This window comes from Schistocerca nitens, chromosome 2 (assembly GCF_023898315.1).
Source record: "Schistocerca nitens isolate TAMUIC-IGC-003100 chromosome 2, iqSchNite1.1, whole genome shotgun sequence".
Lineage (NCBI taxonomy): Eukaryota > Metazoa > Arthropoda > Insecta > Orthoptera > Acrididae > Schistocerca > Schistocerca nitens.
In genome coordinates this window covers 1,030,322,317-1,030,394,405 of record NC_064615.1, presented here as the reverse complement: position 1 = coordinate 1,030,394,405, position 72,089 = coordinate 1,030,322,317, and positions in this window count along the sequence as shown.

Sequence of the window (72,089 nt, the reverse complement as noted above, 5' to 3'; positions counted from 1 at the left end):
CCTTTGCATTTCCCTTTTCATATTTTCTAGTTTCCCTACCATCTTCAAGCTTCTGACACTCCACGCCCCGACTCATAGAACGTTATCCTTTCGTTGATTATTCAATCTTTTTCTCACGGTAACCTCCCCCTTGGCAGTTCCCTCCCGGAGATCCGAATCGGGGACTATTCCGGAATCTTTTGCCAATGGAGAGATCATCATGACACTTCTTCAATTTCATGCCACATGTCCTGTGGATACAAATTACCTTATAGACATTTAAGGGATATGTCCTTGCAGTCGCGCTATTCACCTGTGTCCTCGGTGGCTCAGATGGATAGAGCGTCTGCCATGTAAGCAGGAGATCCCGGGTTCGAGGCCCGGTCGGGGCACACATTTTCAGCTTTCCACATCTAGGTATAACAACAACACCTGTCGGCAGCTGAGGTTGTCAGTTGGTCATCATTTATTCCAGGGAAAAGCTGCACGATCATCAACAGTAACTGTTCTTTCGAAAACAAGTTACTGTCTTCATATATATAGTTAAAGGCTACCCATCCATTGACCTTCGTCTGTGCGAATGAGCAGAGGTTGCCCAAACTCTTACGGGAATCGCCAAAGCATGTGCGAGTAATGAGTAGGTGGGCAAATGTCTATAAGGTACAATACATATGTAGAATTGTGGACAGTTGGAAATGTGAGTCTCACGGGAAGCGTGCAAGGGATAAGTCCTTGCAGTCACGCTATTCACCTGTGTCCTCGGTGGCTTAGATGGATAGAGTGTCTGCCATGTAAGCAGGAGATCCCGGGTTGGAGTCCGGGCCGGGGCACACATTTTCAGCTGTTCACATCGAGGTATAAAAACAACACCTGTCGGCAGCTGAGGTTGTCAGTTAGTCATCATTTAAAAATATCGTAGTTTACAAAAAGAAGAAATTTTGGAATGTATTAAATGCCAACATACCATATATTGCAGTTACCGAGTAACTTGTCAGTACAGAACTATCGATTCACTGTCATAATTAAAAGGTCATTACATGGTGACTAATGTAACATTTTTCAGCGACAACAGACATTTTAACCCATCCCTTTTGGCAACAATGATTACTTTTTCACAACCTTTAAACTACACATGATAGGCTGACTTCCAGGCTTTTTTGAGAGTTTCACGAATTGCCTATAAATACAATAGCCTATTTGTAGATAAAATTTAAAAAAGTGTGACAAATGCAACATTCGCGTGACACTTTAAAAACCAACTGATGTTGTAACAGTTTTTGTCATTTGCCAATGCTCATTAGTTTCACCCTTATGACTTTGTACTCTACCTTACTTCGTACCAGCTGCTTATTGCTGTGTGGCTAATTATTAGGTGGAGGCAGGAAGATTTTATCAGTAAGGTGCTGTGACAAACGTAACGTGACAAACGTAACACAATGGTCATAACTATTAACTTTGTTTCAAAATAAACTACAGCCATACGATTGAAGCTCATGGGTAAATACAAGTCAATGGGTTGTGAAAACCTACATTAATTTACTGGAGAGTTCACCATATAGCATGCCACATGTAAAATATGTTTAATATAGGAGTAAAGACTTACGTTTTAGTTCACTGAAAACTGCCAATAATGGCTTCTGTGCAAGGCACTGTTACTGTTTATATTCGGGCTTCTATTGCATAGCTCGCGCTAAGTTTATTGTTGCAGTGTTGCCAAATTCAGAAACTACACATTCTGACCTTTAATATGACATGCTACACGATACAGTGGAAGAAAATTTTAATTGTGACAAAAATGTCGCATTTCCGCGGAATTACCCTAAGGTAAATTTTAATCTGTTAAAAGCTTATATCACAGTTTTGGCGAAACCTGATTGGAAACAGTAAAAAGTGCCCTATACCTATAAGAATTGTGGATATGTTACTTTTTCTCCGTACATATTAATGGCGAAGTTACTTTTTAATAAAACAATTTTTTTTACATTATTGTAAATTATTTCGGTTCATGGCCCACTCAAAAAAAATGTTTTATTAAAAAGTATATTCGCCATTAATATGTACGGTGAAAAAATAGCATATGCACAATTCTTATAGGAAGAGGCCACTTTTTACTGTTTCAAATCAGGTTTCGCCAAAACCGCGATATAAGCTTTTAATGGATTAAATTTACTTTAGTTATGACAGTGAACCGATAGTTCTGTACTGACAAGTTACTCTGGAACTGCAATATATGGTATGTTGGCATTAATAAATTCCAAAATTTCTTGTTTTTGTAAACTACGATATTTTTATCAGTAAATGTATCTCTCTGGTTAATTATATTTTTAACTTCGTCTAACAGATCTGAAGATGGGCAGCTAGCCTGAAACCGGTCATTGAAAATAAAAAATAGCGATCAAAGACTGAAACGCCATATTTTTATTTAAGAGAGATATGGCAACTAACTTTTCTGTGGAACATTTCATTAGTCCATTTCCCCATAAGGATATCCTAATTTCTATGAGTAAACATACTTTCTGTAGTATAAAGCGAAATCGATATTAGTCAGAAGAAAACTTACAGTCGTAATAGATGTGGAACACTGTGACTACAATTATAAAACTTTTCAGAAATGACTTTTGTAACAGCAGAAAAATTTTATTTGGCAAGTTCCATGACGCCTTGCGGGTCATAATATACAGTTCTTAGCGATGTTAGCATGTGCGGGTGTGTGTGTGTGGGGGGGGGGGGCGTTATTTTGGGTTTTGCGCCAAGACTAATCGTGTGCGCTCAAATAACTGGAAGTAGTACCGTTAAGACGACTTTCTGATGTAAATAATTCCAAATACAGTGCCAGATTCAGTACTTACTTGTTTCGATTATTTCTTTATGCCTTGTCATAGCTGCACAACTAGCTCACAGTGTTACAAACAGCCACTATGAGCTGTTAACCGTCTAATTAGTCACTAAGGGACTAGAAACCAGCAGTGGTAAAATGAAAAGAAAAGCATCATAAAAGGATGGCTGAAGTCATTTCTGAAAAACAGTGTTCAGAATTTTTGCGATCACAAACGTGTTGCGACATATGGATAAACAGTGTGCATAAGTTCTCCGTATTTTTCCCTTGGCCAAACGCGTTTAAAATTTTAGAGCAAAGTTGCAGATTACACAACAAAGGATCTGTCAGCCATCGATCTACCTTTTCCACGGTTTTCATTTCTCTGGCTGTGCAAGGTAACTTGCATTCGTAAAGCTTGCTGGTACAGTTTTCGCCGATGGTCTTCCATATTATCATTTAAAATATGCTAGGGAGATAGGTGACGCGATTAATGCATAAAATACAGTAGTCTTGTATTGCTAATTAATGATGCATGTAATGCATAAAAAAATTCATGTGTTCACAATATGGGTGAAATAAGGTAGGGACTTACATGTATTGAGCAACAATGAATAATAAACAGCAATGAAATCAAAAAAAGAAGACCGAAAGACAGAACTTCCAGACGCACTAGTGTAAATTATGGTAATATCTAATCTGGAACCAGACGGTCTTTACTGTAATAAACAACCGTCGCTCATAGAAACTGATACACAAATCGTCACAGGTTAGGTACAGAAGATGTAGTAAAATTAAAATTGAAAGCAGACTAAGCCACAGTGAAAAAAAATGACAAGAGCGTAAAACATGGAAAGATTTACGTTTATTGTTATTTCATCAACTCAAATACAGATCTCAGGGCCTCATTGAGTGGGTGTAGATGAGACTCAGTAACGGAACAAGTGGGGAAAGCGGGGTGGGGAAGCACTATCTCATTCCACCACTTGACGAAGCCAGTTTTGCACGAATGCGTGTACCAGATGTAAGGACAATGCGACACTTCGATCCAGGTTGATAGCTTCCACCTTTCATTTTCCATTTTCTGCAGCGATCTGCCGGTGGGCTTGACTCATCTCTTCTTTTACGCTGGTATAGCGCACTTCGCGGCCAATATAACGTTCCTGTGATTACGTACTGGTAGCTATTGTTGTAGTGATTATGTCGCAGTAATGGAATACTCTCTTTCAAATACTCTCTTTCAAATTCTAAAGGTGGCAGGGGTAAAATACAGGGAGTGAAAGGCTATTTACAATTTATACAGAAAGCAGATGGCAGTTATAAGAGTCGAGGGACATGAAAGGGAAGCAGTGGTTGGGAAAGGAGTGAGACAGGGTTGTAGCCTCTCCCCGATGTTATTCAATCTGTATATTGAGCAAGCAGTAAAGGAAACAAAAGAAAAATTTGGAGTAGGTATTAAAATCCATGGAGAAGAAATAAAAACTTTGAGGCTCGCCGATGACATTGTAAATCTGTCAGAGACAGCAAAGGACTTGGAAGAGCAGTTGAACGGAAAGGACAGTGTCTTGAAAGGAGGATATAAGATGAACATCAACAAAAGCAAAACGAGGATAATGGAATGTAGTCGAATTAAGTCGGGTTATACTGAGGGAATTAGATTAGGAAGTGAGACACTTAAAGTAGTAAAGGAGTTTTGCTATTTGAGGAGCAAAATAACCGATGATGGTCGAAGTAGAGAGTGTATAAAATGTAGACTGGCAATGGCAAGGAAAGCGTTTCTGAAGAAGAGAAATTTGTTAACATCGAGTATAGATTTAAGTGTCAGGAAGTCGTTTCTGAAAGTATTTGTATGGAGTGTAGCCATGTATGGAAGTGAAACATGGACAATAAATAGTTTGGACAAGAAGAGAATAGAAGCTTTTGAAATGTGGTGCTACAGAAGAATGTTGAAGATTAGGTGGGTAGATCACGTAACTAATGGGGAGGTATTGAATAGGATTGGGGAGAAGAGACGTTTGTGACACAACTTGACTAGAAGAAGGGATCGGTTGGTAGGACATGTCCTGAGGCATCAAGGGATCACAAATTTAGCATTGGAGGGCAGTGTGGAGGGTAAAAATCGTAGAGGGAGACCAAGAGATGAATACACTAAGCAGATTCAGAAGGATGTAGGTTGTAGTAGGTATTGGGAGATGAAGGAGCATGCACAGGATAGATTAGCATGGAGAGCTGCATCAAACCAGTCTCAGGACTGAAGACCACAACAAACAATGATTTTAGCCTGCGTTCAGACAATGAAATGCAATTTGATGTTTAAGAATTCGTCCAGTGGACCAAGGGAAGTTAATTCAACAAGGAACAAGAAATGAGCATGAAGTGGTGACGGACATTGATATGAATGCAGGGATCAGAATCAAAGTTTGAAAAGTGACTCAACAATAGATTGACTTCTCCAGAAGGCAAACTCACTGATCCTTCTGATTCTTCTAACTGCTTGCTATTTTCTCCCTAGGTTGTCCGTGCTTGGCTGTTTTGCTATTGGTCTCCCTCACTCCAGAAGGCAAATTCACTTATCCTTCTTATTATTCTGACTGCTTGCTGTTTTTTTCGTGGGTTGTCCGTGCTTGGCTGATTTGCTATTGGTCTACCTGACTCTGTCCTCCACAGCACTCATTTTTCCATGGTATCATCTTTGTGATTGGTGGGCTCAGATTGTAGCCCACTTAAACAACAATCAACACTCCAAACTATGACTTTCATCGCCCCCTCCCCTTCACACCCCCACCCCCAAGTATTCGTACACTGTGTTTCTTAAATGTTCAGTCTTCCAGTGACTGTACAGTAACACTGGAACTCCAGCCTAGTTCGCACTCTGTTCCTCGTTGTGGTACTTGACACAATGGACTAAGGCTTGCTAGCATATTGCTTCAAGCGTTCTTCTGCTTTCCTGAATCGTCTAAAAAGCAGTCACTGAACAGCAAAGCCACGTGTTTGAAACAGGAATGCCTGTGCTTTGCTCAAGTGCCCCAAGTCCTTGTCACTGCAGCACCCCTCTTGCTGTCCATTATTCTTTAAATGGGCAGCCATTTCTAAGTAAAGCAGACAAATTAAGCTGTCCCTGTCTGGCTTTTGGGAAAGTGTCAAATACCAGTTGCAACCTCTCCTGTCCTCCGTGCCTAGTAGCAAAGTAGTCCATTACCACTAGCCATATGACTCAGCAGTACCGCAAAACGAAGTAATCGCATCCAGTGTTCCAGTGTAACTAGTGCAGTGTTCGCTGTTTAATCAACAACTTTAAAAATAACTCACTCTCTCTCTCTCTCTCTCTCTCTCTCTCTCTCTCTCTCACACACACACACACACACACACACACTCACACGTTTGTCAACTTGGGTATCTAGATCAGATTATACATTCTTTCACTTGTGACAATATTTCAACTACTGCCTTAATCAGGAGTAAGTTTTACTGAAAATGGCAGTGAACATTGTTTTAGAAATTTTACAATTTGAATTGCTGATCGCAGTAGATGCAACGTCAACATAAATGGAGAATTGTAGTAGCCACATTATATGGATTTATTCACAAAAATCCATAATGACTGCACATTTGCTTATGTTTTGTTTCCTTTGGTACTATGTCTCGCACGTAACTCTGTCCGCCTCCGTAGCTGAGTGGATAGTGTGGCTGACTGCATTCGGGGACACATATTCCATTCCTGGAACTGCCAGGGGCTTTTTTCTTGTTCAGATGAATAGTGCAGGGTGCATTCAGCCTCTTTAGGTCAACTGAGGACACACTCGACTGATTAGTAGAGGATCGAAAGTCAAAACAGACGACATCGCCCAGGAGAGCGGTATGCCGCCCATACGCCTCTCCACACTGGACCCGGTGAAGCCACTGGAGTCGCACCTTGTCCGGGGCCCCTCCACACACGTCTTCCTTCACTGATCGTCGATGTTCAGCCTCATCACGGAAGACGATCCTACTGTAGTCAGTGAGATTCCAGGCCGAAGACATCTATCTGGAGACATCTCGGTTGCCACATCTCTCCCCAACTGAGAATGTTTGCAGCGTTGTAAGCAAGGCCCTCCATCCATCACGGGATTTTAAAGATTTAACACATCAATAGGACAGAATATAGCACAATATCCCTCAGGAGGACTCCAAAAACTCTGTCAATGTTGTTATTGTGGTCTTCAGTCAAGAGACTGGTTTGATGCAGCTCTCCATGCTATTCTATACTGTGCAAGCATCTTCATCTCCGAGTAACTACTCCAACTTACATCCTTCTGAATCTGCTTAGTGTATTCATCTCTTAGTCTCCCTCTACGGTTTCTACCCTTCACGATTCGCTCCAATGCTAAATTGGTGATCCCTCGGAGCCGCAGAACGTGTCCTACCAACCTGCTCTTCTTTTAGTCAGATTGTGCCACAATTTCTTCATTAGTTATGTGATATACCCATCTAATTTTCAGCATTCTTCTGTAGCACCACATTTCGAAAGCTGGTGTTCTTTTCTTGTCTAAACTATTTATCGTCCATGTTTCAGTTCCATACTACGGTACACTACATAAAAATACTGTCAGAAAAGAGTTCTTGACACTTAAATCTATACTCGATGTTAACAAATATCCCTTCTTCGGAAACGCTTTGATTACCGTAGTCAGTGTACATTTTGTACCCTCTCTACTTCGACCCCCATCAGTTATTTTGCTCAACAAACAGCAAAACTCAGTTACCACTTTAAGTGTCTCATTTCCTAATCCAGTTACTCCAGCGTTACCTGACTTAATTCGACTACATTCCATTATCCTCGTTTTCCTTTTGTTGATGTTCATCTTATATCCTCCTTTCAAGACACTGTCCATTCCGTTCAATTGTTCGTCCAGGTCCTTTGCTGTCTCTGCTAGAATTACAATATCATCGGCAAACCTCAAAGCCTTATTTATTCTCCATGGATTTTAATTCCTACTCAAAATTTTTCTATTGTTTCCTTTATTGCTTGCTCAATATACAGATTGAATAACACCGGGGAGAGGCTACAACCCTGTCTCACTCCCTTCTCAACCACTGCTTCCCTTTGATGCCCCTCTTTTTTCTCTACAAATTGTAAATAGCCTTTCGCTCCATGTGTTTTACCCCTGCCACCTTCGGAATTTTAAACGGAGCACTCCAGTCAACGTTGTCAAAAGATTCCTCCAAGCCTACAAATGCTAGAAATATAGGTTTGCCTTTCCTTAATCTATCTTGTATCATAAGTCGTAGGGTCAGTATTGCCTCGCGTGTTCCAGTATTTCTGCGGAATCCAAACTCATTTTCCCCAAGTTCGGTTTCTACCAGTTTATCCATTCGTCTGTAAAGAATTCGTGTTAGTATTTTGCAGCCATGACTTATTAAACTGATAGCAATATTCACACCTTTTGACAACTGCTTTCTTTGAGATTTGAATTATTCTTCTTGAAGTCTGAGGGTGTTTCGTCTGTCTCATACATCTTGCTAACCACATGGTAGTGTTTTTCATGTCTGGCTCTCCCAAGGCTATCAGTACCCCTAATAGAATTTTGTCTATTCCTGGCGCCTTTTTTTTTGACTTATGTCTTTCAGTGCTCTGTCAAATTCTTCATGCAGTATCACATCTCCCATCTCATCTTCATCTACGTCCTCTTCCATTTTCATAATATTGCCCTCAAGTACTCCGCCCTTGTATACTCCTCCCATCTTTCTGCTTTCCTGTCTTTGCTTAGGACTGGTTCTCCATCTCAGCTTTTGATATTCATACAGATGTTTCTCTTTTCTCCAATGGTCTCTTTAATTTTCCTGTTGGCAGTATCTATCTTACCAGTAGTGATATATGCCTCTACCTCCTTACATGTGTCCTCTAGCCATCCTTGCTTAGCCATTTTGCACTTCCTGTCGATCTCATTTTTGAGACGTTTGTATTCCTTTTCGTCAGCTTCATATACTGCATTTTTATATTTTCTCCTTTCATCAATTAAATTCAATATTTCTTCTGTTACCCAAGTATTTCTACTAGACCTCGTCTTTTTACCTACTTGATTTCATCTCTCATAGCTACCCATTCTACTACTGTATTTCTATCCCCTGTCTCTGTAAATCGTTCCTTAATTCTCTCCCCGAAATTCTCTACAACCTCTTGTTATTTAAGTTTATCCAGGTCCCATATCCTTAAATTTCTGCGTTTTTGCACCTTCTTCGCTTTTAATCTACAGTTCATAACCAATAAATTGTGGTCAGAATCCACATCTGTCCTGGAAATGTCTTATAATTTAAAACCTGGTTCCTAAATATCTGTCTTACCGTTATATAATTAGTCTGAAATTTTCCAGTGACTCCAGAACTATTCCACGTATATAACCTTCTTTCATGATTCTTAAACCAAGTGTTAGCTGTGATTAAGTTATGTTCTACGCAAAATTCTACCACACGTCTTCCTCTTTCATTGCTTACACACAGTCCATATTCACCTAATACTTTTCCTTCCCTTCCTTTCCCTAATATCGATTTCCAGTCCCCAATGACTATTAAATTTTCGTCTCCCTTAACTATCTGAATAATTCCTTTTATCGCACCATACATTTCTTCAATCTCTTCAACATCTGCGGAGCTAGTTGACATACAAACTTGTACTACTGTGGTAGGCGTGGATTTCGTGTCTGTCTTGGCTACAATAATGCGTTCACAGTGCTGTTCGTAGTAGCTTATCCGCGTTCCTATTTTTTTTTATTCATTATTAAACCCACTCCTGCATTACCCCTATTTGATTTTGTATTTATAGCTCTGTTTTCACCTGACCAGAAGTCTTGTTCCTCTTGTCACGGAATTTCACTAATTCCCACTATATCTAACTTTAACCTATCCATTTCCTTTTTTCAATTTTCTAACCCACCTGTCCGATTAAGGGATCTCTCATTCCACGCTCCGATCCGTAGAACGCCAGTTTTCTTTCTTCTGATAAAGATGTCCTCCTGAATAGCCCTCACTCAGAGATCCGAATGGGAGAATATTTTATCCAAGAGACGCCTTCATCATTTAACCATACAGTAAAGCTGCAAGCCCAGGGAAAAATTACTGGTGTAGTTTCCCCTTGCTTTCAGCCGTTCGCAGTACCAGCACAGCAAGGCCGTTTTGATTAATGTTACAAGGCCATATCAGTCAATCATCCAGACTGTTGCTGCTGCAACTACTGAAAAGGCTGCTGCCCCTCTTCAGGAACCATACGTTTGTTTGGCCTCTTAACAGATACCCCTCCGTTGTGGTTGCACCTACGGTACGGCCATCTGTGTCTCTGAGGCAAGCTCCATGGTTCATGAGGAGGGGAGGGGTCAGTTAATGAAAAGTCGAACAAATGCTTGCGCAAAGGCCAGGGATGAACTAAGGTGTTATTAACTTGCTCAGTTTGTGAACCTCTTTCAATTTTCCTTTTTTTTGTCTTGGTTTATAATGCATCATATCAAGTAAAGTAACGTGGTACATGACATATCCCAAAGAACATAGCATTTGTCATGTTGTGCAATATGATATAACGAGACATTAATGTTTATGATGCATGCATCGCCACTGTGCGATACTTCATATTATGAATGCCACTGAACTTGCTATTCGTCAATCAATTCAACAATTCTGTTTGCTACTAAAGATTTCTGCCCAGTTACTTCCCTTGTACCTACGTTTACCCGTTCATCTTCTGTAACTTCAGCTGAACTGCCTACTGTCATTTTACTTATAACAGTATTGTTTGTCATACCTCGAGTACATTCCACCACAAATGTGTCTCAAATATAATCAGTTTTACTACTATCATTATTGGTCCTTTCCGAAGAAATATTATTCGTTGTCGCGATACCAGTTGAGACGGAACTGATTGTTCCTCCCCATTACCTTATGTCAAGGTACACTGTGTTCCTTATTAAGGAGGACATACTCACATTCATATTTTCTTGTGATACCGAGAGCCTCTTGCGAAGGAGTGAACACAGCTGTGTTTAATTATTTGCTTCGTTATGCACATCCTTTTCGCATTGGTATTACTTTGTTGTCAGTTATGGAGTGAATGATCATTTTTATTGTGATTTCGTGAATGAATCAGCTGTAGTTTAGAGATGCATGTTTCACATAGGCTTCGGTGGCAACCTAATTCGTAGTGTGTTCTGTGAAAATTTTTTTTGGGTTGGTGGGAAATCCTCCCCTCACCTTCAGGTGTCATTAGTTTCCCTCATGGCTGAGAGCGTGGACACACTCTCATAAATTTCAAAAGGGTCAAAATTTCTAACCCGTTTCTTTTCAGCACCATCGTAGTCAGGGGTATGTTGCGATCTCGTTTTTTTAATCATGTTACAAGTAAAATCACAAGTTGGGAGAGCATGGTGCTCATTTCAATCCGATCATACGAAGTTAATCCCGCGGTATCTTTAGCACATTTGAAATTTATTGAGCTCTTTTTTCAATTATCTTGCATTTTTTTCATTTTACTTAACTTGTTTGCCGAGTACTTGATGATTTTTCTTTGTTAAATGGGCGTCACCATTCCGCTTCACTCAGCCTTGCAGTCGCACTCGTCACAACAAAGTGTTGAAGTGTTGAAATTTTGTGGATACAGCGTTTTCAGATTAGGATTTCTCGAGCTATGTGTGATATACTAAAGCGATCTTGCGTGTGAATTATTAGATTTTTTATGTTTTTTGGCCAAATAATCATTGTGTCCTTACTGCCGCGTGTGTAGAACTGCATGGAGATGGTACCTTCTGCATCCTAAGTTAGTTAAAAATAGGACTTGCCTGTTCATCGAGTAAAAATTTGCTATTAATCCACGAAATATCCACCTGGTGAGCACACTTTTAAGCCACTGATTTCCAGCTTCTCACGAGGAGACGGCTGCACGATCACAGAGCAACGGACGTTATGGTGGAAATGCCAAGTAGGTCATGCGTGTGAAACTTCGTGATCTATTCAAGAACAATCAAATATGGGGAGTAACTATTTATGCGATTGACTTCCAATATCCTGAATACTGTTGGCGGCATGGTCTTTGCACAATGATCATTCTTGTGGAATTCCATGGTAGGCAAAGCGTTTGGCTTATTTGTTAGGATGCATCAATGATTTTCATGTAAGTTACCACGTCTACTTTTATCTGCTTGACCCTTTTGGCACAATTTGGGTCATATCATAGACCTCACGTACGGTTTTCAGAACATTATTGTACCAGAGCAGCATTCGCTACAACTAAGTAGTAACTTGCGAAGCTTACAAAATCGGTGTGACTGCACGATACGCTTGTGTGTCGTTCTGTAGTTTCTCTTATGTCGTAAATTCTTTGTTCTATGTGTGTGTGTGTGTGTGCGCGCGCACGCGCGACGACCAGTCAGCTGGAGACACCAGCGCTGTATGTAGCGCGTGCAACGCACTACTGTGAAGGTGAAGTGTCGGCGTCGGCGTCCCGGTCGCCCTTCCTACCTCCAGGGGCCACCGGACGCCAAGCGCCGGCGCCGCACAGCGTGCGCCTAACAAAGGAAGTCATTGCAGCCAGGAAAAGTCCTCGGTAAATCTCCGTAATGGCCGGCGACTCCCCACGTCGTGGGGCGGCGCGTGTTGCGGGCGGATACACATACACACACACACACACACACACACACACACACAAGTTTAAGGAAGAGAGAAGAGAACAGAATCTTATTCATGCATATGACTCCTCTGGTTGCACCACTACAGGTTTCTCAGTAATGCACGTTCCGAAGAACCGGGAAATTACACCGAAAATTATAAGTAAAATTAATTACAAGGGTAAGTTAACAAATAAAACCTCTTATCACACAATTCCAGCACTGTGTTGGTATTAGGGTCATCAACATAGCAGATTTTTATCTTATTAACTAAGGTTCCCGTTGGAGTGGCAAATAATATTTTTATTAGTGAGTAGTTTCGAACATTTCGTTCATCCTCAAATCATTACTTATATTACAAGTCAGGTATATGCATGGACCCGTGGTCTATGGATAGAGTCTTTGATTTATAGTCAAAACGTCATAGGTCTCGGGTACGAACTATGCACTGCTTAAATTTCGAATAAAAATCATCGGCCGCAAAGGAAATCATGCTCATTCTGCCAATGGCTTAGTCGAAGCGGGCGGAGGAGCGGACAGGTTTCAGGGAACTCTGTTGCCCTTGGTGTCGAAAGCTTCCTCTAAAGGCGGAAGCTGGTGAAGGCAACGGAAACCACTGCACTAAAGACACATATGTGCATCCATACGACATGTGGGCTGTAACTGAAAATCTGTCATGATGATCGCTCCATTGGCAAAAGATTCCGAAATAGTCTCCCATTCGGATCTCCGGGAGGGGACTGCCAAGCGGGAGGTGCCTATGAGACAAAGAATGAATAACCAACGAACGGGTAACGTTCTACGAGTCGGGGCGTGGAATGCCAGAAGTCTGAAAGTAGTTGAATAGCTATAAAATCTGAAAACAGGAATGCAAAGGCTTACTCTAAATACAGTCGGGGCCACTGAAGTGAAGTCGAAAGAAGACAAGTATTTCTAATCATACGACTGTACGGTAATATCAACAAGAGCGGAAAATGGTATAATAGGTTTAGGACTCTTTATGAATAGGAAGGTAGGGCAGAGAGTGTGTACTGTGAACAGTTCAGTGTTACAGTTGTTCTCATTAGAATCGACAGGAAACCATTGCCGACAATAATAGTTTACGTATACATGCCAACGTCGCAAGCTGAAGACGAAGAGAGAGCGAAAGTATATGATGATATTAAACTGCTGATTCAATATGTAAACAGAGATGAAAATCTAATAGTCATGAGCGATGCGGTTAAGGGGGAGGAATAGAAAAAATGGTTATGGGAGAGTATGCACTTGGTGTTAGGAATGACAGAGGAGAAATACTAATAGTGTGGTGCACGAAATATCAGCTACTAAAGCTAATACTCTGATCAGGAATCACAAGAGGATGAGGTATATTTGGAAAAGGGTGGCAGATACGGGTAGATTTGAATTACATTACAACATGGTCATGCAAAGATTCCGAAATCTGATACTGGATTGTAAGGCGTACCCAAGACCAGATATAACACGGATCACAATTTAGTAGTGATGCAGAGTAAGAGACTAGTCAGGAACGATCAGCACGCAAAGAAGTGGGCTACGAAAGTATTAAGCATTGAAGAATTCCCTTGAAGTTCTCTACAGCAATAGGTACTGCGATAAGGAATATCTCAGTAGGCATTTTATTTGAAAAAAGGATGGACTTCTCTAAAAAAAGGTCAATCAAAGAAATTCGACAGAAAACGAATTTACAAAGAAGCTAACTACAAAGAAACCATGGTTAGAAGAAGAAATACTCCAGTTGATCGATGAAAGAAGTAAGTACAAAAATTTTCAGGGAAACTCAGGAATAGATAAATACACGTTGTTCAGGAATGAAATAAGTAGCAAGTGTAGGTAAGCGAAGACGCAATGGCTGCAAGAAAAATGTGGAGAAATTTGAACATAAATGTTTGTCGAAAGGACTGACTCAGTATCTAGAAAAGTCAGAACTGTTTTCGGCGAAGTTAAAAGTGTGGTAACATTAAGAATACAATAGGAATTACAGTGTTAAACAGAGCGGATAGGTGGAAAGAGTACACTGGAGCCCTCTATGAGGGGGGAAGATCTGTCTGATGCAAGAGGACAAGAAACAGGAGTCGGTATAGAAGAGACAGGGGATACAGTACTGGAATCGGAATATAAAATAGATTTGGAACACCTAAGATCAAATATAGCAGAAGGGATAGACAGGATTCCATCAGAATTTCTAAAATCATTGGAGAAAGTAGCAACAAAAATAACATTCACTTTGATGTGTAGAATGTATGAGTCTAGCGATGTACCATCAGACTTTCGGAAAAATATCAGCCTCACAATTCCGAAGATTGCAAGAGCAGATAATTGCGAGAATTATCGCACAATCAGCTTAATAACGCATGCATTCATGTTTATTTCAAGAATAATATACAGGAGACAGGAAAAGAAAATTGAGGTTGCGTTAGATGATGACCTGCTTGGCTTTAGGAAAAGTAACGGTACTAGAAAGGCAGTTCTGACGTTGCGGTTGGTAAAGGAAGCAAGACTAAAAGAAAAATCAAGACATGTTCATAGGGCTTGTCGACCTGGAAAAAGCGTTGGGCAATGTCAAATGGTGCAAGATGACCTAAATTATGAGGAAAACAGGGGTAATCTATAGCGAGAGACGGGCAGTATACAAAACGTAAAAGAGCCAAGAGAGAATAATAAGTGTGGAAGATGGAGAACGAAGTGCTCGGATTAAAAATGGTGCAAGACACGAATGTAATCTTTCGCCCCTACTATTCAGTCTGTCCATGGAAGAGACAATGAAGGAAATGAAAGAAAGGTTGAAAGTTTACCGTCATACCTGCTTGCCTAGGGACGCCAGATGAAAGTTGATGTCGTCAAGCCCTTAATCAAAATTGCGCAACGGATAACTGGGGAGGGGAGCTTGAGAGCGCTACCTAGAGAGCGTGCCCTTTCTGTACGGTACTAGGCAAGGGGCTGGAGGGCTCACACGCTGATGTGAGGGTCCCTGCATTCTATATCTTTTATTTTAAATGAATTCCTTTAACTTGACTTCTTTGTGATTTTAAAGGTATGTTAAAGATTGATGACAATTGATTACGTATTTATTTTAAATATTATCACTCGATTTTACAGCGATTGCAATTGTTCCAGTTTACAGATATTACAATTTTACAACTTATACCTCGGGTATATTATATATGAATCTGCACGCACTTTTCTACAGACAAGAGGGAATTGCGTTGGCCAAATGTATACTACCAAAGCTTCCCAATATTTTACATAGGACATCCACTATGTGAGGAGGATAACAGGCAAACTGGGGACCAGATACATTAACACAGGGGGACATATTTCCTAAATTAACGAGATCATTCATTTCCTTACACAATCCGAAGCTGGAAATAAAAGAATTAGTACAAATATTCGAATACCTCTCTTCCATGCGTGAACAGTGAGACAGACGCACTGAGGGCACGTCTGCTCACTTACCCGTCTTCTGTAACCCTCCGAGAATTTGTCGGGCACCCGGAGGTCTTCCTGAGCCCCGGTGGAGAGGGTGGTCGAACCACTTGGCCGTGACCAACCTCTTTACCCCAAATCTTGTGACACTGGAAAGTCTTTGACTTTTACCTGCCTGTGCTCTCTGATCCCCTAGCCATGAGTAAGGTTGGCACTACTATACTACAGAACTTTTTTTTTTTTTTGTCATCAGTCTACTGACTGGTTTGATACGGCCCGCCACGAATTCCTTTCCTGTGCTAACCTCTTCATCTCAGATCAGCACTTGCAACCTACGTCCTCAATTATTTGCTTGACATATTCCAATCTCTGTCTTCCTCTAAAGTTTTTGTCCTCTACAGCTCCCTCTAGTACCATGGAAGTCATTCCCTCATGTCTTAGCAGATGTCCTATCATCCTGTCCCTTCTCCTTATCAGTGTTTTCCACATATTCCTTTCCGATTCTGCGTAGAACCTCCTCATTCCTTACCTTATCAGTCCACCTAATTTTCAACATTCGTCTATAGCACCACATCTCAAATGCTTCGATTCTCTTCTGTTCCGGTTTTCCCGCAGTCCATGTTTCACTACCATACAATGCTGTACTCCAGACGTACATCCTCAGAAATTTCTTCCTCAAATTAAGGCCGGTATTTGATATTAGTAGACTTCTCTTGGCCAGAAATGCCTTTTTTGCCATTGCGAGTCTGCTTCTGATGTCCTCCTTGCTCCGTCCGTCATTGGTTATTTTACTGCCTAGGTAGCAGAATTCCTTAACTTCATTGACTTCGTGACCATCAATCCTGATGTTAAGTTTCTCGCCGTTCTCATTTCTACTACTTCTCATTACATTCGTCTTTCTCCGATTTACTCTCAAACCATACTGTGTACTCATTGGACTGTTCATTCCGTTCAGCAGATCATTTAATTCTTCTTCACTTTCACTCACGATAGCAATGTCATCAGCGAATCGTATCATTGATATCCTTTCACCTTGTATTTTAATTCCACTCCTGAACCTTACTTTTATTTCCATCATTGCTTCCTCGATATACACATTGAAGAGTAGGGGCGAAAAGCTACAGCTTTGTCATACACCCTTCTTAATACGAGCACTTCGTTCTTGATCGTCCACTCTTATTATTCCCTCTTGGTTGTTGTACATATTGTATATGACCTGTCTCTCCCTATAGCTTACCCCTACTTTTTTCAGATCTCGAACAGCTTGCACCATTTTATATTGTCGAACGCTAATTTCCAGGTCGACAAATCCTATGAACGTGTCTTGATTTTTCTTTAGCCTTGCTTCCATTATTAGCCGTAACGTCAGAATTGCCTCTCTCGTCCCTTTACTTTTCGTAAAGCCAAACTGATCGTCACCTAGCGCATTCTCAATTTTCTTTTCCATTCTTCTGTATATTATTCTTGTAAGCAACTTGGACGCATGAGCTGTTAAGCTGATTGTGCGATAATTCTCGCACTTGTCAGCTCTTGCCGACTTCGGAATTGTGTGGATGATGCTTTTCCGAAAGTCAGATGGTATGTCCCCGGACTCATATATTCTGCACACCAACGTGAATAGTCGTTTTGTTGCCACTTCCCCCAATGATTTTAGAAATTCTGATGGAATGTTATCCATCCCTTCTGCCTTATTTGACCGTAAGTCCTCCAAAGCTCTTTTAAATTCCGATTCTAATACTGGATCCCCTATCTCTTCTAAATCGACTCCTGTTTCTTCTTCTATCACATCAGACAAATCTTCACCCTCATAGAGGCTTTCAATGTATTCTTTCCACCTATCTGCTCTCTCCTCTGCATTTAGCAGTGGAATTCCCGTTGCACTCTTAATGTTACCACCGTTGCTTTTAATGTCACCAAAGGTTGTTTTGACTTTCCTGTATGCTGAGTGTGTCCTTCCGACAATCATATCTTTTTCGATGTCTTCACATTTTTCCTGCAGCCATTTCGTCTTAGCTTCCCTGCACTTCCTATTTATTTCATTCCTCAGCGACTTGTATTTCTGTATTCCTGATTTTCCCGGAACATGTTTGTACTTCCTCCTTTCATCAATCAACTGAAGTATTTCTTCCGTTACCCATGGTTTCTTCGCAGCTACCTTCTTTGTACCTATGTTTTCCTTCCCAACTTCTGTGATGCCCATTTTTAGAGATGTCCATTCCTCTTCAACTGTACTGCCTACTGAGCTATTCCTTATTGCTGTATCTATAGCGTTAGAGAACTTCAAAAGTATCTCGTCATTCCTTAGTACTTCCGTATCCCACTTCTTTGCGTATTGATTCTTCCTGACTAATGTCTTGAAATTCAGCCTACTCTTCATCACTACTATATTGTGATCTGAGTCTAGATCTGCTCCTGGGTACGCCTTACAATCCAGTATCTGTTTTCGGAATCTCTGTCTGACCATGATGTAATCTAATTGAAATCTTCCCGTATCTCCCGGCCTTTTCCAAGTATACCTCCTCCTCTTGTGATTCTTGAACAGGGTATTCGCTATTTCTAGCTGAAACTTGTTACAGAACTCAATTAGTCTTTCTCCTCTTTCATTCCTTGTCCCAAGCCCATATTCTCCTGTAACCTTTTCTTCTACTCCTTCCCTTACAACTGCATTCCAGTCGCCCATGACTATTAGATTTTCGACCCCCTTTACATACTGCATTACCCTTTCAATATCCTCATACACTTTCTCTATCTGTTCATCTTCAGCTTGCGACGTAGGCATGTATACCTGAACTATCATTGTCGGTGTTGGTCTGCTGTCGATTCTGATTAGAACAACCCGGTCACTGAACTGTTCATAGAAACACACCCTCTGCCATACCTTCCTATTCATAACGAATCCTACACCTGTTATATCATTTTCTGCTGCTGTCGATATTACCCGATACTCATCTGACCAGAAATCCTTGTCTCCCTTCCATTTCACTTCACTGACCCCTACTATATCTAGATTGAGCCTTTGCAATTCCCTTTTCAGATTTTCTAGTTTCCCTACCATCTTCAAGCTTCTGACATTCCACGCCCCGATTCGTAGAACTTTATACTTTCGTTGATTATTCAATCTTTTTCTCATGGTAACCTCCCCATTGGCAGTTCCCTCCCAGAGATCCGAATGGGGGACTATTCCGGAATCTTTTGCCAATGGAGAGATCATCATGGCGTTTCTTCAATTACAGGCCACATGTCCTGTGGATGCACGTTACGTGTCTTTAATGCAGTGGTTTCCATTGCCTTCTGCATTCTCATGTCGTTGATCATTGCTGATTCTTCCGTCTTTAGGGGCAATTTCCCACCCCTAGGACAAGAGAGTGCCCTGAACCTGTATGCGCTCCTCCGCCCTCTTTGACAAGACCGTTGGCAGAATGAGGCTGACTTCTTACGCCGGAAGTCTTCGACCGCCAATGCTGATTATTTATCAAAATTTGTGCAGTGGCGGGGATCGAACCCAGTACCGAAAACGTTTTGATTATGAATCAAAGACGCTATCCCCTTTTTTCTTTTTCATTTTGCATTTTGTTCGTTATTGATCGTTGTGTTTGGTCGTTACGGACGTCGCAAGACATCCTGTTCAAGTTCGGTGGTTGATCCTTCCACTCAGTTTTTCATAACAGATGCCAACCGGCTCTCTGACCGAACACGCTGAGCTACCGTGCCGGCAATAGACTACGGGTCACTACAGAACTACTTCCCAACAAAGATTTCGCCACGCTTTACGGAAAGGTGTGAAGAGGATTAGGAACGTTCATGTGCAGATTCACATCCACGTACAAGAAATGCATAGTACACGACACATATAAATACGTATTACGAAGCCTGACACATTTCTTTCCACCCGTCCACATGGGTTCTGTTGCACCCGCGGCCGGCCGCGTCGTGTAATAAAATTTGCTACGGAGCAGCCTCTGTTTCTATTTCCCGTTGCGAGCGAGCAGCGAAACCTGCTGCTTATAGAGCGGAAACTACTGTACCGTTTCAAGGTTCAAGACTGGTATTGAAATTGAAGATGAAGAATGTCAGTGATAAGATTAGCTGATGACATTACTACCCTTAGTAAAAGTGAAATATTACATGATCTGCTGAATGATTCAGAATATGGATTGAGAGTAAATCGAAAAAAGGCGAAAGTAATGAGAAGTAGCAGAAATGAGAACAGCGAGAAACTTAACATGCGGATTGGCGTCACGAAATAGATGAAGGAATCCTGCTATTTAGGCAGTACAATAACCTATGACGGACGGACCAAGGAGAATATCAAAAGAAGGTCAGCACTGGCAAAAAGGGCATTCCTGACCAGTTGAAGTCTACTGGTATCAAACGTAAGCCTTAATTTGAGGAAGAAATTTCTGAGAATGTTCTTTAGGAGCATAGCATTGTATGGTAGTGAAACATGGTCTGTGGGGAAACAGGAACAGAGGGGAATTGAAATATTTGAGATCTATTACTACAGACAATGACAGGTGTCTGAATTTTTGGTATCTGAATCGACTGTGAGCGAGCAGCGATGTTGTTAGCTGTATCGTACAAATTAAGCTAACATCTTTGCGCTGCTCCAGAGAGCAGTGGGAGCTGGCAATGTTTAATGTTGGTAAAGAGAGAGTCGAACTTCAGCTGTGTTAGAGTTAGGCTGATAATTTAAAGCAGTGTTGGTGAGGACGCTATGGCAATATTATGATTAAAATTTAATGTCTCAGTTTATCATTTTGTTCAATCAACATGATTATGAAATTGATTTGTGATGGAAGAAATCTAATGGAATGTTACATAGATACAATAATGATATCATTTTTTTACTATTGCTGCGCCATCGAACTAACTTGGTTATTGTACTGTAAGGTGTTATATTTGAGAGACAGGAAAGATGGATGTTGAGAAATTGATTAAATTTAAAATCTGTTTGAGCACGTTTTCTCAATGTAAAAAAGTACATAGTGTTGTCATTTTTTCGCATGTTTCATTCCTTACCCACCTTTCCCTTACAATTCATTTTAATGGATCATCCAACCAAGTATGTTCGCTAAACAGATTTGCAATTAACAGAGAACTCATTGCATCTCTCGAGGGTCTCTGTGTAGATACAGTAATTTTCAGCTTCAGCATAGCAGCGCGCAAGATAGAGCAGTATTTCAACGCGTTATCCAGATTTGCGCAGAATGGGGGTAAGGAGAAAATATTATGATTTCTTTTTATTTATTCAGTCAGGGCCTACTTACATTATTCAGAGACAGTTTTCGTAATCAAATTCTGCAAAGCCTATTAATCTAGGTTTCACGTCCAAGTTATTTAGGCAGTTTGAACTGTTCAAAATTCTTGCAGTCAGATAGCTAACTTCTACTGTATGAAGTACTTCCCTTTTCATTACAACTAATTACTTTTATAGTGCAGCTCGTCTTTCACATTACGATGGTACAAGTTTCATTGCAACAGTTCAACTATTATCACAGCACTAGCTTACAATCAGGAACATTATACTACAGACATATTTTTATTTATTGAGATAATTTTCACTATGCGACATAGGTATATGTTGAGAAACAGTTAGAAATTATATATTGCTGTAGACAGAGACTTTCATTATTAAACTTTAGCGTAATGCATATTTTGCTAATACTGTATTTTGACTTTCAGCTATGACATTATTGTTCTCAACGTTGTCTTTTACATCTGTGATTTTTTGTTATATTTCTTTATTACCATGACACGTAGTCCGTTTGTCAGCAAATCACTCACTACGATGAATTCGCAAATATCCAGTTTGCAAAATGCGACTGACAGCAACAATACCTTTGCTGATCATGCTGTTGCTATCAGTACTAACAGTATTTCTGATTTAATAGTGCAAGATGCTGTGTCTTTGTACCGGATAGTCAGTGTACAAACATTGTAGACACTCTTGATTCTGACGTAATTCAACATTCCGATGTTAATATTTGCCGTAATACTGGTATTTTATTTTATGTGAATAGTAATATCACACACATAACTATTGAAGATTCACTACTTTTGTCAAAATCCGACACCCAACATTTCCGAAATTCTTCCGACAGAACTGTCAGGCAACAGCTTCATTTGATTACAGACATTATGAATTTCTCGCAGCAAGCTCAGTTCGATCGTTTGTTTCAGTTCTTAGGTGAAATGCAAAAACAGAATAATGAACGTTTTGAAGAACAATCCACTCGTTTTTCTGAGCAACTTAAAGAAAGCAACAAAACACTTACGATACGTTTTGATGAACAATCCACTCGTTTTGACGACCTTAAAAATGTAACGAGTCCCTTGTAAAGCAATTTCAAGAACTTAATGACAAACGTACTAAAAATCATGAATCTCTTACAGAACGTTTTGATGCACAGGCTACTCACCTGTAAGAGCTTAATCACAAATTAGAGGAGCAAAAAAATCTTTAGATGCGTTTCGTGACAGTCAGATAGCACTCTCTCACGAATTAAAAGACAGCCACAAAACTTTAACAGATGGTATAAATGATATTACAACAGGGAATATCAATGTCACATCTCGTGTAAGCGAAATAACTATAGCTCGTGACAACCTTAATCAACGTGTGTCAAACAGAGAAGTAGCTGTTGATGAAAAACTTAATTCCATTCCTGAAACTCAGTGGCAAGACAAAGCCCTACTTATTGCTAAAATTAGAAAGTCGATATCCAATGAAGTTGTTGTTACTCTGCAGAAGAAAACACCTAGTGATTCTGTACAGTTACAGTCACTTAAAGATGATACTACCGAAATTCAGGGCCAATACGACAATCTGAAAGCCGAATATGATGAACTCGCCAACACCGTAGCACAATGAAAATTAAATCATGACAATCACTCTGAAGGTATATTACCGGTACACGTAATTGATACTGAAGAATTTCAGTCACCTGAAAACATTCGGCAGGAACAGATGCAATTTAATCGTCAAATCAAACAGGAACTTAATAAACGTAATGCTCCCTTGTCTGACATTAAGAACGATACCATTTCTCAGGACTGCTCACACAACTTTTCCACGCATTGTAACGATCAAAATATAGAACATTCTTCGCAGTCTCAGCCTACTAAATCGGTGAGAGAAAGGGACGCCTTACAATCACATGACAAGTCTCGCACCTTTTTCTACCGACAGTATTATTTTGATAATTTTATAACCAATGGTTTCTACTACAAGCATTTTTATCTGTCAGAAAAATCAAAGTATTTCGTAATGGTCCTAATTGTCTACATCCCTTGGACTCGATTTAGCAATTTACCTTTGCTTTGCCGCCAAACTGGCCTGTCTCTCATATATTAGAATTTATTTGTAGCTTTTCGGAAGGGGAACCGTCAACGAGAATGCGACCTATTGCACGCCAATGTTTTTCAGTTGCAGAATTTCAAAGCACTTTCCTCGCAGCGTACTGGTCTGGGGCGACACAGAGTGCGGTAATAGACAAATTGATAAATTTACCGAACTTCAACAACTCGAATTTTGAAACGTTAACACAATACTTTGAATACATGGCACAACAAAATCAGCATTTACTTGAGTCATTCAGCCCGTCAGGTTTAATCCACCTCTACATTTCAAAACTTATAGGAAACCTGAAACGTGCATTAAGAACAGCTTAACAAACATCTAACACACTTGGTTTTCGTGACTTTTTACATTTACTAGAGACTGATCAATCATTTTCTCAGTAGAAGAATAATAATAACGACTTTTCTAACAACAAAGGCAACTTTCACTACAAACACCACGGTGGTCATTCTGGTACGTTTTTCTATCGCAATAAGAGTAACTGTTTTGGGAATGAAAGACGTAACACAAATTTTGCTAACAACAGCCATAATTTTAACTGTAATCAGCAACAACATTTTCAACAGAACCAAAGTCTTCCTAATAACTATCTACAGCAGAATAACAATTTTCGACAGTCTAGTCAGCAATATGTGAATTCCGGACAACACACAAATCAGCTTTTGCCGCAGTAGCTATCACAGCAGCAATCATTCTCGCAAAATGATTCTAGTAATAATTTTACAGACGGGAACACTTACAGGCAACAGCCGTACCAGCAAAACACTTACGGCAATGCCCAGTATTTTTATGGTCACAATGGGAATAAGCAGGGATATAGAAATTTTAATCAGACTTTCAGGAATAAAGGGCACTTTAGTAACAACCCGTCTTTATGCTTAAACGAATCAGGTTCACATTTTCATCGGCGCCAAGGTAATCAAAATATCCTGGCAGATTAAAACTGTGAGCCGGACCGAGACTCGAACTCGCGAACTTTGCCTTTCGCTGGCAAGTGTATTTGTTCGGGGCAGATGTCCTATAGCACTTGTTCAAGTTCAGAGTTGATCCTCTATCTCAGTTTTTTTTTCTTTACAGAGTGCAGCTAACCCTCTGACCAAACACGCTGAGCTACCGAGCTGGGTACCCAAGCAGGACTCACGCCCCGTCCTCATAGTGTTATATCTGCAGTACCTCGTCTCCTCCGTTCCAAACTTCACAGAAGCTCTCCTGCAAACCTTGCAGAACTAGCACTTCTGGAAGAAAGGATATTGCGGAGGCTTGGCTTACCCATAACCCGGGGGATGTTTTCAGAATGAGATTTTCACTCTGCAGCGGAGTGTGCACTGATACGAAACTTCCTGTCAGAAGTTCCTGTGAAGTTTTGAAGGTAGGAGACGAGGTATTTGCAGATGTAAGGCTGTGAGGACGTGGCGTGAGTCGTGAGTGGTTAGCGCAGTTGGTAGAGCACTTGCCCGCGAAAGGCAAAGGTCCCGAGTTCGAGTCTGTCCAGCACACAGTTTTAATCTGCCAGGAAGTATCGTATCAGCCCACACTTCAGAGTGAAAATCTCATTCTGGAAGGTTCAGAAAATCATTCGTAACCCCAGCGCACTGTTCAGATCATTGAAGTCGCATCTGCCAACGCACCGTACAGTGCAGACGCTATGGAACAATTACTAGAGGACCAGGCGTCAGGTGGTGCCATAAACGCGCCAGCACAGGGTACTTGTAATTCTGCATATAATATTATTTGTTTATGGTTCATTTAAATATTTATAATTTTCCCTTAAAATTTTCGTATATTGGTGCTGCATTTTCTGTAGATGTAAAGTATTGTGTACTATACTGGCGTTTGAAGTTCGTTGCATTGCATGTGAATAATGTATGTGAAATACTATGTAAATTTTTTTACTACGTTAAATAATTTTCTGATGACATTTTGTATTTAAAAATGTTTGTGTATAAATTGTTCATGTTGATGTAAATTTGACAATTGGGAAAAGGAATAATGTAAGAAATAGGTGCTATGTAAAAGCCAGCATTTGTTTGAAACGAAAGTGGCTCTGGGGAGTGGAAAAGGTGGCAATGGTGAATTGGTGCGCTACTTAGAGTAGACGTGGGAAGTAAGTCACAGAGTCTCTAGGCAGCAGTGATTGAGGCATCACCTTTGTGGAGCAGGAGAAACTTGGCTGCAAGTTTGCCCAAAATTGCCTCGTATGAGGACTGCAAACGGCTTATGGCATACCTGCGAGTCGTTGGGCTACTGTATGTAAAATTGAACTACGCCTAGAAGAGAAATTGAGCCCATACAGCAAGATACTTGCAGGCCTTGCTGTGAGTAGTGCAGCCGGCACAGTTGTTCGCCACATCCAAGCCTACAGCCACCAGATAAGAATTTTTTTTGTTTTTTCTTTTGTACAGCTTGTACCATTAATTTAAACTGTGTTTCAATGATCAATCTTGTACTTAAAAGAATCTGGTTCATCCTTTTATTTCATCTTAATCATATACCTATATAAAGTTCCTTCCTGGTGTTTGATTAATCCGAGTATCCTGTTTTACATGCCTGTACTTACAAACTGGCAAGTTAATATGAAGAGGCACCATTTGACTTGTTTTTGTGTAAGTAATGAGAAAGCTTTGTTAACTATTGCAAAGTGTTATAGTAAAAGTCGGCTGAGGTAAAATTCCGTCAGAGTGAAGCAAAGTTATTAATTTCTATTAAATTAATATAGAGAGTTCGTTCAAAGAGTAATAGTTTTTGAAAGTAAATTCCAGTAAGAAAGAGGTTTTCTTGAAGTGAAATGTTCAGTATAGAAAGTGTGTGCTTTCGTATCTAAGTATTTTAGAATTTAAGTTTATTGATTATGGAAAGTGCTTTTCTCAAGGTCACACCTGCAAAAAATGTTTGTAGTTTCCTTGAAGTTAACTACTGGGCTTTTTCTCTTTTAAAAACTTAATGCCTCCCGGGATTAGCCGTGCGGTCTGAGGCGCTGCACTCATGGACTGTTCGGCTGGTCCCGGCGGAGGTTCGAGTCCTCCCTCGGGCATGGGTGTGTGTGTTTGTCCTTAGGATAATTTAGGTTAAGTAGTATGTAAGCTTAGGGACTGATGACCTTAGCAGTTAAGTCCCATAAGACTTCACACACATTTGATTTTTTTTGAAAAACTTAATGTATAAGGGTGTAATAGTCAAAAAAGAAATTCCAAAGTGTTACGTGGAGTGATATTTATTTAAAGAAGCAACTTAAACAGTAGCAAGAAAGTAAGCAAAATTCGTACTTCTTATTTTCCAATATTTCACTCTTCCATTGCTTGGATAGGCTGCCGACCCTTGATACATGTTTTAAACCACTAAATGAACTTGGAACTGAGTTGTCCTAGCTTCAGTATAATACTATTCGTACTGTGTTTCTATCTAACCTCGGGTAAGATCTTAGGAAAAGAGTTGAATAATCTGATTTCCTTATCCATTAGAAACAACACATGGTCAATTCCAGTAAAACGGTAACTGTATTGATTATCTTTTCCTGTTAACAGAGCTATCCTCCTATAGTGTACTTTATTTGAAAACTAAACTAAGTTTAGTAAGAGGGTTTTACGTGACAGGATTTTTTGTTATTTAGCTAAAAGAATACTAATTTACAATAGCAGTGGCAGGGTTATACGTGACGTCTGGTAACAGGACCTATTACAGTTGTTAAGAGTCCATAGGTAGTCAAGCACAGTTATACATTTTACAGATACATAGAATTCTTTTGGAAGAAGTATAAATGTCTCAGGGACACGAATTTGTCAAAACAATTAGGAGAAAGGTACAGCAGTATTAACTATTATATATGTATTTTTAGCAGTTATTAAAAATGGATAAGATAAGTATATGCAGTATAGAGAAGTAAAGCAGCAGGATAAGAGTGACGACACTTCCGTAAACAGTGATCAGGAGCAGGACACAGAGGAATCGATTTTACTTATGGAAACCCAGGTAGAAAATATAGATTTGGGGGATGAGACTTCTATGCTTTTAAGCCCATCTCAGATTAAGAAAGAAGTAGATTCAGAGGAGGAAGGCAAGCGGGTAGACAATAATCAATGAAATGAACAACACACGACTGATTTGTATGCATTACTACACAGTATGCATACACAGCTGATAGCACAAAACAAGAACACTCCAATGTTAAGTGAACAAGTGAGGCTCAGAATGGAAAACTTGAAAGTCAGAATAAAATTAGGAACAGGCTAAGGCTATTAAAAGTCTATCTGAAAAAATGGAAACACAGCCTAGAATCTGCCAGCATAAATAAAAAAAACCTGAAGAAACAGAGTGAAAAAATGGAAAAGAATAACAAAATGTTAGAAAAAGTTAATAATAAAATATGTTTAATGACTGAGGAACTTATTAACATGTAGAGAGATGTGAAAGATTTAGATGAAACTGTTAGTAATATACAGGCAGAAATTGTGGACATTAATGCCCGGTTTGAAACAGACGTGGAGAAAATAAAGAAACAGTTCGAGCCTATGGTAGGGTTAAAGGTTGAGGAAAAGTTTTCTCATGCTAAGGAAGCAATAACGAAAGCGAATGAAGAACAAATTTCTCAGCTGAGAATGATTGTTGAAGAGACTGACAAAAATAAGAAATAAAGTAAAGAATTGCGAAGAGAAGTGTTGCAGTAACACTTTCAGTATACCGTACAAGAAAATGTTAGTGACTAGAAAGAAAGATTACGTGTAATGGCCCTTAAGTGGTAGACAGAACATCAGTTTACAAGGTACTAGAGGGCGAAGAAAAATTCGACCCCTACTGAAAAAACAGTGGATTATCCCCTGCGGATTTTATTAAGAACTGCGAAGGCCTTTTTCCTGAAAATATCACAGATCATGAAAAAATAAATATTGTACTTAGTGGTTTAGCAGCAGATGCTAAACGATGGGGAATAAAGTACTGAAACAATGATTCAGTGAATTTAGACAGAAGTTCTTGGACGAGTATTGGCCCGAGCAGAAACAAAATAGCCTGTGGCGTGATTTTATAATGGCGAGAATGTTCGAAGGTAAAGGTCAAAAGAACATGAAAGAATTTTGTGAGTCATGATATAGGAGACTGGTTCACTTAAAAAATCGAAGGAGTAGTTCCAAACTCGTTTGGGAAATCTGGAAGAAATTACCACAAGACTCCAAAAGATATGTGGGCAGTAACCATCGTACATTACTGCATTTTTAGAAAAAGCCATTGACGAAGACCACTGGCGAGAAAATAGCTTCCGTCAGAATAATAACCGCCGGAATGAAAGAAACGATAGGAATAACAGCAATGATGAGCAGAATCATATCCAGTATCATGTTCATACTGTTCAAAGAGGAAGAGGCAGAGAAAGATTTTCTCCAAACATCGCGGAAGAGGACACAGGGAGTGAAACAACTCCCATAGAGAGGAGATAAACTAAATACGTGAATGTTGAGGGTCGGACGTACATGGGAATAACATAGAAGAGGCCTTAACGCTAGAAATAATCTCGACATAGACAGAGAATTAATTCTATAGCAGTGCAGACGGAGAGTGATGTCACAGGGCAGTCATCTGAGTCTGTGAGTAAGCAATTCAAGGCTACGGACAGACAACGTGCGTTCACTGAGGTGGAGGAGAGTTTGTACGGAATTGATAATTGATGTATACAGATGAGTAATCTGTATGACAGTATAAGGCAGGGTAACGAAAAGAAAGATAGCTTTACTACGACCAGAAAGGGGGTAAAGGAGAAAAGTTTATTGTCTGGAGCGACGCAGAGTACGCGAGCTGTAATACAATTGAATCAAAAAGCACTGCGCAGAGGAAGGGTGTAACTAATGTTAGGGAAAATGAAAAGGTTGTAAGTAGACGTGAAGCAGGAGAAGCTGATTTACACTCTGCTGAAGAATAATTCCATGACAACGAATCTGCAGCTAACGTTTTTGTCATTTATAAGCCTGATTTGAAGGTAAACGAATTTGTGCGATTGATAGAAATCCACAAAGATTATGTTTATGAATTGCAAACTGAAGAAGTCAGGGAAGGTAGACATTTCTGATGAAGACAAACTACCAACAGAGGAAAACCATCTGCCTGCTACAAAGATAAACAAGAAGAACTCGTTACTATAGAAAGAATCTAGAAATGCATGAATTATGAGACTAGTGACAATCTAGAGTTTACAAAGAAATTAACAAGGGCTTTCAGATTAGAAGTCGACCGTGATAGTAAAGATGCCGACTTAAATGAAAATGAAGAAATTACTGAAAAACTCTGTCTGATAGAAATGAGAATACCAGAGAATGAGAATATTTCGTGCGAAAAGTTGAAAAACCGGACAATAAACAGGAAAAATAAGTTAGTCAAGAGGGAATAAAATATATGAATAACGATACCTTTGAAGAAGCAGTAACGTCAATACAGGATCCGGGAGACATAATAGAGCGTAAGAAAGAGGAACCACAGGACGAAATGATTAGCAAATAGCAACAACTAAAGATCGGGAAGGATTTTGCGATTGCAAAGCAGAAAGAATGTAAAGGGATGTATAGCTTTTCGTGGGGAGGTGTAATGGTAGACCAAGACTTATTGTGGGAGGAACAAGAGGACAAGAAAGTGAAAGTAGTGAAACAAACCATAATGCCAATTGAGGTTCATAGTTACAAAATTAGAGCATTATTGGACACTGTTTGCCAGATTAGTGCCATATCTCAATCTTTCTGCGAATACATTAAAGACAAGCCAGGAAAAGTCGTAATGTCAGTACAGGGAATCAGAATAGTGGGTGCGACTGGAAGAACTAGCAAACCAACTAAGGCGCAAATTTTGATAGAAATTGTGATAAAGGGTCGTCCTTTTACACACGATTTTCTGGTGAATTCGGAACTTAGCACCGAAATAGTTATAGACATGGATTGGCTACAGAAACAACAAGTAGTCATAAACTGCGCAAATGAATTTGTTAGTATTATGAGTGAGGAAGAGTCTGTGAACATAGTTTGAAGAAACTAACGAAGAGCTTGAACCAGAATTTCAATCTATGATGATGGAGATAGATACTAATAATAAAGGATTGTCAGAATTGTTTTAAAGTTATCATGTAAGAAGCATCAAAGGCTTAGATCAGATGTTAGAAGAATTTCGTAAAATTCTCACTGATACTCCATATTTGAATCCAGTGCAGAAAAAGGAGTTACTGAAAATATTGGATCAAAATTACAGCGTGTTTTCAGATACTCCTGGTAGAGTGAAATATTTTGAGCATCATAATGAAATTCTGCCACATAAACTGTTTTTCGCTTACCGATGTAAGGTACCAAAAGCGAAAGAACAGGCTGTTCATGCTGTAATTGACAAGATTCTTGAATGGGGAGTTATAGAGCGTAGTAACAGTGAATACAAAAGTGCACTAATTATTGAAAGTAAAGTAGGACGATGGAGTAAGAGTGGTAATTGACGCCAGGACTTGAAACAAGAGTGAAGAGGGAAATACACTCCTGGAAATGGAAAAAAGAACACATTGACACCGGTGTGTCAGACCCACCATACTTGCTCCGGACACTGCGAGAGGGCTGTACAAGCAATGATCACACGCACGGCACAGCGGACACACCAGGAACCGCGGTGTTGGCCGTCGAATGGCGCTAGCTGCGCAGCATTTGTGCACCGCCGCCGTCAGTGTCAGCCAGTTTGCCGTGGCATACGGAGCTCCATCGCAGTCTTTAACACTGGTAGCATGCCGCGACAGCGTGGACGTGAACCGTATGTGCAGTTGACGGACTTTGAGCGAGGGCGTATAGTGGGCATGCGGGAGGCCGGGTGGACGTACCGCCGAATTGCTCAACACGTGGGGCGTGAGGTCTCCACAGTACATCGATGTTGTCGCCAGTGGTCGGCGGAAGGTGCACGTGCCCGTCGACCTGGGACCGGACCGCAGCGACGCACGGATGCACGCCAAGACCGTAGGATCCTACGCAGTGCCGTAGGGGACCGCACCGCCACTTCCCAGCAAAGTAGGGACACTGTTGCTCCTGGGGTATCGGCGAGGACCATTCGCAACCGTCTCCATGAAGCTGGGCTACGGTCCCGCACACCGTTAGGCCGTCTTCCGCTCACGCCCCAACATCGTGCAGCCCGCCTCCAGTGGTGTCGCGACAGGCGTGAATGGAGGGACGAATGGAGACGTGTCGTCTTCAGCGATGAGAGACGCTTCTGCCTTGGTGCCAATGATGGTCGTATGCGTGTTTGGCGCCGTGCAGGTGAGCGCCACAATCAGGACTGTATACGACCGAGGCACACAGGGCCAGCACCCGGCATCATGGTGTGGGGAGCGATCTCCTACACTGGCCGTACACCACTGGTGATCGTCGAGGGGACACTGAATAGTGCACGGTACATCCAAACCGTCATCGAACCCATCGTTCTACCATTCCTAGACCGGCAAGGGAACTTGCTGTTTCAACAGGACAATGCACGTCCGCATGTATCCCGTGCCACCCAACGTGCTCTAGAAGGTGTAAGTCAACTACCCTGGCCAGCAAGATCTCCGGATCTGTCCCCCATTGAGCATGTTTGGGACTGGATGAAGCGTCGTCTCACGCGGTCTGCACGTCCAGCACGAACGCTGGTCCAACTGAGGCGCCAGGTGGAAATGGCATGGCAAGCCGTTCCACAGGACTACATCCAGCATCTCTACGATCGTCTCCATGGGAGAATAGCAGCCTGCATTGCTGCGAAAGGTGGATATACACTGTACTAGTGCCGACATTGTGCATGCTCTGTTGCCTGTGTCTATGAGCCTGTGGTTCTGTCAGTGTGATCATGTGATGTATCTGACCCCAGGAATGTGTCAATAAAGTTTCCCCTTCCTGGGACAATGAATTCACGGTGTTCTTATTTCAATTTCCAGGAGTGTAGATTATCCTGAGTCATTAGATGAAATGTTGCAAAACTTTTATGATACCAAATATTTATCCAGCTTAGATCTGAGGGGTGCGTGCTGGAAAATAGCGGTGCATGCCGGTTCAAGAAAATATACAGCTTTCCTATTTTCTGACGTGTGTTATCATTACAAGGTGGTACCATTTGGTTTAAACACACCAGTTTCTTGTTCATACGTGCTTTGGATTGCCTGTTAGGAAGGGAACTAAACTGTGGGCTCAATTTATGTGGATGATTTGTTGATAGCTACTCAAGAATGGAGGGAACATTGCGATTTATTGAAACAGGTATTTATTGCATTATGAATGACATTGAAGTTTAAGAAATATGAACTAGTGAGAAAAGAAATCAAATTTATGGGACATATTATTACCACAGAAGGGATAGAGAAGGACTCTGAGAAGCTAAAAGCTATTGAAAGGTGGCCTCCTCCAAAGGAAAGGAGACAGTTTAAAGCTTATTTAGGATTATGTGTGTTTTACAGAAAATCTGCAAAAGGGCCAACTTTTAATAGTAACGGTTTAAATAATTCGTTATGAAAAAATAGTGCATTCGTTTGGACTGCTGAATGCCAAAGAGAGTTGGAAGAAATAAAAAGGGAATTAGTTACAGATAACATATTACATCATCTCGACTTTTCAGTGCCATTCTACATGAGCACAGATAGCAGCGATTATGGAACTGGAGTGGAAATTTTTCAGGCAGTGGAATCCGAAGGGGAATTTGTTCACAAAACCATTGCTTTCGCAAGCAGGATATTAACAAAATATGAACGAAATTATACTATTTCAGAAAAGGTGGCCTTATCTATAATTTGGGGATTGAAGAAATTTCTTAATTATTAATGGAGGTACAATATTATTATACATACTGACCATGAAGCTCTCACATTTTTGAAGGGTTGCAGACGGTTTAACCACACACTATATCATTGGGCTTTATATTTCCAACAATACTATTACGAAATATTGTATGTGAAAGGAACAGAAAACGAAATTGCTGATACACTGTCACGGCTACCAGAAGGCAATAAGGAAACCAATTTAGAAACCAATGAGGGTAGAACTTTTAAAATGTTATACTTAAAAGGGGTAGCTTTTAGTAAAAGGGTAGCAAATATACTTAAAAATATTAGGGGATTCCAAAACGAAGATGAAGTGTGGAAATCAGTGAAGGCCATATTTGACAGTAATGATTGTCCACAGATACTAAAGGTTTACAAAAATTATATCAGAAAAAGGAAAAATGTGAAGGATGGTAAGCCTATTGGCCATCACAGTTTAAAATAGAGTTAATTGATTACTTTCATTTGGCATATGGACATTGTGGGGTGGAAAAGAGAAATGACAAAATTGTGAGTAATGCTTTGAAATAGGTTACAGAATGTTTAATCATGCAACGTTTATCAAAGGGCTAAAGTGGCCAGCAATGCCAACAGAGGTACTACGCAGAGTCTCAAACCACTAGATAACTTAGAGCTACTGTCTGTGGACCTATATGGGCCCCTACCTAACGCCAGTGGAACTTTCACCCACATTCTAATTATTTTAGGCGTATTTTCAAAATTTATGGAACTGTATCCAATCAGAAAAACGACAGCAAAAGAGTTCTCCATAAAACGTTGGAATACTGTAATTAAATAGGACTACCAAGGGGAGTGCTATTTTATTGCAAAATATGGTTCAAATGGCTCTGAGCACCATGGGACTCAACTGCTGTGGTCATAAGTCCCCTAGAACTTAGAACTACTTAAACCTAACTAACCTAAGGACATCACACACATCCATGCCCGAGGCAGGATTCGAACCTGCGACCGTAGCGGTCATGCGGTTCCAGACTGTAGCGCCTTTAACCGCTCGGCCACTTCGGCCGGCATTTTATTGCAAAATTGTGGTTAGAAGGAATGGAACATAAAGGAATACAAGTAACACACATTTCAACCCACCATCCATATAGTAATCCAGTAGCAATTTACATGTGAGAATTGGCGAAAGTATGCAAGACATACTGTAACCAAACCCATAGAACTTGGGGCAAATTTATTCCATAATTTGAAGTAATCATGAAGTCTTTCCAACATGAAACTACTGGTTTCACACCTGAAGAAATTATGTTAGGCCATAGAACTAAAAGTTTGATATAAGAAGTGTTAGACTACCCACGCAGTAAAGAACTAGATTTGGTAAAGAAAAAGGGAATGAGACAACTAAGTTAACGAAAGGCAGAAGCAAGAGCAAAAAGGCACAATGAAAAGGTAAATTTTCAAAATGCAACATTGGTGAAATGGACCTTGTTAAAGCTCACAAAAAATATAGTGAGGTAGATTATCAGATTTCAAATTTTAAATGCATTTACTATGATCCTTCTGAAATTCATAGAATACCTCACCCCAGTGCATACTTTCTGGTTTATCCTAAGTCCAGAAATCCACTAGGATCCAGAAACATTGTTGACCTAAAGAAGTATATAGCCAGAAATGTTTTCTGTTATTTAGCTAAAAGCATTCTAAATTACGATAGCAGAGGTAGGGTTATATGCACGTATTATAGAGAATATGATCCGCTAGAAGACATCAGGGATTTGCTGTCAAGTGAAACTGAACAGCCTCTGAATCATTTTTATCATCCTCTTATTATCATTCAAGTTGACAATTACGTATTAAAAGCAGTTCTAGATCCTGGTTGTCCTGTTACTGTCATGCGTGATGCGGATTCAGCCGCTGCAATTCTGACGATTATTGTCTGATGTTACCTCTTAACAAAATCAAAATCAATGGTGCTGTACCCGGTAAAGCGTTGAAGTTAAATCTCAAACTCATTTACAATTTTCTGCTCAAGAGTACACATTTTTCTCCAGCCTTCTTACCGTTCCATTGTTAACAATTGAAGTCATTATGGGCGGCGATTTCTTAAACACACATAAAGTAGGCTACATTTTAACAACTCCTGTATTAGATTACAAATTGACGACAATATGATATAGTTTTGATCAGAGCCTCTCTAACGGTGAACGAGGTATCAGTCGCCTGCATTTCCTTTCTTCAAACAGAAATATAGACTGGTACACCACACAATTTAATTCTGCTGGCCCGTATTGTGAGCACAACGTTGATGACACTGTGATTGACGTTTTCGACACAATTCAGTACAAAGTTGACAATTCTAAAGCCACCTCTGATTTTCATAAGCAACAATTACGGAAAATCCTACAAACTCATGCTCACGTTTTTGATAATGTACCTGGCACTATTCGTGGTTTTCTTCATGAATTTCAAGTTAAGCCACACAATACTTTTGTTAGACGACACTACACCACTCCTTTTGTCGATCGTCAGAAAGTTAAAGAAGAAATTAATTCCATGATTCAACAAGATATTATTGAGCCGGCAGCCAGCCGTCACAACAGCCCGCTTCATTTTGTGCGAAATAAAGGTAGTTCACTGAGGCTTGTTATCGATTCGAGACAAATTAACAATATTATTATACCAGAAACCGATAAACCGCAAACCTTGGAAGAGATTCTTCATAAATTTCATGCCGTCACAGTTTTCTCCTCTCATGATTTAAAATATAGTTTCTTGCAGAAAGAATTGCACCCTAATTGCCTCAAATATGCAGCCTTTTTCTGTTTTGGCATTTGCTATCAGTTGCGTAAACTTCCTTTTCGATTAAAAATATCGTCTGCAGCATTCATCAGAGGTTTAAATTGTATTTTACCAGAGCATTTGTAAAATAAGATTACCACATATGTCGATGATATTCTCATATCCGAAAAGACGTGGGTGAAGACAGTGATACCTTGAATTCTTTATTACAAGTCTTTTCTGACCATGTTGTTACAGGCAACCTCAGATAATTTGAATTTGTCAAATCTAACAACAAATTTTTAGTTGACGTCATATCTGTTGCTGGCATTGAACCTGACCTGGATAAGTTGTAACCTATCCCTGTCATCACCACACCAACTTCCAAACTTCAAGTCAGAATTTTTCTTTGTTTGATCAATTTTTTTCGTCGTTTTGTACACAACAAGGCTCTCGATACTCCACGTTTGTGCCATCTTAGCGTCAAAAAATCCAAGTGGTTCTGGGACGACCAAGCTCAACAGGAATCTGTCAGTTTAAAACAAGCTTAATTGAACACTCCTCTACTTTCTCATTCTGATTTTTCACATGACTTCTGTTCGGCCACTGGCTGTTGGAAAACGGCTATTGGTATCTATCTTTTTAAAGGATTTGAAGAAGACGGCATTGTTGTTAAAAAAAAGTATTGCTTCCGCTAGCCGCTTTTGTCTCCAGATGAACGTAACTATTCTATAACAGAACTTGAATGTTTAGCAGTCGTGTGGCCTTTTCCAATTTCCGTCACTTCTTGTTTGGCAGAAGTGCCAAGATATACACTGATCACAGAGCGTTGCAATTTCTTATGTCAGCAAGACTTTTTCATGAGCGTTGGGCTATGTATTTACAAGAATTTCGCTTTACGGTCATCTACATTCTCGGTGTTGAAAATATTGTCGCTGACACTTTATCTCGCTCACTTGGTGGTACTCCGTCTGGTTCTTCAATGAGAATTTTGTCACGCGAATTTTAGTGTGTTATACATTCATCAGGTAGCTTTCGAAAACTTTATTACTTCGGCGACTACCGACATTGCTAAAGAGCAAGACAAGGATCCGATCTGGAAAGACATCAAACGGCAGTGGCGCGACAAAAGCAAAACTTCCGTGAGACTCTATTATCTCGTTCGGAACAACATCTTGTTTAAATGGTTAACACCTGACATTTCTTTTTGGCTTGTCTGCATTCCCGAGTATCTAGTTAACAGCATTATATGGTACATACATCTGAATTACGCTCGTTATGGAGACCGCAAGAGCTTTTTCATACGTCAAACATCTTATTCCTTTAGTATGGAGAAACGTATTCGTCGTGTTCTTACGAAGTGCTAATTATGCCAGAAAGCCAAGACACCATCTGTCTTTTATGCTCAGTTGTATCCAATAATTCCTGTGAAATTACGTAATCAACAGACGTTGACTTATTCGGTCTTATTGTTACCAGCGGACAGGGCTTCTCTGATATTTTCGTTTTTGTAGAGCTCACGTCCAAATTTGTTTCATTCACACCTCTTGGTAAAGCTACTGGCAAACCTGTGTCCACCGCCTTTGTTAAGAATTTCTTTAACAGAAGTTGGTCACGTTGACGAGGTCATTTCAGACAACGGTCCGCAGTCTAGGTCAAGTTACTGGACTCGCACTCTCTCGAGCAGGAAAATTAAACCCATTTACAGTTCCTGCCATCATACATCTTCAAATCCAGCTGCACGCATTATGAAAGACATAGGTAAAGTATGCAGATTATACTGCCACAAGACATACAGAGATTGGGACGAAGAAATTTACATATTTCAGGATGTTATAAACCACATTCTCAACGCTTCTGCCTTACTTTCTCCGTACCTTGTACTGAAAAACAAAATGCCACCTGACAGAATCAGAAAACTTGTACCGATAACTAAGTCCCGTTGCATACGACACCATGAAATTGTGGGAACAGCTTCACAATACCTCGACTGAGCTTCAGAAAAGAGAATTCATCGCCAGCAGCCTTCCGGAATCAAACGAACGTTTCAAGTAGATCAAAAAGTACTTGTCAGGTCACACAGATTGTCTCATTAAATTCTTTCTTTGCTATAACGGACAATACAGAATTCGTCATATTTTTCATCCAAATGCTTTGGACGTGGAAAGTTTAAGAACCAGGCGTAGTATAGCTGTACATCAAGTTATGAATGTAAAACAATTTCACGAATAGGACACAATCACACAGCTTTACAGACAATGTACCTACACTGACAATTTTGTTTACTCTCGGTTCGATATAACCGCAACCTACTTAGTTATTTATTGTTTTATAATGATCGGTTTTCCCTGTTTTTGTGACTTATCAAAGAGTTCTATGATTAGTTCACACATATGGCTCTGAGCACTATGGGACTTAACATCTGTGGTCATCAGTCCCCTACAACTTAGAACTACTTAAACCTAACTAACCTAAGGACATCACACACATCCATGCCCGAGGCAGGATTCGAACCTGCGACCGTAGCAGTCACGCGGTTCCGGACTGAGCGCCTAGAACCGCGAGGCCACCACGGCCGGCTAGTTCACACATACACAGCTTCACAGACAACACACTTACACTGGATTGTTACCGGATTGATATCACTGTAGCCTATTTGTCTATCTTGTAACTTTGGACTTGCACTTATATTTGGATTTTCTTTACTGTTATTCAGGACAATTTTCTACCATTTATTTGATGCTATCTGTAGCCTGTTGCTTTCATACTTTTTTTTGTCTGCTGTCAGAAGCAATATTTTCTCAGAACTACAATTTCCCTTCCTCAGGATCCAGTGTCATTGCAAGTGTTTTGTGTACAGTAATGGATGTTTTATACTTATGACTATGAGGTGTTTTTCGTGTGAGAGACAGTTGATGTAGACAGAATACGGAATTTTATTTTGGTTTATGTGGCTTACTTATAAAATGTGTTATTTGAAGTTGCTGATGAGATGATGATAATGATGATGGTGACTATTATTTAGGTAATGGTTAGGGCCTAGTGGCCCAGTTTCCATTGAAGTCGATTTTATTTCATGCAATGATATTTCTGGTTTGTAAGTTATAAAAGATGAGTTCGGATCAGTTATGACAGGTTGACGATAGTAACTGTTCTGCAGGTATCTGCTACTACACTAAAGTTTCTTTTGTGTGATATGCAGTTGTATCTTTCTTGAGATTTTTATGCAACCCTGGATATACTTGGTAATTGTTTTTTCTCTATGAGAGAAACATAATAGACTACAGCCATGCTGCATCTTACAGCAATGTACATTTTTGGTCTAATTACTACTATATACTATGACTTTTCTTCTTGCCCGATAATAACCTACTGCATTATCTTGACTATTTGTCCTTGTCGAAGCTACGACTTTCTCATATATACTGGATGAATTAGGAAACACATGCACAGCTTGAAAGACAACATACTCATACAACTGATAATATACACCTAACATGTATCTTATCGTTTTCCATACTCATGCTTTGTCTTTTCAGGAAGGTTGTATGCAGGTCATACCATAATTTTCTTGTTTTATATTTTGGATAGATTGTAGAGCGCTTTGTAACTGGTTTATTACCTATAGGCATTTTACATCATAGACTTGGGTGCTTTTTTTTTCATGTTTATGGTGAACCTTAGTCTTGCAATTTTTTTACCACCAACACTCTTTAATCCTATGCACATAACTGTTACAGACCCACCTTGTCGTTGTAAATATTTCCTTTTTGCCATTGTCTTACTGTGATTTTGTTAAGGAGTGACGGATCTATATACTTCAGCAGCTTGGTACAGCCAGCTTGGTACATACAGAAGTAAATGGTAAGTTTTCCGATAGTGGTCATGTGGCAGACCTTGTATCATGGTTTTTCACCTGATGAATTTTCAATGATTGTACTAATCCATTTTTAACAGGTCTTACGGGGTTGAGAATAGGTCAGGATCTGCCTTTATCTGCTAATGGTATGAAGTTTATGATATTCTATACGTATTTCTAGTATTACAATGAGTCTTTATTATGTATTTCCTTTGAGATATTATATCAAGAACAGACTGTGTAGACAATGATGATATTTTCTTGGGATTTCATGATGATATTTTTTTCTGGTGTCGAATATGTGAGATAGGGTTACTTTTTAAGTTATTTGCTGATTTTCTACACTTGATTTTTTTCCTCTATGGTGATGTGTGTTTCGGTACCTAAATTTTTGTGGCTTGATGATTACTGTTTTTCTGCTATGTGATGATATTTATCTTGTCAAGTCTGACATATATTCATTATTTTAGCCAAATTCTTATTGTTGCTGTGTTGTCTAACCCATGACAAAGGACTATAAAGTCTAATTATTATATATTATAATTTGTTTTCATAGGTGCAGTAGTCTTAGTGCACTATACAAACCTTCCTTTTCCTCCTCGTCTCCTATTTGTTCCCGTAGTTAGTTGAGCTCCTACTTTTCCCTTGTATGTGATTACTCTGCAGAGATAGTTAGCACAAATATTAGTTTAAATATATTTTTTGTTTTATGTTAACACAGATCTTGCAATCATATGGAAAGTATCTTGTCATAGAGCAACTATGTTTGCACACTTCTCTGAATGTATACACAACTGTTTTATAGAACTGTGTTACTCATGTTGCCAAATATGACATACTTTGCTCCTGATAACTATTTTTCACATGTCACCGCTGCAACCTAGTATCCAATGATTTTAGTCATGCTCAACTACATTTGCACATTACACTGAATATAACGGGATGTTCCCATGTCATTTGTCTGTACTATGACATATTGGACTTTATGTATAATCTTTTGTTGTTGATATTGCTACATTGGTTATTTGCTTAGTTTTAATCCATTTCTTTAGAGTTAAGATGCACTGCATTCTGATATCTTTGCTCTTTAAGGTCAAAAATTCCTGTCACACAGCAACTAAATTTGCAGATTATTCAGACACCTGGACTTTGTAAATACTTTTAAAAACTGATTATTTCCTTAGTTTTAAGACATTTTGTCAGTTTTAAGATGTACTCTATTCAGTTCTTTTATTTGCTCTTTGAGATAATATCCTTCTCAGTTTGTTTCTCTATGTAATATGTATACTAGTTCACCATTGTACTTCCTTGCTTGGGCATACCCTCTTGTTTTATATGAAGCATTTGTACTTTGTTTGAACTCTGCACCGATATTGAAATATTTTCATTGGGAACTGCTGTTAGCTCTCATATTTTATTCGATTAAGCACTGGCTTGCAATTAGCCTGTACTGCACATAAGATTATATATACTGTGGCGGTCTCGTGGAGACATGTTTGTAAAGAGTGGTTAGGTTCTTGTTACAGTGTGGATGGAATATTACTAGCACATTCTAAGCTTACTACCTCCTCATTACAGCCAATATCAAATACTTCTCATGTTTGTGCCAGTGGGACTGCAAGATTGTCCTTCACTGGTCAGTAATACCAAACACTCCTGATGTTGGTGTGAGTGGGACTGCCAGATTGTCCTGCACTGGTCGGTTCTTCCGAGTACTTTTAATGAGAGTGCCAGTGGGCGGCAAGATTGTCTCTCTTCAAATAACATTTATACTGTCTTTTTCTGTGGGACTGTAATATTTCCCCTCAATGTGTCATATAGTCTGCCTACGCACTTATGGTTGGCAGTTAAGTTTTACTGCTGTGAGGACACTTTTGGTACCACTACCTAGGGTGGTGATAAACTTGTTCTTTCCACTTAGAACACTACTATGTGCAGTGCATACATGTATTCTATCATTTGTCTATACTAACAGTCTTCACATGTAATGCGATTAGCACTACAGTGAGGGTACCCTAGTTTATCGCAAATGCCTGTAACAATACGTCTGTATCCAGTAGTGATTTGTCCTTATTTTTAGTTATGCAGCTGTTTGTGTCTAGCAATAATTTGTACTTATCTGTCATTTATAGTTTTATTACTACCTGTGTACTCATATTGTGTCTTTAAACTTTTGTATTCACCTTTTTTACATCTGTCTATCGGAACATAGTTTTTCGAAAGTAAAATTTGTAGTCTCAGCAATGTCACTGACATCACCACGCCTGCGAAAATTTGGTCCGCCGGATCGAGGGGTAATGATATTTGTCATGTATAATTATGCTATATGAATTTCTTTGTACCTGAACCGATTGTGAGCGAGCAGCGATATTGTAAGCTGTATAGCAGAAGTTAAGCTAACATCTTTGACGTATGCGAGGGCGCAATGGAAGCTGACAATGTTTACCGTTGGCAGAGAGGGATTTGAAGTTCAACTGTGTTAGAGTTAGGCTGACAATTTTACGCAGTGTTAGTGTGGAAGCTATGACCATATTATGATTCAAATTTAATGTCTCAGTTAATATTTTGTTCAATCAACATGATTTTGAAACTGATTTGTGAAGGAAGAAATCTAATGGAATGTCAGGTTAATACAATAAAAAGGTTCAAATGTGTGTGAAATCTTATGGGACTTAACTGCTAAAGTCATCAGTCCCTAAGCATTCACACTACTTAACCTAAATTATCCTAAGGACCAACACACACACCCATGCCCAAAGGAGGACTCGAACCTCTGCCAGGACCAGCCGCACAGTCCATGACTGCAGCGCCCTAGACCGCTGGGCTAATCCCGCGCGGCTCAGGTAAATACAATGATGTTATTTTTTTCACTATTGCTACGAAATCGAACTAAGTTAATTGTTGTACTGAAAGTTGTTAGATTTGAGAGATAGGAAAGTGTATTGTTTGGTGCGAAGTTCATTAAATTTAAAATGTGATTGAGCACTTTTTCTCAATATACAAAAGAAAAAGCCATAATGTTGTCATTTTTGCGCAGATTTCTTTTCCTTACCAAATTTCTCTTACAATTCTTTTTAATGGATCGTCCAACTAAGTATGTTCAATAAACAATTCGATTTGCAATTAACAGAGAACTCATTGCACCTCTCGAGTGTCTCTGTGTAGATACAGTAACTTGCAGCTTCAGCATAGCAGCGCACAAGATATAGCAGTACTGCAACGCGTTATCCAGATTTTCGCAGAATAGAGGTAAGGAGAAAATATTATGATTTCTTTTTATTTATTCATTCAGGGCCAACTTACATTATTCAGAGACAGTTTTTCTGACCAAATATTGAAAAGCCGATTACGCTAGCTTTCATTTCCAAGTTATTCAGGCAGTTTATACTGTTCAAAATTCTTGCAGTCAGATTGATAACTTCCACATTATGAAATACTTCCCTTTTCACTACGACAGTTAATTAGTTTTACAGTGCAGCTCGCTTTCACATTGCGACATTACAAATTTCATTGCGAGAGTTCAGTTATTATAACAGCGCTGGTTTACAGTCAGAAAAAGTATATTACAGACATATTTTTATTTATTCAGATAACTTTCACTGTTTTTTATTTTTTTAGCTAACTTTCAACGAATGTTGAAAATGAGGTTGACTGATAAGGTAAGGGACGATGAGGTTCTGCACAGAATCTGAGAGGTAGGAATACATGGGAAATACCAACAAGAAGAAGGAACAGGATGGTAAGACATCTGGTAAGAGGTCAGGATATAACTTCCATGGTACTAGAGAGAACGGTAGAGGCTAAAAGCTGTAGTGGAACATAGAGACTGCAATAGATGCAGGAAATAATTGAAGACGTAGGTTCCAAATGCTACTCTGTTGTAAAGAGGCTGGCACAGGAGAGGAATTCGTGACAGGCTGCATCAGAAAAACTTACATACGGTACATAGACGATATATTTACAGTAATAAAGGGAGGGGAGGAGGATACCCATGCCTTCCACAAGCAGTAGCATGGTGTTACAATGAACTTCCTGGACTCAATAGTAACCAGGGCAGAAGATAATTTGAAATTTTTCATGTATCATAAACCAACACGCTCAGATGAAATAATAAGGGGTGACTAGAACCAGCCAACATAAAATAAAAGGCTGTACTTTTTCCTATGGTAGCTCGTTTATGTAAGCTACCACTACATGAAACGAAAATACAATGGGACATGCATCCTCAAGCAGGTAGCAGTAGTCAATGGTTTTAAGAGATGCTTCTTTACACAGATTCTCAAGAAATTCAAAAGGGTAGAACACCCACATAAGTAAGGAAAAGTGTTTGTTACATTGAAATGTTGTGAGCATATTACTGAAACGCTAGCCCACGTTTTCCAAAAACAGCACAGATTAGCGTTTTCACCTGCAGGTCATTTAAGTTTTATACTGACAAGGGGAGACCACGACGTTGGGATCAGCGATTTATTCCAAATTTGGTACGCCTTTAGTGGGCAATTAAAACAACACAATGTGCATGTCGTAAGGCGCACAAATTCGATAAAGTCCCAAAAGAAGATTTATGCCTCTGTTATATAACTGACATAGCCTTGCGACGGCCTTGGCTGTAAGGAGTTGCTGTGGTCCAGTGGTGCCGGCACGGTAGCTCAGCGTGTTTGGTCAGAGGATTAACAGCTCTCTGTAATAAAAACAAAAGTAAGTGCATGGATCAACGAACATAAACGGGTGTCATATGACGTCCGCCTCGAACAAATGTAACGACCAAATGAGATTAAAAAAAAGTAGTTAGGTTTCGCTCTGTGTGAAAGGGTTGTGGATGACGTATTGGTTCGAACCCCGTAAAAATCAATACTTCATCTACAGTTTTTCCATCACTGGTTTCATTATTTAATTTAATTGATATTTGAGAACTAATATAATAATAAAATGACGTGCATTTTCATGATCATATAGTGATTTACATATGTTATTTTTCTGTCACAATTTGTAATTAAATTTTCAAGGCCGAGGGACAGGCTTGGAAGACCCAAGTCGAAGGTCAATAAATAATAATGCGAAGTTATTCACTATTAGTAATATAGTAAGTCACAGAGTGACATACCACAAGAGTAATGTACAATTACTCGTGGGATGTGCTCTCGACATCACACGCTGCAGGAAGCCATTTGACACGTTGTTGTTGTTGTAGTCTTTAGTCAGAGACTGGTTTGATGCAGCTCTCCATGCTACCCTAACCTGTACTAGGTTCTTCATTTCCGAGTACCGTAACTAAAAATGGCTCAAATGGCACTGGGCACTATGGGACTTAACATCTGAGGTCATCAGTCCCCTAGAACTTAGAACTACTTAAAACTAACTAACTTAAGGACATCACACTCATCCACGCCCGAGGCAGGATTCAAACCCGCAAACGTAGCGGTCGCGCGGTTCCAGACTGAAGCGCCTAGAACCTCTCGTCCACTGAGTAACTACTGCTACCTACATTCTTCTGAATCTGCTTACTGTATTCATCCCTTAGTATCCCTCCACGATTTTTATCCTCCACACTTCCCTCCAGTACTAAATTGGTGGTCCCTTGATGCCTCAGAACGTGTCCTGCCAAGCGATCCCTTCTTCTAGTGAAGTTGTGCCACAAATTCCTCTTCTCCCAAATTATATTCAGTATCTCCTCATTAGTTACATGATCTACCCACCTTATCTTCAGCATTCTTCTGCAGCACCACATTTCGAAGGCTTCTATTCTTTTCTTCTCTAAACTATTTACCGTCCATGTTTAACATCCATACATGGCTGCACTCCATACAAATACTTTCAGAAAAGACCGGACACTGCAATCTATACTCGATGTTAACGAATTTCTCTTCTTCAGAAACGCTTTCCCTGCCATTGCCAGTCTGTATTTTATATCCTCTCTACTTCGACCATCATCAGTTATTTTGTTACCAAAATAGCAAAACTAATCTTCAGCTTTAAGTGTCTCATTTCCTAATCTAATTCCCTCAGTATCACCTGATTTATTTCGACTACATTTCATTATCCTCGTTTTGCTTTTGTTGATGTTCATCTTATACCCTCCTTTCAAGACACTGTCCATTTCGTTCAACTACTGTTTCAGGTCCTTTGCTATCTGTGACAGAATTACAATGTCGTCGGCGAACCTCGAAGTTTTTATTTCTTCTCCATTGATTTTAATTCCTACCCCGAATTTTTCCTTTGTTTTCTTTACTGCTTGCCCAGTCGGAGGTAGGCTACAGCTCTGTCTCACTCCCTTCTCAACCACTGCTTCCGTTTCGTGCCCCTCGACTACTGTTAACAGCCATCTGGTTTCTGAACAAATTGTAAATATCCTTTCGCTCCCTGCATTTGACACCTGCAGCCTTCAGAATTTGAAAGAGATTATTCTAATCAACATTGTCAAAAGCTTTTTCTAAGCCTACAAATGCTAGAAAGGTTGGTTTGCCTTTCCTATATCTATCTTCGAAGATACGTTAGTGCATTTCAAGCCAAAGACGGATAAACAACATATTTAGCAGGTGCTCACAATGTTTTGGTTCATCAGTATGTGTTCGGCTAGAGTCCAGGCAGCCCAGCACATGTTCTATCAATGTATGCAAAGCTCTAATTTAGATGCGACGAATTGATGTTGTGGTGGGTGAACGGAATACGCCGACTGCGAAAATCGAACGCTCCTAGCTACGAACGCATTTATGTGTGTTAAGAAACCAGAGATTTTGTTTTAGGGAACTCCTTGTGAAGAAAATGGAGAGAGTGATGTGTGAGAAGAGGAGAGAGATTGTATTGTTGTGAGACGCCATTACGGTAAATAGTAAATGTTCAGATAGTTTTCTTACACAAAATGAAATCCAATAACTAACATTAGGTGTGTTTATCTAGATAACTAAATTATGCGACGTAGATCGTTCGGAGGTGAAGTTTGGAACGATAGTGCGAACCTGCAATTTCCACGGTCATAATTCGTCGAAAGATTTTCTCCGAATTAATAAACTTTAACTTGTTAAATTGTTGCTCCTATCATCCAACTCGTCAAAGAATATAGCACACAGTTGTGCTGAATGATATGCGTAGCGAGTAAAGGTTTTAGAGATTTCAGGGGGAGCAGATGACGACGAGGAATTTACGCGAGATCGCCTCCACGGCATAGATCTCTTGCTCTCCTGTGGTATTTAAAACGAATTATTTATACTTTCCAAGTTTTCAGGAGAGTAAATATAGAAGGAAATAAGGAACTAAGCTAAACCAACTTAGACCAATAACCAAATCAATAATTAAAATAAAAGCACACATAAAGGATATTTATTTATAACAATAAATACATACAGAATATCTTTAATTAACTGACTAATAACAATAACATACTAAAAGCAATTTGCGGAGCGGGAAGGACCCAGAACGCTAGTTCGAAGGTGTTTCCGATAGAGTTCCTGTTGCTGAAACTTCTTTTACTTTAAATATTTACGTTACTTACACAGCAAACAAACGGAAATCCAGTATCGTCTGTTTACTAACATTTTTAAAAAGAAAATATGGGATTTAAATTAAGTTTCCAGGAAGGGACTGTAAGGCGAACACAGGAGCTTCGTATATAAAATTGAATATTTTTATTATTTTTCAGTTGACGATTTAACCACGCTTGGGTAATACTCATCCTAAAAGCAGTGAAAACTATATTTTTCTCCGCACTTCCACAGTTACATGGTTGTTTTAATGTTTATTTACAAAAAAGGTTATTTACGTTCATAAAAGGTTCCCCCTCACTGTAGATTTTGTCAGCAAACCACGCATAAGGTGTAACTTCTCCAAGTATGGGCAGGGACAGTAATATACGAGTACAACGGAATGTATTCTGTTGCAGTCTGACCACTATGTGATTTCTTTTTCTCTCTCGACGAGATAACGGCAGGTTTGAAGATTTCAGTCAACCTCTTTAACTTACTATAAAATTGGGCATCGCAGACTGGCATTAGTGGAGTGCGTTTGGGGTGGAGGAAATCACTTTCGCCGGCCGATGTGGCCGAGCGGTTCTAGGCGCTTCAGTCTGGACCCGCGTGACTGCTATGGTTGCAGGTTCGAATCCTACCTCGGGCATGGACCTGTGTGATGTCCTTAGGTTAGTTAGGTTTAAGTAGTTCTAAGTTCTAGGGGACTGATGACCTCAGGAGTTAAATCCCATAGTGCTCTGAGCCATTTGAACCATTTTTGAAATCACTTGCTTAGTTCGTTTCAGCACTTCAAATACAATACCTTGAGCATTATTTCTGTTTAATTGCAGTGTAAGTAACGCAAAAATTGAAAATAAAATGAGGACTCGGTGTAAGAACTTGAACACACGACCCTTTGATTACCTGATTGTCTGTTACCTGATTATCATTTTGTGCTTCTTCTGCTGCGCCAACCGCTGCCTAGAATCTACGCAATCGTAAACGACTCATGTCTCGTCCGACCCGCACCAAAAATGCTATTTTTTTTTCAAATCGTGTGGCCACGTGGTCTAGAAGTTAAGCTATAACAAAGAGCGGATAAGGGTAACTGCGTCCATGGAAAGAGTTTACTAGAGACGAACTGTTGGAGGCTCGAGATTAGACATCAAAACTAAAGAACTCAGAAAAATCATTGAAGTTGAAGGGAAGATAATGGAACCTATAAAGTGAAATCGTTTTAGAATGAATAGACGATAATAGATGACTAAAGAAGGTGTCTAGTCGGATCAGCGATGAAAAAAGCAAAAGGAGTCGACCATCCAGAAAATTGGTTATAACCACCCCCTACACTTCCGGTTGATTAGGACTTAAATGAATCGTATGCTTCAAGTTCCCTGTTGTGCGTAAAAGGCATTTACTCCGAAGAATAAATGAAATCCGTGAAATGTAGGTGCAGTTATAAAAGAATCGTCAATGCTCAGTACTTGCAGCAGTGACGATATGAAAGGCAAACTCGGTTAAATTAAATGAGTATAAAACTGAGCTGGATGGAATTACACTGGTAAATTATAATTTGGAAAATGTTTCGAAGTTAATTAATGAATCAATAAAAATTAACGGTCGCCAGCTCAATTCGAGAGTGAAATTACAGTCTCTATAATTACTGTCTGTTACTACTGAGAAACGCGCGTAAAAATGCTTGGTTATATTTCCAGACCAAAACGGCGCAAAGTTAATGAATATAATCATGGCGTGATTTCGGATGGATGTGTGACAATGGGCAAATATCTTTCAGTTAAGTAACAACTCATGGAAGGTATTTAGTAATAATCAAATACCAACAATGTCGTCAGTAGTAAACAGTTACGTAAACGCAAAAATTTCGTAATATCATTCACTCTAATGCTTACTGTCTTTCATTTTACTCAGAAAGTTATTTATATTATGGAAGGTATTTAGTAATAATCAAATACCAACAACGTGATCAGTTACGTAAACGCAAAAATCTCGTGACGTCACTCACTGTACCGCTTACAGTCTTTAGTTATACGCAGAAAGTTATTTATGTTTATTCATTAATGAATGCCGTCATTTAGCTCGAAAATTGCATTAACGATATGGCGTCATTCAGTAATCACTTTCTTGTGAGTTACAATTACGTAATTCACAAAGTCAAAATTTCGATTGTAAAAGAATGCCGAAGTTCGTGATACAGTTTTACTTACTCATTGGTTTCTTGTCACTTCAAATTTTATTACTATTCATTAACAATTACTGCTAATCGCTTTGTGAAATAAGTACTATTATTGGCTCAAGACGTTAACACACATTTCTGACTGATTTTAGAGGCGTGAAAATGAAAACTTCCTTATCCATGAAACAGTACCACAAAAACATAGCTTTTCCTGAATTTTACTTCCTTTGGAACTGTCTTTCAAATTACTATACAATAGGTTGAAGCACTTGAGTTAATTATTGTCTTGAAAATTTCTGAAATATTAATGACTATTAGTTCTTTAATAAAAACACTGTAATAATTTCTCAGTCATTGGCATTAGGATCATCAATAATGGGTAGGATGAACCTTAATTAAGCATTTTATCTTAGGCAAAAGTGAAGGTCATCACTTGCGCATAATTGGTCATTAATCGAACACAACGTTCAAGTCTGACCAAGTAGTTAGTTGGATCTTATTTCAAGTTGAGTAGTCGACAGTGCAATGTGAGGAATTGTTCGTTGACAATGTGTGGCAGAGCCTCTTGTTCTTGTAGCTCCGTAAAAAATTAAATTTGGCGTATATTACTCTCCATGTTGATTTGTGTCCTCTTCCTTAACTATACTGTGCCCGTTTTATGCCTTACATTTCGCCCGGCTACACCAGATTATTCACCGAGCCGTTACGTACTTCAGCACCACAGCCTTAAGACCATTTCTCAACAAAAGAGCTGCTGCGCCCTTCAAACCGCCTCTCTCTCTCTCTCTCTCTCTCTCTCTCTCTCTCTCTCTCTCTCTAACCCACAGAATTGTTGTGTTACAGCTTGACAATACTGAAGGAAGCTGTGGACACTAGGAATATCTCAAACAGAAACTGAGAAAACAGTAAACTGTTAAGGAAGAAAAGCGAGACACGGCAGAAGCAGTCATCAGCTCGCGAATATAGAAATTAGGGACCTGCCCATCTTAGCACAGATACCTTTAATTATCTACGGGCGGACGACTTGTCCGGCGCGGCAGTGGTAAATGATATGCGCAAGGCTCCCGCGTGAATCAGACTGTTACTGAAAATCGTATCAAAATCAGTAGACTAGTTCCTGATATTAGGCTTCACGTACAGAGAGAAAAACGCTGCGCCGTACTTTAATTTACAATATGTATCGATTTTCTTTCGGTTACGCACGTTTACAGTACGGACCCAAGTACGAAATGCGTTAACCGACGCGTGGGCAGGCGGAGGCCCGCGGCCCTATCCAGCTCGCGATTGGTTTCAATTCGCCGCCCGGAAGAAATTTGTGGTACAGAAAGCGAGGCGCTCATGTTGCACTCCTCCAAGGACACATTTTGCGATATTTTCGCCTACGTTCGGCTCGCCTCGGGTTTGCAGCTCATGGCGCAGACCACTAAAAGTTCTGCTTAATCTATACATGCGCAATCCCATTTCGCTGCCGCTGGATTTTAAGGACAACGACAAATACCCTTCCAGTCTCGGGGCGAATTTTTGACCTATGTGGTCGACAGTGTGCCGAGAGTAGTGGAAACAGCTCGCTATCTTGAAGGGGTGCTGGGAGATGTGTTTTAGCCTCTGGATCAGTGCTGACAATGCGTCTGTGCTATACTGTGAAACACCGCAAACGTTGGTAGTAGGCAATAGTGGCAAGAAAATTACTGACGAGTCACCAAATGTGCCAATCTGAACAGCGACATCATGGGCCGTAAGCTGTTGAACAAATTACTTATCTGTTGGTTCACGAGTAAAGTTCCGCAGTATTTGTCTGTTAATTAAGTGCAAGTGTTTCTGTACGTCTTTAATAACTCTGTCATTAAGAAGACGAAAATACCTCCCGAATATTGCCATATCTAGGAGATATGGTCGGAGGATTATTTATTTGGCATAAACAAAGGTAATCTTCTTGGCTTGCTGTGTAGCGGATCACTGTCCGTTGTGTGAAAGAATATGATATGAAAAGACAATTTTATACAAAAGACATCGTTTAACAACCGGCTACAGGGCAACTGCGGAAAGAAAAAGTTGAAATATTAATTTTCCATTTGGACGAGCGACAGTTTATTTTTGCCAAACCGATGACGCAGTGTGACAATTCGTATAACGCTACGGTGATGGAATTGCATCACTGTTATAATGCGTATTTCGTCTCTTTACACATGCGTTGAGATGTTTACGAAATACAGCCTGATGGCTGTTCCCTTCTTTTATGACAAATATCTCATTTGAAAAGTATCTGAAATCCAATAACATCCCTCTTTAAGTATCTGCCATTTGTTTACAATCAAGTAGTTCAACTAATTCAAAGTGAGCAGTCGCATAAGACGGCAGCAGCCAGAGACACGTTTAGGGAGAAGGTTGAAGGATGTGGAAGACGGTATGAGGCGCTGCTCGGCTGGGGAGGGAGCTGGCGTCGCTGCAGAGCGAGGCGACGGCCTGCCGTCGTAAGCAGAGGCGGCGGCGGAGTAGACAAACACGCCGCTACAATGGCTCCTAAGTGTTCAGCAAGCGTGACACTTTGTAGCGCGCGCATCAAAGCGACATCTGCGGAGCAAGCAGCGGCAGCGACAGCCCGCCTCGCGACGAGATGACGTTGCGCTTATGGCGCCTCGCGGCGGTTGGCTCTCTGTTGGGCAAATAGCACGACAGGCTGCAGCTGACTGCCTCGCCGTGTTCGCCCTTGTAGCAGCGCTGACTGACGCCGTCTGTCACACTCACCAAAGTCGGAATGCAGGCCTGCATGCCTCAAGCACTGCTCCCAAGTAGAGTCCGCGCAGAATACTGTGTCCGGTAGATGGGCAATAGGCAGAACACAGATGAGGAGACCGGCAGTGGTAGGGGTTGTGGGCAGACGCTGTAAGAGAAATGCTGAGCGCTGGAGGGGAAGCACCGTTCTAAACAGAAGCCTATGGTCACATATTTTGTAAATATTGAATACAGCCCCTAAAACCGACTACCCTGTACTCTGCGCAAAAAAAATACTTTTTGAATTTAAGAAAAAGCCGAAACATGGCCTTCTACTAACTTCATAACACTTTTCCTAAAAATTAACGTGTATGTGACCGTTACTCTGGGTCGTTTCATAAAGCAAATTCTCCAGTCTGCTCCTAATTCCTTCGCTTTTCATTTCTCAGTCAGTAACAACATTTTCTTTCCTGATCCCTTCATTTTTATTGTTTTGTGACATCCCTCATGTTGCTCTCCCTCTTCTCTCATGTCCGTTGTTGCCAGTGGCCTCAGCTTAAATATATATGTTCTAACAAATCTGTGCATTTTCTAGCTGTTCAACTATTGTTTCCACTTTTTAAGATTCAGCTATTTAAATGTACCATTTCTAACAATATACATGTCGCAATGCACATAATATATTCATATTGATACTTTCATACTTTAACATCGCCAGTCCTTACGTAATGTATATGTTACATACAAATTATATACTTTTTCTACCTCAGGGAGCAAACAACAGTCGCTGTGGCTGATTGTAGCATTTACTTACAGTGTGTGGTTTCAATGAATCACATGCCTTCGTTTCTGCACATTCCCAGTAGGTGGCAGCATCGACTTTAAGAGAAGCCGCGTAGTGCAGTGTCACCATGCCTTCGAGAAATTAGTGGCTTTTTAGTTACTTTGGACTAGAAAATGTTTAAAATAGACTATAATATTATAATATGCTCTACACCATCGCATAGTTGATTGTTCGCTTCGTCACTGCATTCATCATCGACCTATACTTTCACAATACAGTGGCATTGTTTCCACAGGATTTAAGTACGTTATATTGCGTTTTCCAAGTATTCCACCAAATTTCAATTACTTTCTAATACGTATAGTATTCACCTGAATATGTATTATAATTTTTAGTAACCCTATTTTAAATTTAGTGCTTAAATCTTTTCCTTTTGTCGCAGTAAGTTGCATTGGCTACCAATGTAAACTTTTCAGTTACAAAAACTAATCTCAACACTGAGGAGGATAATTAGGAGCATGGGTGTAAATGCGATGTTGATGTACAATTTTGCAGTAACCATCATTACTACTATTATTATTAATATTTAGTAATATCTTTTCGATCCGATGTTTCGAATGTGTTGCCCTATTCTGGTGAGGCTAAATAGAAATAAATAAAATTCTTTATATATATAGAACAGAGATGATGTCTGGGATCTGCTCCAAAACCCACCTAAAGAGTATCAGCACTGTGGGGTTTATAATCTACTCGCTCTAACAGGTGCAGAGATACAGGCAAAAACGTGTTTTCCTACACTCTGGTATGCAAAGTGCTTTGCATGACAGATATGCTGTGTGAGAACAGTTTTGACCTACCAAGTCAACCCTCTTTGTAGGGCAACCATATTGTGTTGGGCTTCAATTGTCCAGCTTTCTCGATCTGCTTTGCATGGTTGCCTGTACATCAGAGGAAAATAAATGACATTCACACCCCTGATGTGTTGCCCGCGGTGCATGACGGATACGTGTAGGGAATGGTATTGGCCTGTCTTATCGAACTTTATTGCAGCAGATATAAATGTTGATGCACATGGGTGGGGACAGATTGAGATGTACAGAGGGAGGGATGGACAGAGTGTGGGGGAGGAAGAAATCGACACAGAGAGGGGAGGCAGGCGAAAGGTGTAGAGCAATAGTGGTTATGTGGACACGGAAGAGTGGTGGAAAGAGAGAGGGGAAACACGATATTGTCTGTAGAAGGCGAAAGGAAGGTATGGTCAGAGTGGAGGTGGAGGAGAAAGACAAAGATAGGAGGACAGAGAGACTGGAGGAGACAGAGGCGGGAGGTTGAGGTGGACAGGCATATGGAAGAATAGATGAACACACAGAGGGGGAGGAGGATATGTGATCAGCATATGCCTCAAACACATACGCTCGTGAAGTCGCGAGGAAAGGCTAGAAAAAAAATAAGTTAGAGACTAACCCCGCTTCCATAATAACGGCAGATATTGTGAATGTCATTTCGGTACGCTTACATACACTCTTAGCTCTGCGAGCTAACGGCGTGTGTTCTTAAGATAAGTGTGAGGGAATCCTCTCACAACAGCCTTTGTGAAGGGAAAGGAGGAAGCGGAACGGCTGTCGTATCGTACAGAATGAAACCAGCAGCGGGCGTGTTATGGCAGGCCTTTCAGCTGACCACACCAGGAGCGGTGCGCAGCAGATAGCGGGATAGACGGCAGCGCTCAGAGCCGCGATGTCTCCAGGCAGTTGGCCGTGGGCAGCGGGTAGCGGGCAGCAGCTTTCCAGCCGCTGGAACGGGTAGGGGGGGAGGGGGCGGAAGGAGTAGCCCCATCTGGCGGCTCTCGATAGCTGAGCCGCCAACGAGCCGCTAAGGGCTGCCGGCTCACCAACTTTCAGCGGGGATTAATAGCTCAGGCAGCGCCGGGCCGCTCCGGGAAGCTGCCAGCAGCGACTTACACTGGTACAGCGTGGAAACCTACTGATGCACCCAGCACCCGGCACCGCTCCGCAATCCGTTACATGTCTCATCATATAAAGAAAATTTTCAAAGATGATACCAGGTGGCTGTAACTGAAGTTCAACTACTCACAGAGGTCCAGTGTGGCTTGTTATTGTCGTATGACAGCGAAACTTCAATGCGTTAATGTGGAACTGATTTACGTTGTAAAAAACTCAGTTCCAAATTTGGCCAACAGGTGCAAATTTGGCACTGCGAGTGTATAAGAAATGTGTAGAAATGTTTCCATACGCAGTGGATTAGGAATGGGGCATGGGCAGAAAAGTCAAACAAGTGAGAAAGGTGTAATGTTGATTTTGTTATTAACCGCCACTTACATTGTTCAGTATGAGCACCACAGGTGTCAACGATTACAGCACCAAATTTCCACCTTGTGGTCTAAATTGGAACAAATTTCTTCGCAGTGTAAATTAGTTCCACATTAATGCTTTAGCATATCTAATAAGTTTCATTGCCATACGATAACTAGACCTTCAAGAGTGTCTGCGCTTTAATTACAACAACCCGGTATTTACACCATTGCCGATTTGAAATGGGCGTTAGTCCGTGCACTAAGGCGTGTATCTGTGCCTGATATTTCATTACCAAATTTTAGAGATATGCCAAACGGCTTAAAGGACTTCTTTGTTTGATTGTCAGTTATCTGGGAGCGGTCGAGTGAAGCCACAACCTGGCCGGCGCGCATTTACGTACACAGAGGTGTCCAAAATTAAAGCAACAGACCACTATTTCTCGGTCCTGCGTCTAATTCAGTATATAAACATACAAATTGTCAACAGATGTCTGTACGATCGTGTTCTGCACGGAAGATGGCATTCTGGTCAGCGGATAATTACGCCAACTATGAAACGATGACATCAGAGCACGTATTCACACACGGTGCAATATAGCCCAGAGAGGATAACTGACAGACCATCCGTGGTGGAGCGCCACAGCAAGTGACCAACCAGAGCAGTCGCAAACTGACGTGGCCCGAGGGCTTAATGTTTCTCGGATGTGGCGATAGTTTCTAGACACCGAAACTGTATCCCGAGGACCAGGGCTGAGCCGACCACTCGCGACTTCAGACGAGACTGTCATTTGGCTCTAACGGCATGACATTACCGCCATAGTACTGCAAGGAAACTGGCATTGGCCTCGCAGCATTCACTGGAAGTGTTGTATCGAGGCAGACGGGCCAATGCTGTTTACACAGATGAGTCCCGATTTAGTCTGCAGAGTGATTTTCGATGGATTCGCATCTGGAGGGAACGAGGAACATGATTTCGGGGCCCAAACATTGTGGGAAGAGACCGATATCGAGGAGAATCCCTAATGGTGCTCGCAGGTATTATGTTTACCACTCGAACCGAACCACAATTCATGAAATTTTATGGGTCAATAGGCAAGTTTAACTGCTATCAGTTATCATGACGAGATCTTGGGACATCATTTGCGATTGTTGCGGGGTGCTGTGGGCCATACTTCGTATTGATAACGCTCAACCTCATGGAGCGAGGGTGGTTGCTGTTTTCTTGGAAACGGAAGATACTGAACGCACTGTGTGGCTTGCTCGCTCTCCCGATTTTAACCCTATAGAGCATATCTGGGATGCGCTGGCGAGATGGCATGCATCATGTGAGTATCCACCAATCACTCTCCAATACTGTGAACGGCTCTGCACCAAGAACGTACATTACTACATCGACACGAGACTGATGACATCATTCACAGCATGCCTCGACGTTGTCAGGCCGGTATTGCTGCCAGAGGTTGTCACACCCCATACTGAGCACATTAACCAATCGTCTGGATGTGTGCGCAAATCCGCGAAGTTGGAAATGCAAGTTGCAGTTGTTTACGTTCTGTATTCTTTACATTGTTACTACTGTACTATCACCTGTTTATACTGTTTATACCAAAGTAAAAACAACCTTGCAAAATTTCTATTTGTTGATATAATTTTTGAAACCGGTGTATATGATGAAAAGCGTCCACTCATCGCCCTCATGACAGCTTGAAATCTGCTGTGAAATGTACAATTTCTGTGGAGGGAGAGGGGGGGCATGGGGGGGGGGGGGGCGCCAGTCAGTCCTTCCTCAGGAGCCGAAGCCAAAGGATTTAGTAATGTTTGAAAGCCACGATCTGGACGAACTCAACGTTCTAATTCATTCCAGAAGTGTTCCGTCGACTTCATATAGGGACTCTGTCCAAGCCTGCCTCACTGATGCTGCTTTATTGCAGGGTGTATTGACATGCTGACATAAACACTCATCGATAACGAACTATTCCTCTACTGCACGCAGTACACAATGCTGAAAAATGTGTTCATACCTTTCCGCGTCTATCGTTTTCTTAAGTGCAGTAAGGGGACCACGAACTAACCACAAAAGACACTCCCATATGGTGACACCACCACCTTTGTACATGAATGTTGTAACTACATACACTGAAGAGCCGAAGAAACTGGCACACCTGCACAATACATCATGTAGGGACCTCGCGAGCACGCCGATGCGCCGCAACACAACATGGCATGGACTCGAATAATGTCCGAAGTAGTGATGGAGAGAGTTGATACCATGTATCCTGCAGCGCTGTCCATAAATCCGTAAGAGTACGAAGTGGTGGAAATAACTTCTGAACAGCACGTTGCAAGACATCCTAGATATGAGATCTCAGGCTTTCCCGGCGAATGTGCTGTATCCAAGGTTCTCGGGTGTCCAGCCGGATCCGTTCGTCGAAGTTCCACGATATTTCGGTGGATAACCGTTCCGTTCGTGGAACTTCGACGAACGGATCCGGCGGCTGGACACCCGAGAACCTTGGATTCAGCAAATTCGCCGGGAAAGCCTGAGATCTCATATCACCAACCCCTACGGGGAGGATATGTACCAACTGGTGAAGAAACTGGATAAGCTTCGGAACCAGAAAGGACGTCTGCTGAGTTCTCTCGCCTTTTTACTAAGGTGTAGGGATGAAAACACCACACCGACTTTCGCCAAAATGATGCATTACATATGCACGCCTGCAGCGAATCGTATTAAGCGAAGAGCAAGTCTGGCCCTGGTCAGGGAGAGGATTCGCTACACCCGTCTACAACTGGACAAGAACGCCAAGGAGCTGCTGCATCTTCACCTACGATTATCCTCCGTACTCCAAGATCACTCTTGGGAATGGGTGGACGGTGTTACCTGGGCCCAGGCAGACTGGACCCACCGTAAATCCACGGAGAAGCAGATCACCAAGTTTGCACGACTACCTGGCAAACCGAAACATGAGTTAGTGCCCACTAGGTGGGCCGTGATTCACCTCACGGGTAAACCACTCGGCGACGCAGCTACAGCTGCACTTGAAAAAGGACTCAATTTCGCACCGACACCTGCATATCTGCCGTTCAATGAAATAATCTCCTCAGTAGAACAGGCAGTCCGTGGTTTACCAGATGACAAAGCAGAAGAAATCAGAAGGGAAACTTGCCGGATTGTTTCAAGGGCAAAACCAGCCAGAAGCAACATCTCGGGAACAGAAAGAGCAGCACTACGAGCCCTCAGAGACGATAAGGAGATCGTCGTTCTTCCTGCCGACAAAGGAAATGCCACAGTCATCCTTGAGAGACGCGGCTACGAACAGAAGATGCTGCAATTGCTAGACGATCCAGTATATCGGAAAATCAACACAGACCCGACCAGGAAGATACAACAAAGCACCGCCACCTTGCTGAAAAATGGCGCGCTCGAGGACAAGGACATCAAAAGACCGGCAACGTTCGGCGGTAGCTCCGAGGATATATGGTCTCCCAAAAACGCACAAAGAAGGGATGCGACCCATAGTCAGCAACATAGGGGCACCGACGTATCTTTTGGCGCAGCACTTAGCGGGCATGCTAAGACCTTATGTGGGGAAATGTGCGCACCATATCCGGAACTCGACGGACTTCATTGGCCGCCTCAAGGAGATGACAGTACAAGAATCCGACATCATGGTCAGCTTCGATGTCGTCTCATTATTCACACGTGTCCCGCTGGAAGATTCTCTCCACTTAATCAGTGAGAAATTCGGGCCTGAACTGACACAACTGTTCAGGCACGTGTTAACATCGACGTACTTTGTCTTCAACGGTCAATACTACGAGCAGTCCGACGGAGTAGCCATGGGGAGCCCGCTCTCCCCAGTGGTGGCCAACCTGTTCACGGAGAGTTTCGAAGAAGAAGAACTGGAAGCCGCCGAACTGAAACTTGTATGCTTCTTTCGCTACGTGGACGACACGTTCGTCATCTGGCCACATGGACAGGAACAGCTACAGATATTTCTGCAACATCTAAATTCGGTCCATAGTAACATTCAATTCACGATGGAGACTGAGAAAGATGGAAAACTACCCTTTCTTGATGTCCTAGTGGAACGTAGGTCTGATGGCTCACTGGGTCACAGTGTGTACCGAAAGCCCACTCACACTGACCTGTACCTACATGCGTCCAGCTGCCACCATCCGGCGCAGCTTAATCGAATTGTCAACACCTTGGTACATAGAGCACACTCGATCTCTGATGTACAGAACTTGACAACGGAGCTCAAACACCTGGAGACCGTGTTCCGCAAGAATGGGTATGGCTACCGCCAAATCCAAAGGGCCTTCCGGCAACAGAAGTGCAGCAAGAACCGAGATGAAGAACAACCCGAAGAAGAAAAGCAAGCTCTGGCCTTTCTGCCGTTTGCTGGCAACGTGTCGTCAAAAATAGGGAGACTGTTAAGGCGACACAAGCCTTCCGGCCACCAGCAAAGATTCGTGACCTACTAGGAACGGCAAAAGATGACGTAGGGCTAAAGAAAGCGGGCGTATACAAAATCCCGTGCGGCTGTGGCAAATCCTATATCGGCCAAACAGTTCGCACGGTCGAGGACCGATGCAAAGAACACGAACGTCACACCCGCTTACGCCAACCCAGCCATTCGGCCCTAGCAGAACACTGCATTGAAATCGGACACACAGCGAAATTCGAAGAGACAAAAATCCTGACTGCCACAAGTGCCTACTGGGACAGTATCTACAAGGAGGCCATAGAAATTCGAGTAACAGATAACCTCATCAACAGGGACACCGGGTTTCAACTTAGCAAGGCCTGGAAACCGTTATTAAACACCATCAAAGAGCAACAGCACGAGCGGACGCGAGATCCTTCCGCCTCGGCGGACGGAGATGGACTGCGCCTACCACCGGGCGTGGCTGCAGCTTCCCCCACCCATCCCACCACGCGGCGCCCCGCCGTCCGCCCGCGGCGGGGTACGACTCGGGACCCCGCGGACATAAATACCACGGACACAGCGCAGACAGATCATTCCATCAGCACCACCTGATGATGGCGGAACCGTGTTAAAAGGCTGGACACCCGAGAACCTTGGATACATCTTAGATACGTTCAATAACGTTCATGTCTAGAGAGTTTGCTTTTGAAATGGAAAAATTCAATTTTAGTCCTAAAAAGTAAATAGGACCTGACAATACAGGTAAAGAAGCAATCTTCTTGAGATTAGTTATCTTCTTACTCGTACCAGGAGCTGGAACAGTACCATAAGTGCCAGATATATTCACCAATTGTTTGTAGACCAGCATTCGTCTGCGACGGCGGAAGAGTTTAAACTCAGAAGAGTGTTCTTAGAGCCACTCTGTAGCAGTTCTGGACGTACTGGGTGTCGTATTGTCCTGCTTGGATTGCCCAAGTCCGTCGGAATGCCCAATGGACATGTAATGGATGCAGGTGGTCAGACAGGATGTTTACGTACGTGTCACCTGTCAGAGTCCTGACTATACGTGTCAGGGATCCCACAACATCATCCAATTACACATGCCCTAAGCCATTACAGAGCCTCCACCAGCTTGAACCGTCCCCTGCCGACATTAACGGTCCATTCATTCATGAGGTTATCTCCATACCTATACACGTCCATCCATTTGATACAATTTGTAACGAGACTCATCCAACCCTGCAACATGTTTCCAGTCATCAACAGTCCAATGTCTGTGTTGACGGGTCCAGGCGAGGCGTAAAGCTTTGTCTCGTGCAGTCATCAAGAGTACACGAGTGGGCCTTCAGCTCTGAAATCCGATATCGAGGATGTTTCGTTGAATGGTTCGCACGCTGAGACTTGCCGATGGACCAGCACTGACATATGCAGCAATTTGCGGAAGGGTTGCACATTTGTCAAGCTCAACGATTCTCTTGCGTCATCGTTGGTCCCGTTCTTGCAGCATCTTTTTCCGACCGCAGCGATGTCAAACATTTGATATTTTACAAGATTCCTAATATTCACGTAATACTCATGAAATCGCCACTTCACTGCTACTTAGGAGATGTTGTGTCCCATCGCTCGTACGCCGACTACAACAGCACGTTCAAACTAAGTTAAATCTTGGTAACATGCCATTGTAGCATCAGTAACCGATCTAACAACAGCGAAAGACACTACTTGTTTCATAGAGGCTTGCCGGCCATAGCACCATATTGTGCCTGTTTACATACCTCTATACCTGAATATGCTTACACCAATTTCTTTACAAAGTACTACTAAGACGGGGTACAATCCGCCGCTGATTCTTTAGGCTGCGTGAGCAACGGGAACAGACATACTGTCAATGGGTGACTCGACTGCAAGGTCTCACTAGAAAGTATAGATTCAAATGTGACGCACTGATTCATGATGCCATTGCGCAAAACGTAGGTAACTCTATAATCCGGGAACAGATTCGTAAATTCCTGAACCCTTCCTCGCAGCACGTTCTGCAGATTCTAGATTATCAAGATTCCTGGGAAAGTGGAGCAGACAGTTTCGAGGTAGCGCGTGTTTGTTCTGCAGCTAGCCGAGCAAACAGGGCCCGGATTTGGCTCATAAACAGCGGCCACAGCCACACCACTGGCTTAACGAAGTGTTGCGTCCGGAACAAGGAGTGAAGTCGTTCCCTCGCTGTAATACGGCACATGATCGCCGATATTGCCCCTCACGTGAAGCGACTTGCTTTTTTGGGGGCAAACGGGGACACGTTTACGGTCTGTGTGCTTACAGAAGCGTAAGGCACCCCCTTCTCCAGGTCCTTCGCGCAAATCTAAGCCACACATAGAGTGTAGTGTGTTTCCAAAGACGCACAGTGTCGTTTGCGCAAAGCAACTGGGTAACAACAAAGGAAATAAGCTCTTTCTGTCTCTTACTATTGATGGAAAATCAGTCCGTTTGCAGCGTGGCAATGGTGCTACAATCACTTTGCTCAACTGTAGCCCTTACAAATTGCTTCGCAAACCTACGTTTTGGACATCACGCCATACGCTAACGGTGTATAACACCCAAGATATTTCTGCCTTCGGCACTTGTAGCTTTCCTGCCTCTTTTCGAAATTTGACGAATGCGGTGACATTTACTGTGCTTTCCTCCCAAGACAGGGCAAGTATTTTTGATCTCGATTCTTTTGGTTTGTCTGAGATAAGAATTCAGGACAATTTGCTTTCTGTTTCTTCCTTTGATCCTCGGGACAGTGTTGATAAGTTACGAGCAAAATTTCAGGGCGTGTTTTCTGGGGGTTTAGGCAAAGCCAACAATTTTATTGCCCACACCACAATGAAGGACAATGCACAGCCACATTTTCTTAGGGCTCGTCCTGTTCCTCATGCTCTTCAAGACCAGCTTGATCAGGAACTTGCTGCACTGCAAGACAGTGTGGCCGTAACACCCACTACTGCCTGTCAGTGGGCGTCCCCTCTTGTTATTCTAAAGAAGACGTCCGGCAGACTCCGGTTGTGCGTCGATTTCAAGAAAACTATAAATTCTCAAACGGTCACTGTGCTAGCGTACACGTTCGCCAGCGCATCGGTCAGCATTAGGAAACATTGTATAGCAGGCACTGACCTAAGCGCGCCTATGACAAGAGAAAACTAAGACACGCTCCCAGGCTACCCGCCGGTAACTCCGACTGGGCAGCGTGCATATAGGCCGCCGCCGCCGACGACGACCGAGCTGTCTCAATCGCTCAACCTCTCACTCAGTACCTCAGTACGTCGCATCGGGACTCAGTTCGCATTGTACCTCAATAAGTCTTCCACAGTGATAGTCGTTGCTTCGCACCTTAGCTAGCTTTGAGGGAACGTTAGTCATTGTATATGTTGTGAGATGGACATGGACAAGATTCAAAAGTTATTACATGTTATTTGATTCCTGTTAACCACAGAACTTCAGACTGGACATCCTTGAAGTTAAGTACTCAACTGTTTCCTGTAATAAACTGTGTTTAAAACAACTGTTTATTTTGTGCTGTAGGGAGAGGAAACCGGCCACCCACCTACCGTACCACCCTCTTCTCATCCAGCCAGGAACCACAAAATCTAGCAACAACTGTACTGACAATCCCTTACCGCGCCGAGAAGAACTGATGGATAAATTGGCTGCCGGTAGCATCGCACCCCCCTCAGATTTGGTTACAAGTTCGCACAGTTGATAGGCCTTGAAAAACTGAACACAGATCAATCGAGAAAACAGGAAGAAGTTGTGTGGAACTATGAAAAAAATAAGCAAAATATACATACTGAGTAGTCCATGGCAAGATAGGCAACTTCAACGACACTATGAGCTCAGGAGCATCGTGGTCCCGTGGTTAACGTGAGCAGCTGCGGAGCGAGAGGTCTTGGTTCAAGTCTTCCCTCGGGTGTCAGTCTACTTTCGGCTGCGGTGGGGCGAGGACGTCCGCTGCGCCCCACCGTGCGCGACCGTGAGCGCTTGCCTGTGTTTACCTTCTCGCGGCGCGAGTTGTATTTGTTCCAAGTTCAGTGCGACTATGGCACACACATGGCGCCACGATACGATCAAAATTACTTTCCAACCAGATCACGCGCGTCCTCGAGCCTATGAAATAGAACAGTTCATACGCGACGATCTACGTTTAGATCCGGCGACTGTCGTCGGAATACATTTCTCTGTAACGGCGAGCGTGGTTTATGTTAAAATGACCAGTACAGAGGTCTGCGCGACAGTGGTTTCTAAATACACGAACTCTCTCAGATTAAAACATTCTGACGGGCATATCGGTGCAGTGACGGTGGATCATGCAGGCATGGGCCTAAGGACTGTAAGGGTTTTTGAGCTCCCCTTCGAGGTCCCAGAGGAAGTTGTCAAGGACGCCTTCTGACCATATGGCAATGTTATCAGCCGCCGGCCGCTGGTGGCCGAGCGGTTCTGGCGCTACAGTCTGGAACCGCGCGACCACTACGGTCGCAGGTTCGAATCCTGCCTCGGGCATGGATGTGTGTGTTGTCCTTAGGTTAGTTAGGTTTAAGTAGTTCTAAGTTCTAGGGGACTTATGACCTCAGCAGTTGAGTCCCATAGTGCTCAGAGCCATTTGAACCATTTTTGTTATCAGCCACGCTGCAGAAAAGTGGCAAACTTTCTCGACGTATAAGGTCCACAATGTTGTGCGCCAAATTAAACTTGAGCTCAAGAAACATGTGCCGTCCTATTTGAACATCGGTGGCTGTCGTGCAATCATTATGTACGACGATCAACCGCGTACCTGTTCCGCATGTGGGCAGGAAGGCCATGTTCGATCGAGTTGCTTACAACGTAGAATTACGCAGATACCAGTGGGAGACTCCGTTTCCCCGACGGGGACGACAATCCTGCCCCTCACGTACGCTCAGACGACGATGCGCACCATAGTTGAGGACGAAACGGGCGATCAGACACATCCATCGACGTCAGAAGTACCAAGGGAGGAAGAGGAAGGACCCTTGGTGCCAACCGATATGTCGCCCCCTTCACAGCAACAACAACAGCAACAGTCCCACGGACTCCAGACGCAACATTGTGGTGTCACCGCCAGACACCACACTTGCTAAGTGGTAGCTTTAAATCGGCCGCGGTCCACTAGTACATGTCGGACCCGCGTGTCGACACTGTCAGTGATCGCAGACCGAGCGCCACCACACGGCAGGTCTCGAGAGACGGACTAGCACTCGCCCCAGTTGTACGGACGACGTAGCTAGCGATGCACACTGACGAAGCCTCACTCATTTGCAGAGCCGATAGTTAGAATAGCCTTCAGCTAAGTCAATGGCTACGACCTAGCAAGGCGCCGTTAGTATTACATAGCTTGTATCTAAAGAGTCTCACTTGTATCGTCAAGAGCGATGTACCACAAGGATGGATTAAAGTTAAGTATTCCAGGAGCTACGTACTTTTCTTTATCGCATTCATTACGTATCCTGTTTCAGACCTATCTACTAGCCTGCGTGAGTTAACGCGTGCCTTTCGGCTACTTCCGAGTGGCGTGGCTGTCTTGTTACGCCACAACAAACATAACATTCAGAACTCGATGGACATGGACGCGAACATTGTCCCGACCGCGGCTTTCCTAGGGGAAGGTGATACGACGCTGGATTGCCTCCCACATTCGGATACGGATGTCCACGTTCGAAAGCAACGTTCGCCTCGACGACGCAAGCGACGTCGGCGGACCCCTTCTGACGATTGCCTCCTACACACGGCCGGTCAAGAAGGTGACATCTCATCAGACGGCATGGATGCTGCGCCTGCTGAGGATCTAAGTGGTGTAGACGGTTCACTTGCCCATACTACGAGTGCCCAGTTACTTCTTGCACCACAAACGCGGCAGGTCGCGTCGATGGATGCTGTGCACGGACGCAGGAGGAGCTGGCCACTGTTCGCGAACAGCTGAACGTGCTGATGGCCGCGGTCAGCCGTCTTCAGGCTGCTGCCTCGGAGTGTAGCGGCAGTGGGGAGTCTAGTGCGTCGCAAGGTACACCCCAGGTGTTACATGCTTCACCCACTGTCCGTGCTGTCGAGACATATTCGCAGGTACCGGGCGCGGTTGGGCCACCCTCTCCCCAAGGGGAGTGGCGGGTTCAGCGGCGTTCGCGGCGCACGAGGCGGAGGGTAAATGTGGAGGCTGGCCGTGTGGCATCGCCCGCTCTGCCTGTGAGTGGACATGTGGCTGCTCCTTCAGCAAGGTCCGAGCAGGCACACTGGGGGGGAGGGGTTTATTAGTTATTGGGAGCTCCAACGTTAGGCGGGTGATGGAGCCCCTTAGGGAAATAGCGGAAAGGTCGGGGAAGAAGGCCAGTGTTCACTCTGTCTGCTTGCCAGGGGGTCTAATCCGAGATGTGGAGGAGGCCCTACCGGCGGCTATAGAGAGCACTGGGTGCACCCGACTGCAAATTGTTCCTCATGTCGGCACCAATGACTACCGCCGTCTGGGTTCAGAGGTCATCCTCAGTCAATACAGGCGGTTGGCGGAATTGGTGAAGGCGGAAAGCCTCGCTCGCGGGGTGGAATCAGAGCTAACTATTTTTAGTATCGTTCCCAGAACCGATCGCGGTCCTCTGGTTTGGAGCCGAGTGGACGGCTTAAACCAGAGGCTCAGACGATTCTGCGGAGATCTGGGGCGCAAATTTCTCGACCTCCGCTATCGGGTGGAGAAATGTAGGGTCCCCCTGAATAGATCAGGCGTGCACTACACGCCGGAAGTGGCTACAAGGGTAGCGGAGTACGTGTGGAGTGCCCATGGTTTTTTTTTAGGTTAGATAATTCCCTCCCTAGGCCCGACAAGACGCCTCCTGAGACGCGGCAAGGTAGGAGTAGGCAAAATGCAACAGGAAATAACAATATTAATGTGCTAATAGTAAACTGCAGGACCGTCTATAGAAACGTCCCAGAACTGCTCTCATTAATAAACGGTCACTAGGGACAGAAAGTTGGCTGGAACCAGACGTAAACAGTAATGAAATCCTATACTCATATTGGAATGTATGCCGCAGAGACAGGCTGGACAGTGAAGGGGGAGGCGTGTTTATAGCGATAAGAAGTGCAATAGTATCGAAGGAAATTGACGGAGATCCGAAATGTGAAATGATTTGGGTGAAGGTCACGGTTAAAACAGGCTCAGGCATGGTAATTGGATGTCTCTATAGGCCCCCAGGCTCAGCAGCTGTTTTGGCTGAGCACCTGAAGGATAATTTGGAAAATATTTTGAGTAGATTTCCCCACCATGTTATAGTTCTGGGTGGAGATTTTAATTTGCCGGATTTAGACTGGGAGACTCAAACGTTCATAACGGGTGGCAGGGACAAAGAATCCAGTGAAATTTTTTTAAGTGCTTTATCTGAAAACTACCTTGAGCAGTTAAACAGAGAACCGACTCGTGGCGATAACATATTAGACCTTCTGGTGACAAACAGACCCGAACTATTTGAAACAGTTAACGCAGAACAGGGAATCAGCGATCATAAAGCGGTTACGGCGTCGATTACTTCAGCCGTAAATAGAAATATTAAAAAAGGTAGAAATATTTTTCTGTTTAGCAAAAGTGACAGAAAGCAGATTACAGATTACCTGACGGCTCAACGTAAAAGTTTTGTCTCAAGTACAGATAGTGTTGAGGATCAGTGGACAAAGTTCAAAACCATCGTACAATATGCGTTAGATGAGTATGTGCCAAGCAAGGTCGTAAGAGATGGAAAAGAGCCGCCGTGGTACAACAACCGAGTTAGAAAACTGCTGCGGAAGCAAAGGGAACTTCACAGCAAACATAAACATAGCCAAAGCCTCGCAGACAAACAAAAATTACGCGAAGCGAAATGTAGTGTGAGGAGGGCTATGCGAGAGGCGTTCAGTGAATTCGAAAGTACAGTTCTATGTATTGACTTGGCAGGAAATCCTAAGAAATTTTGGTCTTATGTCAAAGCGGTAAGTGGATCAAAACAAAATGTCCAGACACCTAGTGACCAAAATAGTACTGAAACAAAGGATGACAGACTAAAGGCCGAAATACAAAATGTCTTTTTCCAAAGCTGTTTCACAGAGGAAGACTGCACTGTAGTTCCTTCTCTAGATTGTCGCACAGATGACAAAATGGTAGATATCGAAATAGACGACAGAGGGATAGAGAAACAATTAAAACCGCTCAAAAGAGGAAAGGCCGCTGGACCTGATGGGATACCAGTTCGATTTTACACAGAGTACGCGAAGGAACTTGCCCCCCTTCTTGCAGCGGTGTACCGTAGGTCTCTAGAAGAGCGTAGCGTTCCAAAGGATTGGAATAGGGCACAGGTCATCCCCGTTTTCAAGAAGGGACGTCGAACAGATGTGCAGAACTATAGACCTATATCTCTAACGTCGATCAGTTGTAGAATTTTGGAACACGTATTATGTTCGAGTATAATGACTTTTCTGGAGACTAAAAATCTACTCTGTAGGAATCAGCATGGGTTTCGAAAAAGACGGTCGTGTGAAACCCAGCTCGCGCTATTCGTCCACGAGGCTCAGAGGGCCATAGACACCGGTTCACAGGCAGAAGCCGTGTTTCTTGACTTCCGCAAGGCGTTCGATACAGTTCCCCACAGTCGTTTAATGAACAAAGTAAGAGCATATGGACTATCAGACCAATTGTGTGATTGGATTGAGGAGTTCCTATATAAGAGAACGCAGCATGTCATTCTCAATGGAGAGAAGTCTTCCGAAGTAAGAGTGATTTCAGGTGTGCCGCAGGGGAGTGTCATAGGACCGTTGCTATTCACAATATACATAAATGACTTGGTGGATGACATCGGAAGTTCACTGAGGCTTTTTGCAGATGATGCTGTGGTGTATCCAGAGGTTGTAACAATGGAAAATTGTACTGAAATGCAGGAGGATCTGCAGCGAATTGACGTATGGTACAGGGAATGGCAATTGAATCTCAATGTAGACAAGTGTAATGTGCTGCGAATACATAGAAAGATAGATCCCTTATCATTTAGCTACAAAATAGCAGGTCAGCAACTGGAAGCAGTTAATTCCATAAATTATCTGGGAGTACGCATTAGGAGTGATTTAAAATGGAATGATCATATAAAGTTCATCGTCGGTAAAGCAGATTCCAGACTGAGATTCATTGGAAGAATCCTAAGGAAATGCAATCCGAAAACAAAGGAAGTAGGTTACAGTACGCTTGTTCGCCCACTGCTTGAATACTGCTCAACAGTGGTATCCGTACCAGATAGGGTTGATAAAAGAGATAGAGAAGATCCAACGGATCCAGAGCGCTTCGTTACAGGATCATTTAGTAATCGCGAAAGCGTTACGGAGATGATAGATAAACTCCAGTGGAAGACTCTGCGGGAGAGACGCTCAGTAGCTCGGTACGGGCTTTAGTTAAAGTTTCGAGAACATACCTTCACCGAAGAGTCAAGCAGTATATTGCTCCCTCCTAAGTATATCTCGCGAAGAGACCATGAGGATAAAATCAGAGAGATTAGAGCCCACACAGATGCATACCGACAATCCTTCTTTCCACGAACAATACGAGACTGGAATAGAAGGGAGAACCGATAGAGGTACTCAGGGTACCCTCCGCCACACACCGTCAGGTGGCTTGCGGAGTATGGATGTAGATGTAGATGTAGATGTAGATGTAGATGTAGATGTAGATGTAGATGGATGGCGCTCCGTCTACCTCTACCAAAGACGACGTACATGAGAGAGATTTAGGTGCCGTTCAGCTACACAGCATCGTGTTGCACCCACTGTGGTCGGACGATGTTGAGGAACTTCCTGAAGAGGGCACGAGTGACAGGGGAGGGAGCGGCATTGGGGATGCCACTCCTAGCGTGAAAGACTCATAATTTGTAACGGGTTTGGTGGGTCCGGCATCTATTGCGGTTAGCTTTGATTTCCATGGCGTCTACCCTAGGTGAAGAGGCTAGGAAGCCTTGCCACAATCCATATCAACGCGATAAGGGCACCACACAAACTGACAATGCTACAACGCATGCTTGATGCGGCGGACATCGACGTGGCCCTCTTACAGGAAGTATGTGTCGCTAGTTTCCCTGACTTCTACGGATATACCGCCCACATCTCCCACGCCTCTTCTACCGATTGTGGCGTGGCTGTTCTGCTACGGGACGGTTTGGCGGCTACGGACGTACTGTACTTACCGAGTGGAAGAGCCATGGCAGTAACTGTCAACGGTGTACGACTCATCAATGTATATGCCCCTTCAGGATCAGGGAGACGGAGAGATCGGGCCCGCTTTTTTCCGGAAGATATCACGCGTCTATTTACTGGCCGCATAGACGATATGGTGATCGGAGGAGATTTTAACTGTACACTATCTCCGTCTGATCAGCAGCCACATGACGTCCTGAGTGCGGAATTGGAAATGCTAGTGCGTGACCTCCACGTGATTGACACGTGGCGCCACATCCAAGGCCCAGCTCCTGGTTACACCCATTATACAAGCCATTCATCAAGTCGGTTAGACAGGATTTACGTCACAAGCACCCTTTCGACGGCGGTGAGAGGAGCAGAGCTCTGGCCCACTGCATTCACCGACCACACAGCCTATATTTGCACCATTGCCCTCCAACCTGCACGTGTGTGGCGCAGTAGGCCACCCATGAAACTGAACGTCGCCCATCTGGACGAGCCGGCATGTAAAGGTGCTGTCGAAGAGTCGTGGCACGCGTGTTTACAGCGTCGTGGTCGTTACCTATCGACCCTCAGTTGGTGGATTGAATGTGCGAAGCCTGCTCTTAGGCGCACCTTCATGGCTTACGGCCGGGAAGCAGCGGCATGGAGGAGGAGCACGGAAACTTTTATTACACCGTCCTACGGGAATGTCTTGCTATGGAGCCCTCACCTGACAGGCAGATCATAGTCAATCGAGCGAAAGCGCAGCTCCTCTCCTTAGCACGCCATCATTTACAAGGCGCTGTTATACGGTCGCGTGCTCCAGACATGATACAATCAGAAAGGCCATATATGCACCACGTGCTCCTAGAACGCAGGAGGCGCCATAGGGCACTGGTAACCGACATGATAACGGACGACGATCGACACGTGGTAGAACAAGCAGATATAGCAGAAGCCTTCTATGGGCATTACGCTCAACTTTATTCAGCAGTGCTTCCTGATATGGCGACGGTAGACACCGTTTCAGCACATGTCCACGGTATAGTTCCACCAGACATGGTACCGACTTTACTGGGAGAAGTGACAGAAGATGAAGTGCTCGACGCCATTGGTAAAGGTGCTCCCCATAAATCACCAGGAATCGATGGATTACCATTAGAGTTCTATCGAGCCTTTAAACAACTGTTGCTTCCGTGTTTGATTGAAATTTGACAGGAATTGATGTCCCCGGGTATAACATTGCCTGCACCATTCTTGGAAGGTCTGATTGTCCCCATCCATAAGCCGAAGGGACAGAATCATGTCCGCGATTATCGTCCCTTAACGTTATTGAACAGCGACTTCAAGATATTTTCGAGGCTGCTATCAGAACGTATTCGCGGCACACTATTGCACGTCTTGTCCGGCGATCAGACGTCGTTGGGGGCACCCAATAACATCAGAACTGCGTTATGTCGTTACAGAGATCTCATCTCCCTTGCACGGGTGAGACGTTTGCCGGCAGCCTTCGCGTCTATCGACTTTAGCCAGGCTTTTGACCGTGTGGGCCACACTTTTCTCACGGTCTCCGAGAGAGGCTCACTGGGATACAGTTCGGCAGCTCCATCTATCGTTGCACCGCATATGCGGATGATTTGATGTTCGTCATACGTGGAGCTGACGACATGGCCGCGGCTTTTGACTGGATTGCAACCTACGGTACAGCTTCTGGTAGCCAAATCAACGTTGACAAGTGCGTCGCCTTGAGCATCGGGATTGGGCTACCGCAGGAACACATTGCCCCCTTACGCTTCAGTGACACTGTACGCTGCTTGGGCTTAGATTTCATGAACGACATGCGACGCGCGACGACGCTCAATTATCGACGCCTTCTTAACCAAATTAGGGCCGGAATTGCAAATCAGCGCTTGCGATCCCTCAACATCGTTCAGCGGGCGTATTATGCCAATGTATACCTTGCGTCCCGCATACCGTATGTCGCCCAAACGCTACCCATTCCGAAGCCCTTGGCTCGTAGCATTATGGCAGCGCTGGGATACTTCGTCACCGCTGGTATGTTACTGAAGATCAGATACGGATCTCTTACCCTACCCAATGAAAAAGGTGGTCTCGGCCTAGTTAACGTCCATGATAGGGCCATTGCCCTCTATGTTAGCTCACATTTATGTCTGCTGCGCCGTTGTCCTACGAGCCTCACGTGTCTGTTTCTGACGACGCTACGACCTGCTTCACTAAGAGCGCCGGTGCCACTACAGGACATCCCAGCGCCCCTCTTTTATATAGGACGTTTCTATTTAGAACAAAGTTATTGCAGTGTCGCGCCCACGACACCACAAATGGCCACAACTCGACGCCTATATCATGATATGCTGCAACGCCGCCCTTTAAATGTGGTCGAACTAAAATATCC